The sequence below is a fragment of the Salminus brasiliensis genome, chromosome 25 (genome assembly GCF_030463535.1).
Source record: "Salminus brasiliensis chromosome 25, fSalBra1.hap2, whole genome shotgun sequence".
NCBI lineage: Eukaryota > Metazoa > Chordata > Actinopteri > Characiformes > Bryconidae > Salminus > Salminus brasiliensis.
Genome location: NC_132902.1, coordinates 2,555,028 through 2,627,116, shown reverse-complemented (window position 1 = coordinate 2,627,116; position 72,089 = coordinate 2,555,028). Strand labels below are relative to the sequence as shown.

General features: G+C 44.1%; 1 protein-coding gene across 3 annotated transcripts; it reads left to right on the top strand.

The window, feature by feature from the left end:
- Positions 1-20,296: 20,296 nt before the first annotated feature.
- Positions 20,297-50,303, top strand: mxi1 (max interactor 1, dimerization protein). 3 transcript variants are annotated; one of them, XM_072671537.1, is made up of 6 exons: positions 20,297-20,617; positions 22,855-22,957; positions 25,925-25,954; positions 42,244-42,358; positions 45,110-45,296; positions 45,486-50,303. In XM_072671537.1, exons 1-6 carry the CDS (start codon positions 20,389-20,391, stop codon positions 45,647-45,649), a joined length of 828 nt encoding a protein of 275 aa, XP_072527638.1. In that variant the 5' UTR covers positions 20,297-20,388; the 3' UTR covers positions 45,650-50,303. The 3 variants fall into 3 exon arrangements, with proteins under 3 accessions (XP_072527638.1, XP_072527637.1, XP_072527639.1); XM_072671536.1 differs by having other exon boundaries at positions 45,107-45,296; XM_072671538.1 differs by lacking the exon at positions 20,297-20,617 and adding an exon at positions 22,309-22,711 and having other exon boundaries at positions 45,107-45,296.
- Positions 50,304-72,089: the final 21,786 nt, after the last annotated feature.

The following is a 72,089-nucleotide window of genomic DNA, read 5'->3' as shown; positions in this document are numbered from 1 at the left end:
GCAACCTAGGTCCTTAAGACTCGACTCAGACTCAAACCTCAGTCACTCAAGATAAGACTCACATTCCAAAGACATGACACTCAACTTGCACCCCAGAGCCTCAAGACTCAACTTGGACTCCCACCCTCAGACTCAAGCCTAAAACTCATCTAAGACTCAAAACTGGACTCACATTCCGATGACTTGACATTCAACTTGGACTTGCACCCTAGAGACTCAAGACTCAACTCTGACCAGTATCCTAGAGACCTAAAACTAAAGAGACTCTACTCTGACTCGCATCCCAGTTCTCCACCTGACTCCACTACTCTATCAGGACTTTCTAAAACGCCCCCCATGGTGCGATCCACACGTCCTGACCCAGGAGGGGGGGGGGGGGGGATGGGGTTAAATGTGGAATTGCTGGGGGTCAGTGGACCCAGTCTGGATGGGGGAGGCAGGGGCAGTGGGGCTATTGTCCCTGATGGGTTTGGAGCAGCTGGGGCAAGCCCTTGGGGGGACCTTGATTTTGGATTAGAAACTGATGGCATTTTACTTTGTGTGTGTGTGTGTGTGTGTGTGTGTGTGTGTGTGTGTGTGTGTGTGTGAGACAGAGAGAGAGAGTGAGGTGATGGCGTCTACCCATGTTGTACTATTAAGGAATCCGGACTCTACAGTGAAGGGTGAGGGGGGAGAGGGAGGGCCATCCTCATACCCACCCAGAGAGAGCGAAGCCAGTTAGGCACTGACGGTTGGCTGTGGCAGCCTTAGCGAGAGTTCGTCCACACTTTTATGGCCATCTGCTGACCTTAGCTGGTGTAAGGTCACCAGGGACAAGTAGCTGCTTAAGTAAAGGATTATGAGGTTTTGAAGCTGGTGGTGGAGAGTCATATATCTGTGTGTGTGTGTGTGTGTGTGTGTGTGTGTGTGTGTGTTAAGTGGGGAGGTTAAAACGTCACACACATGATCTGGGGTGGACTAAAGGCCAGAAGTAATGATGTCAGCCGTGTTGTTGGACGTGACACACACACAAACACTCACACACTCACTCGTGTGTGTGTGTGTGTGTGTGTGTGTGTGTGTTTCAGCTGAGGGTGATTAATGGCGGCTCTGTAGCGCTGCAGGGATGCTGGGGATTGGAGCGGCACACCCTTACAGCGGGGGTCTCCCTTCTGTTCACAGTGTGGTTCTCTCGGTTCTGCACTTTGGGCTTTAATGAAAGGAATGTAGTATGAAGTATAAATATTTGGGGTCGGTCGTCTGTAATCACGAAGGTTGGCCAGTTATTAAAAAAAGAGCTCCGCTAAATGTAGCTGTTTACGCTACTGCTACTGTAGCATGCTAACACACGTAGCACTGGACTCAGGCTAGACTCAGGCTAGACTCACGCTAGACTCAGGCTAGACTCACGCTAGACTCAGTTCTCAGATCAGTTCTACTGGAGAGTGTCTGGACTTTACCCGGCCAGACCTCAAAACAACGTCCGGCTAATGTGCGAGCGAGCGCTGGTGTGAACGGAGCAGGGTGTTAGACTGGTTGACCAGTACGGCCAACCTGACCAAGCTAGTCAACCAGTATGAGCAGCTCGGCAAGCAGCTTGGTCAGGTTGGTCATCCTGGTTGGCCAGCTAATCCAGGACTTTAAGCTTCGGTTGAAGGTGCTTTGAAGGACGTTTCAGACGTTGGATGTATAAGAAGTCGACCTCTAGTTTGTAGTAAATGACTGTTACTGGGAGGAGCCAATCAGAGCCAAACAAATCAGACGTAATCAAAAAACATATAACATCACAGAAACTAAAAATACTGACTTATATTTACTTAGTAATGACTTAATTACTTATGTATTTACTTACATGTACTTATTAATTACTTAATTCTACATAAGTACCTACATTTCATTAGTAATTATTTGGTAATTACTTCATTTTAGTGGAGTAATAACTTGGTTACTTACATTTATTTAGTAATGACTTAATATACTTAAGTACTTATGTATTTACTTACATTTACTTCAATAATAACCTTTTTACCTATGTTTATTTATTAATTACTTAATTCTATTTAAGTACTTACATTTAATTAGTAATTTAGTACATTTTATCTAAGTTAAATTAATTGCTTACTTACATTTTCTTGGGTAGCAACTTATTTACTTCCATTTATTTAGTAATTACTTCATTTTACTTGAGTAATAACTTATTTACTTCCATTTATTTAGTAATTACTTAATTCTACTTAAATAATGACTTTCTCACATTAACTTGTCACATTATTTATGTAATTGTACTTAAATAATAACTGACTTTATTGTACATAAATAATTACTTGTTTATTTACATTTACTTAGCAATTACATCATTTGACTTAAAAGTAATTACGTAAAATGCTTTCTCACATTTATTTGAGCAATAACTTTTCTTAACACACATTTACTTAATAATTACTTAATTTTACTTAAAAGTAGTTACTTGCTTATATTTATTTGAGTAATACATATTTACTTACATTTACTTGGTATTTACTTAATTTAACTTACTTAATAATTACTTATTACATAATTACTAATTCCTTATAATAATACTTACTTTCTTAAATGAACCTTGTAAACGTTTAATTTTACTTCAAAGTAGTTACTTGCTTATTTACATTTATTTCAGTGTTAATTGGGTAACTTAATTGAGTAATAACTTTTTACTTACATTAACTTAGTAATTCTTGAATTGCACTTAAGTAATTACTTGCTTAATTAGATTTACTTAATGACTATTTAATTGTTCTTACAAGTAATTTTACATAAAAGTAATAACCTTTGATTAACATTTACTTAGTCATTACTTAACTGTACTAAAGTAATTACTTGCTTGTTTACATTTATTTGAGTAACAACTGGTTTACTTACATTTACTTACTAATTATGTATTTACCTAAAAAATACTTTTACTTTTGCTTAATTACTTAATTGAGTAATAACTTTTTAGTTACATTAACTTAGTAATTATTTACTTGCTTAATTAGATTTACTTAATGACTATTTAATTGTTCTTACAAGTAATTTTACATAAAAGTAATAACCTTTGATTAACATTTACTTAGTCATTACTTAACTGTACTTAAGTAATTACTTGCTTACTTACATTTACTTAGTAATTACTTAATTTGATCTAGCAGCAATTACTTGCGTAATACCTATATATATATTGTTTTTGCTTACATGTACTGAGTAATTCCTTTGTAAGTTCAAGTGATGGCTTGGATGCAAAGGTTCACAGTTGTGCTTAGCGATGTACTTTCTCTTAAATGTACCCGAGTAAATACGGCTATGTTTGCGTGGTAGTCACGGCGACGCGGCCTGTTTTCAGCGCCTACACTGTAATCTGAAACTCTTCAATCGGGACGTTCCCCTACAAAGAACCTTTTCAGACCAAAGCAACCCTGAATGAGTGTTTAGATCTCAGCCCCTGAATTAGACAGAAATTCTGAAAAGTTGATGGACCGCCCCTTTAACGGAAAGACGGCGGTTCAGCGTTTAAAAACATCGGTAGCTGCCGTTCTTGCTTTCTTCTGCTAATTAAACAGAGTAATGAATCGTAAACAACAGTGTCGTACTATGGTAAAGGGGTTTACTGCACTCCTGTAAACACTGTAAACACTGTAAACACTGTAAAGTCAGTGGCGGTGGTGGTGGCAGCGGCAGCAGCGGTGGCAGCGGTGGCGGCGACTCACTGAAAGCATAAACAGTGATGAGCAGAACAGATGCGTATTGTGGTCTCCTGCACTGTGCTCGAACCAGATGTGGTTAACCTTAACCACCTCCCCCCACCCTAACCCCCCCCGGCGGCTCCAGGCGCGAGGCACATCAAGCAGGCCTCAGTCTGATCTTCTGAAGGTGCATCTGCAGCTGCAGCGGGAAGCGTCCCACACCCAGCGCCCCTAAAAACACCCAGAGCAAGAAAACAATGCAAACGTGCAGCATGACATCATCCTCTGCAGAGGCCAGACATAAGCAAAAACAAGAGGCCTGAGGAACAAAGGAGGGCTGGGTGAGGGGGTGTTGGGGGGGGGGGGGATGTTGAGGCGAGGGGGCTTAGAGAGAAAGGATGGAGGAGAGAAGCATGACGAAGAAAAACACGTGACAGAAAGAAGGAAAATAAGCGAGAGAGAGAGAGAGAGAGAGAGCGAGGGATGAGAAACAGGGGTGAAGGTACGAGTGCAGGTCTCTAGGCTGTGTCACAAATCAACCCCTAGCTCCCTACACTGTCATTGAGCACCTAGGCTGCCTAAAGGGAAAGACCTGAGCAGGTTTTGAAGGAGACACTGGGAGACTAAGCATGTCTGCAAAACTCGGACTCAACTCTGATAGCGTAGCGGCATGCTAACTGCTAAGTTAGCAGATGGGCTCACGGCTAATAGAAAGCTAGCGACATATTCTTCTATAAGAGTGTACAAAGTTTACTTAATTATTTAATATTTAATTACAACTACTTAGTAATTACTTTTTTACTTTAATACTTGCTTACATTTACTTAGTATTGACCTAATTTACTACTGTAATTACATATTTGTACTCGCATACTTTTAATTACATATAATAATTTGACTCAGTTACTTTTTTTTACTTAAGTATGTACTTACATTTACAGTTACTTAACTAATTTCTTAATAATTAATGCATCTACTTATATTAATTGCATACATTACTCTTACTTAAATAATTACTTGATTTTACTTAAGTAATTACCTACATAAATGTACATTTACTTAATTATTAATGTACCTACTACCATTGATTAATTTCACAGTAAAAATTAAATTAATAGTAAAGTAAAAATTTATTTGTAATTAGTTACAATTGTTTTTACATATATACTTTAATTCCAAATTAATTTTACTTATGTACTTAAGCAATTCCCTACATTTACTCATTACTTAATGATTAATGTACCTACTTACATTAATTACATACATTCATTTTACCTAAGTAATTACTTGATTGTACTTAAGTAATTACCTACTTACATTTACATTTACTTAATTATTAATGTACCTATTTCTATTATTGATATATATTATTTTAACCTACATACTTGAACTGCAGATTAATTTAACTTACAGAATTATTTTCCTAAAATTTCATTAACATATACTTAATTATTACTTAGAAAATGAATGCACCTACTTCCATTAATTACATACATTAATTTTACTTAAATAAATACCTACTTACATTTACATAATAATTACTTAATTTTACTTAACTACTAATTTACTTACCTTTACTTAGTAATTACTTTATTTTACCTAAGGTATTACTTACTTAGACTTAATAATTACTTATTTGTTATTTAACTACTTATTTACTTACCTTTACTTAGTAATTACTTTATTTTACCTAAGGTATTACTTACTTAGACTTACTTATAATTACTTAATTTTACTTAACTACGTATTTACTTACCTTTACTTAGTAATTACTTTATTTTACCTTTAAGGTATTACTTACTTAACTAAACTAATTAATAAAAACTAAAGTAATTATTAAGTAATTATTAAATGCACTTAATAATTACTTTGTAAGCTTGTATACAAATGCTAGTGAGTACAAAAAAGTATTAAAAGTATTAATTAAGTACCTCTCCTAACCAGACTTTCGGGATATCTGGCAAACGCTGCGGGAGTGCAGGAAGGTGGGATTGCCCACCTGAAAAGTTCTGAAAGGTGCACCTGCCACGATTGGAGAGTTAGTGTTTAGGGGCGGGGTTTATTAAAAGGAGCACTATGATTGGTTTGCTTCAGTTTGAAAGTGCTTTGTATTCTTTCTGATGATAGAAGTTACTTTACAGAAGTACTTAATTACAGTAATTAAATACATGTACTTTCTGACCGTCCACCACAGCCTGACCTGCGGTTCGAGCTCCACACACAGCACCGGACACACCACCTGCCACACTCCGTCCCCTTTTGAGCAATACTAGGGCGTGTAGGAGACTGTGTGTGTGTGTGTGTGTGTGTGTGTGTGTGTGAGAGAGAGAGAGAGAGAGAGAGAGAGAGAGAGAGAGAGATAGAGAGAGAGAGAGGTTTGACATAATATAACACAGTATTAAGCTGTATATCTGCCACTGTCTCAGTCATCAACCACCGATGGAGTGGAAGTACATCATGTAGTGTGTGTGTGTGTGTGTGTGTGTGTGTGTGTGTGTGTGAGATTAAGTGGTGTGTCAATGAGATAGCGTAGCCTGAGAGGAAGGAAGTATGAAGAAAGCTGGGTCACCACCTTAACCACTATTCCCCGGTTAGGCCCTTAAGATCCTCTCTCTCTCTCTCTCTCTCTCTCTCGCTCTCTCTCTCTCTCTCTCTCTCTCTCTCTCTCTCTCGCTCTCAGGTCAGTTAACCCAGGCTTCACTCACACCTGCTCACTTCATGTGTCATGTGACGAGCATCTGTGATCAGACTGAAATCCGACCGCTGTGTTCGCTCTCCTCAGCGGCTCTGCTCACACCTGGCTTTAGCATTGGCATGCGTCCTGGGCGATGGCCGATCACCGGTGCCACTGGATGTAAACGACAGCTCGAACCCGCAAGCCTTCGAGGATCGGGGCCTCTGTAATTAAAGCTAGCTAGCATAAATGAAGCCTATGCTAACGTAACGGAGGCCTTTGCTAGTCTGGGAGGTTACACGGTCATGGCTACTACTGCTGTCCTAAAATAATTTCACTAATTAATTCATTAATTCATTCATTAATTAATATATCTTATGTAAACAAGGTCACAGATATAGCCCTCCAGACAGTGATGGATAAAATAAATAAATAAGTAAATAATATTTGATGATAAACTTTTAAAAAAACACTGCTTTTTCTCTTACACTCAATGGACAAAAGTATTGGGACGCCTGCTTTCTCATTCACGGTTTCTTCTGAAATCAAGCCTATTCAACAAAAAAAGTTTTTCCTGCTTCTGCTGGAGTAACCGTCTCTACTGGCCAGGGCCTTGATTTTGGAGTGAGCATTGCTGTGAGGATTTGATTGATTGCAATCAGCGACAAGAGCTGAAGAGAGCTGAAGAGAGCTGAATGAGGCCCGGATGTCGGATGACGATCATCAGCACCACCTCACCTCATCAACCCGGAATCTCTCAGACTCATCCCAAAAGTATTGGGTGGAGCACCATTATCCATCATTCCAGAGAACACAGTCAGTTCCACTGCTCCACAGCTCAGTGCTGGGGTGGGGTGGGGGGGCTTTATAGACCCCTCTGTAGCCAACACTTTTGACCAGTGTAAAGCCTCACTGAAAAATCCTGTAAAAAACTCTAGCTGCTTTCAGACGGTCTGAGCTCGACGTCAGCGCCAACGCCAGCGCCAACGTACCCTATGCCAGTGAGCAAGCTGGCACGCTTCTTTGTGTGCTTCTTTAGAAGGTGTGTCCACAAACATTTGGCCACGTGGTTTCAACAGGAACGATCCAGGTATTCTCGTTTAAGGAATGCCACTGCTTGTCAGCAGCCGGTGGGACGCTAAAGAGGGCAGAGGGCACGTCTCAGACACCGAACACTGTCTCGGTTGATGGATTGCGGGCGCGTTCAGCAAACTCGGCACATTTGACTGTTTGCGCTGTCGCTTTTAAGCCATGACGAAACGGGCAGCTCTCCCTCTAATCATCCCTCTTCCTCCTCTTTAATTGTCTTCAAGGGCCTCATGCCAGCAGCCCTCGGGCTAGGATGGCGTCCCGCCCCATCAAAAAGCCGACAGCGGCCACTTAACTCGGACGGCACTCTCTGTGTGTGTGTGTGTTTGTGTGTGTGTGTGTGTGTAGGCCGCAAGTAATCACAGGTTAGCCCTTCACCGCAGCTAACAATCCTGGACCGAGGGCCGTCCTTGGATCCTGACAAAAAGGAGGTGACAGACTGTCTGCAGCAGCCTCTCCCCACCCCCTCTATCTCTCACACACACACTCACACACACACTCACACACACGCCAGATGTCCATCCCTGGGAACATCGGACAACAATAGCTTGTCGAACCAAAGGTCAGCCCCTGGGAGGAGAACGTCTCGCACACGTCCAACAGGTTCCCCGGTTCTCTACGCTGGAGTGTGTGAGCATGTATTAGGTAATGCTTTATACAATCAATGGACAAAAGTATTGGGACACCTGCTTTCACATTCACGGTTTCTTCTGAAATCAAGGGGATTAAATAGAGCTGATCCTGCTTCTGTTGGAGGAACTGTCTCTACTGTCCAGGGCTCCATGAGCTAACTCCATGAGCTGGAGTTACAAAGGTCAGGGTGTTCAGCATGATGATCAGCACCACCCCACCTCATCATCCCCAACTCATCCCAAAAGTATTGAATGGAGCATCGTCCATCACTCCAGAGAACACAGCTAGTTCCACTGCTCCACAGCTCTATGCTGGAGGGCTCTATACCCCCTCTAGCCCACGCTCTTGACCAGTGTGAAGACCTGCTTCTGCTGGTAGCTGGTTTCAGATGGTCTGAGCTGGTCTCTGAGGTGGTTAAACAGCTGTCAACGTTTCCCTATGGTAGCAAGCAAGCTGGTCAAGCTGGCTGACCAGTTTAGCACTTGACCAGTGTAGTGCATAGTTCTTGGACTAGCTGGTCTGCCAACATGACCAGCTTGACCAAGATGGACATGAAGCGTGGTCATACTGGTTAACTAGTTTGGTCCAGTTGGTCATAATAGCAGACCAGAGTGGATATGCCGATAATGCTAGTTGACTAGAGTGGGCCTACTGGTCATGCCGGTCAACCAGCATACTGGTCATATTGGTCATGTTAGTTGACTAGCATGGCCATACTGGCCATGGTGGTCATTCTAACTGACTAGCATGGTCAGGTTGGTCAACAAGCTTGGTCATCTTAGTCATGCTAGTTGACTAGTGTGGTCATGCTGGTCGTAGTGATCACCCAGCTTGGTCATACTGGTCATGGCGGTCAACCAGCTTGTTCATGCTGCTCATGCTAGTTGACTGTTGGACATGTTGGACACCCAGCTTGGTCTTAATGTTACACCAAGACATGCTTAGTGCCTATAGGTTTCCTTTAGGCTAGTTCTGTACTGCAGCTACAAGGCTAATGTAGCCCACCAATGTCGAACGAAAGCAAATGTTGGGACAGTTAGCATGATGCTAACTGCATGCCCACATCCTCACACTTTTACCTCAGACCATGTGGATTTGTCAGGTATTTAGACTACTGTATGAAACAGTGTTGTCTAGTGTAGCTAGCGCTATCAGTGTAGCTAGAGCTAAAACAGCAGCTAGAGCTATCCTGAAGGCTAACGTTTATCAGTTGGTCTCTTTTAATAGATACAGTGAAACGCACTCCGAGTGACTCATGACTATTTCATCAACACAGCCAACGTCATGGACGTCCATTTCTTAGAAATAAAGGTAGCTAACAGAGAAGGATGGAAACGAATCATCCTGAGGTAAACTGTTAGCGCCAAAGTTAGCGCAACAGCACAGACTCACAGTACACTTACATCTCTACTATTCAATCATTTATGGTCATTTATATATTTATATATTTATAGATTTATAGATTCGCTGGTGTATGTTTTTTCAGATAGTGGATGGAGCAGGGCTGCTTTGTGGAGGCCCGGTATGGCTCCATCGGTGTTGGGGTTGGGGGGAGGAGTGTGGAGCTGTGCTGTTGATACTGTATCTTCAGGAAAGGGTGAGAATAACACGACTCAGATAACGTCCAGGAAGTCCTTCCCCGAGACCTACAGGCAAACAAAAGACACCACGAGCCATCAGATAACGCCGAGAGACGACCTAAAGGATCCAGAGCCTTTAGGGTAAACTACTGGTCGAGCCTCAGAAAAGCAATCTCTGCCTTGTCCACTTGCTGGTCACTGGGGTCGTCCACTTTAAAATCAATGGAACAACAAAAATAAATAAATAAATCAAATAAATAAAAATCATCTAGAGCAAACTCATGAAAAAATACAACATGACAAATATGGTTGTCATTAAAAATGAATAAACACAATAATAATAAAAAAAATCTCAACCTCTAAAATCCTAATCTTCACAACAAAAAAAAACGTGACGGGGTGGTAAATTTGATCCTAAAATGGCAGCAGTTCCTAGTACGCATGTCAATTATGTTAAAATATATATATATTTTTTGTATTAATAGTGTCAAAATAAATAATTATAGGTTAAAAAGATCAGTTTTCCCTGTGTATTTTTTTGTGACGGGGTGGTAAGGAGGTGGCATTGGACTATATTATATCAGATGTTAGTCATTTTGTCAGTGGTGTTACAGGCAGTGCTGCTACACTTAATTAAAGTCATTTTGCCGATGCTGATCAATATGCAGATCAATCAATGCGGCTTAGTTAGCCATGTTAACGCTGCCAAAGCTAACTTACTTCCTGCTTAGCTTACTGTTTATGTTACTGATGTTAGTAGAGATACGTTTACTCAAACTTCAAATGAATAAAACACTCTTACCTGAGGTATTTTAATGAAAAGCTACAGCTGTTAGCCACAGTTTCCCCATTGGTGTCAATGGGATTCCCATTAGCGCTACCTATAAAGCTTAATTTAGCGTATTCTTTTTGTTTATTCTGGAAATTTTGACTATAATACGAAAACCACGCACAGGCTATGCTAGCGGATATGCTAAAATTACTTCAAATGAATAAAACACTCTTAACTGAGGTGTTTTAATGAAAAGCTACAGCTGTTAGCCACAGTTTCCCCATTGGTGTCAATGGGATTACTGCTAGCGCTACCTATAAAGCTTAATTTAGCGTATTCTTTTTGTTTATTCTGGAAATTTTGACTATAACACGAAAACCACACACAGGCTAACACATGTTAGCATAATTACACTGATTTGAACTGACTAAAACACTTATTTTAATTATCTGCTGTTTTTTAAATGAAAAGCTACAGCTGTTAGCCACAGTTTCCCCATTGGCGTCAATGGGATTACTGCTAGCGCTACCTATAAAGTTTCATTTAGCTTATTATTGTTTTTGTTTCTACCTAAGATTTTGATGTTACAACATAGAAACGATTCGTATACTATGCTAACAGATATGCTATAATGACAAAATGAATAAAACACTCTTAACTGAGGTATTTTAATGAAAAGCTACAGCTGTTAGCCACAGTTTTCCCATTGGCATCAATGGGATTACTGCTAGCGCTACCTATAAAGCTTAATTTAGCGTATTATTTTTGTTTATCCATGAAATTTTGACTGTAACACGAAAACCACGCACAGGCTATGCTAGCGGATATGCTAAAATTACTTCAAATGAAAAAAACACTCTTAACTGAGGTGTTTTAATGAAAAGCTACAGCTGTTAGCCACAGTTTCCCCATTGGTGTCAATGGGATTACCGCTAGCGCTACCTAAAGCTTGCTCAGCTGTGTAACAGTAGCCACAAAAGAGCACATCTGCGGCCTTTATCCCGGCCCAGAAACGACCCTCCACACGCCGGCCATACGCTCGGCAGCTGCGCCGGCCACCGCCAGCCCAGAGCACACACGGAGAGCAGGTTAGCCAAACAAAGCCTAGGCCAACAGCGGCCGGCTCAGCCGCTCTGAGGGGGGATAGTGCGAGCAGGGGTCACACAGGGTGCGAATTTACAGTCCTGTTACAATGAGGGCAACAGGAAGTGCTCACACAGGGTGGGACACTCGGGGGCTAACCGAGACCATGCTACTTCCACGCCTGGCTCACAGACACTGCAAACATAAACACAGTCAGAGAAGAACAAACAGGGCTGAACAAAGCCGGTGCTATTTGCACTCACACACACACTCTCTCACACACACACACACACACACAAACACACACACACACACTCACAGCCCTCAAGCTGGGAGGTCTATGGTTTACGATTCACATTACTAAGGAGTCTTCTGAGGCGTAAACAATTGAGCACGGAGGCTGTTTGTGACACACACACACACACACACACACACACACACACACACACACACTGCAGTGTATGATGTCAGAGGGTGTGTAAGTGAAAATGCAATATCCTGCGCCCCAGTCATCTCAATATACCTCCAACCGCAGCCTGCACTACTTCTACTACTTCCCCATAGCCCACACTCAGCAAGTCCATACTCCATACGGACAAAAGTATTGGGACACCTGCAAATGTATTGTTAGTTTATTTATCTTTCGAACTCAGGGGTATTAAAAAGAAACTGTTTCTGCTGCTGCTGCTGCTGCTTCGGGGAGGAAGACTTTCTACTAGATTTTAGAGGAGGAGCATTGCTGTGAGGATTTGATTGCATTCAGTGGATGTTGGATGATGAACACCACCCCAGCCCATCATCACCTCATTCCAAAAGTATCAAAAGTATCCGTCCCATTGCTCCACAGCTTAAAGCTTAATGGGGGGTTCATCGGTTTATGGGCCCTTTTCTGTTGGACGTGCTTCTCTAGAGAGGTTAGATAAGCTGGGTAAGCAATGCATTCATTAAAAGGGGTGTCCACAAACATTTGGACACATCGTGAATATGACGAAAACACCTCTCTCTCTCTTTCTCCATCAAAGCTTCCGGCGAATTACGCAGCACTTCAAAAGTGGGGGGCTCTGCAGACTTGCTGAGTGAGTGTGTGTGTGTGTGTGTGTGTGTGTTGGGAGTTGACAGGGATGGCTAGCAATCACGGCTACGATTTTTTTAATAATATGACTTCCTCTCATCCCCTCCGGCCTACTCGTCTTCCCTGTTCGGAAGCTGAAACCTTCCTGCATTTGATTTCCTTCAGGACCTCGCCGCGCCTCGGTGACGCTCATTAGACAGGCGTAGATCACAGGGCAGGCGTCTAGTTTCCACAGCCGAGCCACGGCTGGTGCCTGACGTAGCTAGTAGTCCATCCATCTGTTAGCCGTCACAGTAACACGAAGTAGCACGAAGAGCCAGACGAGTTTCTGAGCGCAGTTAGGACGGACGCTAATATCCCACAATGCAATGCGGGACCATTTAGGACCAATCCGTTAGCCGGTCAGTTTAGCTAGCATGCTGCTTCTTAGTCAGCCGATTTAGCTAGCATGCTACTATTTAGCTAGCATGCTACTCCCTCGGCTGTATTAGCTAGCATGCTATCTAGTGGTTGCGGTTTTAGTTTTTTTAGCGCTTTATTATTTTATTTGAATCCCAATTATCTACATGCTCCCAATCTAACCAACACTTCTGCTATGTGGCTAATTTAGCTAGCCTATTAGCCAGCTAGGTAACATGCACCCAAGTTAACCAACACTTCTGCTATGTGGCTAATTTAGCTAGCCCATTAGCCAGCTAGGTAACATGCACCCAAGTTAACCAACACTTCTGCTATGTGGCTAATTTAGCTAGCTCATTAGCTAGCATGCTACTCTTTAGCTAGCATGCTACCCCCTCGGCTGTATTAGCTAGCATGCTAATTATTTGCTAATTATTTGAATCCCAATTATCTACATGCTCCCAATCTAACCAACACTTCCGCTATGTGGCTAATTTAGCTAGCTCATTAGGTAACATGTTCCCAAGCTAACCAACACTTCCACTGTATAGCTTATTTAGGTAGCTCATTAGCCATCTAGGTAACATGCGCCCAAGCTAACCAACACGTCCACTATGTGTTCCGCTACATTAGGTAGCTCGCTAGTCAGCTGGGTTTCAATATGAAGCTAATTCAGGTAGCTGGGTTACATGCACTCAAGCTAACCAACCATTTCCGCTTTGAAGCTAATTTAGATAGCTTATTAGCCAGCTAGGTAACGTGCACCCAAGTTAGCTCGCTAAACAGCTGGCTAACTTGCATTTGGAACATTGTAACAGTATGGTGACGTGAGCTACCTCACCAAAACTTTAGCTAATCTACTTGTATCTAAATGTAGCTAATTTAGGCTAACACTCGTTAGTCAGCTGGCTAACTTGCAGTAAGTGTTAGCGTGAGCTACCTAGAACCGAAAAAAATAGTCGCCATGTAGCTAGGGCTTGGTTGCAGCAGGGCTATTTTCTTGTGTTGACAGTTTTGAGGCAAGTGTCTGATTAGCGCAATGCTAATTAGCGACCCTGGTCTTCCATTAGCCTCGTAGCTCGAGCGCCAACTCGAGCGCACTCGGTTAAACTCCACGGTATCCGAGGCTCTGTGTGGAGGTCCGGCGGGGGTTCGTACTCCGAGTGAAACACCGTGTTAAATATTTGAGCAGGCCCGGCAGGTCAGGAGGCGTCGCCATGGCGAAGCCGGAGGAATGAGTCCTCCCTAGTCAGGCAGCAGGACTCGGCGGGGCCGGGCAGTCGCCTAGCCTTTAGTGTGACGCCGGACGCTCGCGGACATGAGGACTGCTCCTTTAATTAAAGGCCTGAAGTGGAGTTTAACGAGGAGATGGCGTGGCGGGAACAGGATGACACGGCTGTAAAGTGTCATTATGGGTGCGACACCTGCGAGAGGATCAATCACACACACACACACACACACACACACACACACACACACACTCACACACACACACACACACACACTCACACACACACACACACACACACACACTCACACTCACTTACTCACCAGGACGTGACCTTTCTGAGGCCTTTCTGTGTCACGCACAGTTTATAGCAGCAGTCAAATGTTTGGATACATCTTTTTTAGGCAATGTAGCTAATTTAGCTAGCTCGCTAGCCAGCTAGCTTCTTGCATTTAGAATATGTAACCATTACGTTAATTTAAACTATCTCACCAAAACATGAGCTACTTAAACGGTAGATATGTAGCTAATTTAGTTAGCTTGCTAGTCAGCTAGCTTCTCGCATTTAGAACATTTTATAATATTAACGAGAGATACCTCACCAAAACGTTTGGCTAATCTACTTCGCTATGTAGCTAATTTAGGAGGCTAATTGAACTTGCATCTACTTATATGTAGCTAATTTAATTAGCTTGCTAGTCAGCTAGCTTCTTGCATTTAGAACATTTAACCATTACGTTAATTTAAACTATCTCACCAAAACATGAGTTAATTAAACTGTAGCTACGTAGCTAATTTAGTTAGCAAGCTAATTTAGTCAGTTGCTTTCTTACATTTAGAACATTTCACCATAATGTTAACAAGAGTTACCTCACCAAAACGTTTGGCTAATCTACTTCGCTATGTAGCTAATTTAGGTGGCTCTCAAGCAACCTAGCTAGTTTGTATTAGGAACATTTTACCATAACGTTAATGTGAGCCAAAACTTAAGCTAAATGTAATGTAGCTATGTAGCTAAATTTAGTTAGCTCGCTAGTCAGTTGCTTTCTTACATTTAGAACATTTTACCATAACGTTAATGTGAGCTACCTCACTAAAACTTGAGCAAAATGTAATGTAGCTATGTAGCTAATTTAGTTAGCTTGCTAGTCAGCTAGCTTCTTGCATTTAGAATATTTAACCATAACGTTAATGTGAGCTACCTCACCAAACCTTACGCTAAATGTAATGTAGCTATGTAGCTAATTTAGTTAGCTTGCTAGTCAGCTAGCTTCTTGCATTTAGAACATTTTACCATAACGTTAATGTGAGCTACCTCATCTACTTCGCTATGTAGCTAATTTAGTTAGCTTGCTAGTCAGCTAGCTTCTTGCATTTAGAACATTTTACCATAACGTTAATGTGAGCTACCTCATCTACTTCGCTACATAGCTAATTTAGTTAGCTTGCTAGTCAGCTAGCTTCTTGCATTTAGAACATTTTACCATAACGTTAATGTGAGCTACCTCATCTACTTCGCTATGTAGCTAATTTAGTTAGCTTGCTAGTCAGCTAGCTTCTTGCATTTAGAACATTTTACCATAACGTTAATGTGAGCTACCTCATCTACTTAGCTATGTAGCTAATTTAGTTAGCTTGCTAGTCAGCTAGCTTCTTGCATTTAGAACATTTTACCATAACGTTAATGTAAGCTACCTCATCTACTTCGCTATGTAGCTAATTTAGTTAGCTTGCTAGTCAGCTGGCTTCTTGCATTTAGAACATTTTACCATAACGTTAATGTGAGCTACCTCATCTACTTCGCTATGTAGCTAATTTAGTTAGCTTGCTAGTCAGCTGGCTTCTTGCATTTAGAACATTCTACCATAATGTTAATGTGAGCTACCTCATCTACTTCGCTATGTAGCTAATTTAGTTAGCTTGCTAGTCAGTTGCTTTCTTACATTTAGAACATTTTACCATAATGTTAATGTGAGCTACCTCATCTACTTCGCTATGTAGCTAATTTAGTTAGCTTGCTAGTCAGCTAGCTTGTTGCATTTAGAACATTTTACCATAACGTTAATGTGAGCTACCTCATCTACTTCGCTATGTAGCTAATTTAGTTAGCTTGCTAGTCAGCTAGCTTCTTGTATTTAGAACATTTTACCATAACGTTACCATAATGTGAATTTCCTCACCAAAACGTGAGCTAAATGTAATGTAGCTATGTAGCTAATTTAGGTGGTTATATTTGATATTTTACAGCTCAGACGTTCCCCTGCTAGCTACACCCTCAATCACGACTCGACACAACTAGCTCAGAAGCAGAACTACTACTAACTAGCCATAAAGGTTGCCATTTAAAACACAGAAATACCCACTAACATCTTTTATTAAATATTAAGAAATATAATAACGCAGCCACCTAATTCATTTTCAATTTGTTTGGCAGGAAAATGGCTAATCTGGCAACCCCATATCCTGCAGTTAATACAGTTACACTACTGCACAGTCTTCAGACTGTTCTAGCAGTTTCGCTACCATGGCTTTTTCTCGCTGTGTGCTGAAGCGCCGCCCCCCCAACCCTTTTTTTGGGGGAGGGGGGTAACAACCTAATGCCCCCCTGTTGTCAGGGGCGCTGCCTGGGATTTTGGGCCCCTTTGAAAAGATATTACACTGGGGGCCCCACAACTCCAACTCTAACAGTTCTCCCTAAATACTCGATTAATACATTTTTTTCAGGGCCCCTGTCAATCACAGGCCTTTCACCGAACCTTCCCAAACCCCACCACCCACCACCCCTTTTCATACGGCGGCCCTGCCTGTAGTTATGGCCGCAGCGATGCAGCGGTGAATTCCATGGTAACCATCAGTGAAATGTGATTAGGCGTATCTACAGCATTCAAGGAACATGGTACAGCCTCGGATTGCACATTTGATAGCAGCCGTGCTTCGCTTAAGGACACACAATAACTCCCTTGATCCTCAGATGCGAAAGAGTGAGCCACTTTGTAGTCCGGTCCACCAAATGGACGCTCAGTACACTCGCTCACACACACACACACACACACACACACATCTCGACTCGCGGCTGAAGGCCACGGAGTTGATTTCCTCATCTCTTTGCGCTGCTTTAACTCGGCGTCGCTCTTTCATGCTCTCTGTGAACTGCACTTCAAACGGCCGAGGGCCCGCCTGGACACTTTGAAGTGCCGAAGAAGGGCACTCCACTGCCCAGCCCACACGATGCTAACGAAGCTAACATGCTAAGGCAAGCGTTAGAGCTTGAGCTCAACCCGGTCTGCTTTGGCTGGTAGTGAAGCTTCAGTGATGCTCATATTTAAAAAAAAAATCACGCTAAATTTTACGTTAAATATAACCAATCAGCTAACACGCATTTTGCGGCCCGAAGTTTGCTTCTGGCCTACTCGTCTACCCCCAATTTTCTATAAATGTCTGAAAAAGGCCCTAAAGGAACGTCAGATTAGCTAGCATCTTCGCTTTTGAGCTGGAGCTACGAGGCTCCAAGGGAAGCTAACACTCCAGCAATTAGCACAGTGCTAACTGCATGCCGAAATCATCGCCCACTCGCCCCAAACCTCGTGGAGGTCTTTAGTGATCTCTAATAGACTTGCTTATGTGGTTTCGGACACTGTGGGAATCGCTGTTAGCCACAACTATGGACTGAAGTATGTTAGCATAGCTAAAGAAACATCACCTCAGAATCTTGTAGGCCAAAGGATCGCTACTGTCACTGCTACCAAATCAGACCTGTATTGGAATCTGAATTCGGGGCCTAAAGCTAAGCGAGAGTGGCGTAACCATACATAACCGTTCTATGGATGCAATAGTGGGCATTACGAAACTTTCGGAGGGGTGTAGCAATCGCTTATACGCTATGGGTGGATACCATAGCTACTACAGCTTGGGAAAGCATAGATGCTATGATCAGTAAAGAAATGTGGGGAAATGATTCAGTAAAATGCTAACTTCGCTAATATCAAATGGGATATAATATCTTATATGAAGTGCCGCTCTTTTGAAGCTCTAACTTTGGCAGGTATGGCGCAGGTGGAAGCACTGGTACTGCACTAATCCTGAGAACACGGTCAGAACTTGTTATGGAACGTTTGATTCAGTTGACTGAATCGATTCTTTTGAACAGGCAGGATTAAAGAATCAAATGTCTGAATCATCTGACATGAGACACTTAAAATTTCAGTAATTTCAGACTATTTTAATGTTTTCCAATATTCAAATTAATATTAATAAACATTAGCATGAATGCTAATCTAACATAGCCCAAACCAAAGTTTTCTAATCCAAATAGTCTGATTCAGCTTAAACTGTGAAAAGGGTATATGCTAATATTCTAATAAAAATATATAACATTCATTTTATTAAGTTGTTTTATTATTAAGTATGGACATAAACATTGGAATATTTGCTACAAAAAAAACGTTTTGTTCTTGTCTCCAGCTTAAACTGTAAAAAAATGTCTAATATGTGCTAATAAATAATCTTTTTTTTTTTTTTATAAAGTTTTAGCTTAAACAGGGCTTTAAACATTAGCATACATGTTTTTAGCATGGACCTAGCATATGGATTAACATATAAGTCATCCTATATAACATTTCAGTGAGCTTAAACTATGACAACTACAATGCCAACAAATATTTCATAGTAAAATTACATTTTATTGGCATTGGTATTAGCATGTTGCTAATGGTTTTGTGTAAAAGTGGACAAAAACAATAGAATACAAGCTACAAACAGTCAGTTTTATTCTCCATATCTGATGTTGGAATCTGCAGAAGTTAAGAATAATTTCTAACGACAAATGCTACCTTTTATTAGCATTTTTAGACGAACATGGACATAAACATTAGCACATATAATACAAAATTACCTCCATATGTGATGTTTTACTTGGTGTACACTACGTTTCTTATGCTAATAAATATTCTAATGACAAATATTACATGATATTAATTTTTATTAGTTAAACATGGACATAAATGTTAGCAAACATCACCATACATGATGTTAAAATGTTGAAAAGTTACGCTAACAGATATTTTACAGCAAAGTTAATTTAATAGTTGTTTTTAGCCTAAATTGGGTCTTAAACTAGCATACATGAATCAAACAATTTTTGATATTTGAATAAATGATATAAAATTAAATGAATATATGATAATAAATTAAATGATAATAAATATTATTAAAACAAATATATATGTTTTGGTTTTTAGCTAAACATAGACATAAAAGTTATTTCATTCTCATCTCCATATATGATGTTAAAAAAATGCTAAAAAAAAACTATGCTAACATATTTAATAGCACAGTTCATTAACATATATATAATATAATATCTGCTACCGAACGTTTATTAATCTTATTTCCAAGCTAAACTGTGAACCTGCGCTATTTAATGATTCAATAACAAATATTATATTTTGTAAACAGTTTTAGCCTAAACTGGATCATACACTAGCATACATGCTCCAAAAACATTTGCTATTTGAATATTATTAATATATAGTATTATATATTATATATAATATTATATGTACAATCACTGTAAAAAATAAAATGCTAATAAATATTCTAATCACAAATATTATATTGTCATAGCAGTTCTAAGCCAAACATGGACATAAATATGAAATATTAAATTCTAGGCTAATAACAAATATTATTTTTTATACAATTGTTTTTGCCAGACAATTGACACAAGTATAAGCATATCTGTTACAAAACATTAATTATATTTAATCTGTGAAATTGTCTATGCTAATAAATATTCTAAATTAATTTATGTATATGCATTATTATCAATAATAATATTATTAATAATAACAATTATAATTAATTGTGTAAATACTACTAATATTATAATATACTAATTAATATTTAAACATTCTAATATAATTTATTATAATTTATTTGTCTGCTTTAAACACATGATTCACTTAGAAGAACCGATTCGTTCACTGCTTTGAAAGGACAGAGGGAGGGTGAACGGGGCGGGCACTAGGACCCTGCGGAGCTCCTGGCTCCTGCCCCCCCCCTTCTCTTCCATAGGCGCTGATTCCTCACTGAGTGAACAGAGAGCAGCCCAGACCCTCCAGGCTCCCTCACATCCCCCCAGTCCTCCGAACCAGCACCGAACACGACCAGAACTCCCGCAGACATGGTGAGAAGTGAGAGGCAGCGGCGGGAGCTGAAGGCTGACGACGTGTTCCTGGACTCGGAGCCGTCAGAGGAGCACCGGCGGGATCTGGCCGTGTCTGGCTGCCCTTTCGATGACGTCTTCGGCTCCGGGGACTCTCCGATGGAGCAGATAGGCACCTTCCTCCAAAACGTCCAGGTCCTGCTGGAGGCGGCCAGCTACATCGAGAGCGCGGAGAGGAAGGATGGAAGTAAGTGAGCTGCGCTGGAGAGGGGCTGCTGCTGCTGCTGCTGGGGGGCTGCTGCTGCTCGGGGGGCACCGGGGCAGCCTCAGACAACAAAGGAGCCCGGAGTTCACCCAGTGATCAGGCACCCAGGCTCGAGCTTCCCAGTTGGACTCTTTGTATCTGTATTAATATTCTGCTTCTGGTTGATGAGGTGTTCTCTGAAAGAGTGCACCACCAGCATGGTCATGATGATGATGATGATGATGATGATGATGGTGGTGGTGGTGGTGGTGGTGCAGCTCCAGTGCTCTCTCCCCCCCTCCTCCTCCTCACTGCCCTGCTCTGCTCTGCTCCTTCAGGCCGCCCTCCTCCCTCGCTGGTGCCCCAGTTTGTAAATCTGCCCCGCCGTGCTGGCAGAGGAAAGCTCCTTTCCAAGTCTGGCCCCTTTTGTGTGCTCATTTCTCCACTTCACCCCCCCACCCCTCTCTCTCTCTCCCCCCCCCACCCCTCTGGATGAGCACCACTGGGAGGGAGGCAGGTGTTCACTGGGAGTTAACTGGGAAGTCTGCATAGGTGCAGTATTGCATAATCACAGTGCAGGACCAGGGGGGGGGGGGGGGGGGGTAGCTGGTCATAAACAGTGCAGAACTTTGCTGGAACTCCTTATAGCTTTGATCCCAGGCTCGTGCTGCTGAGCGCTAGCTCTGGGATGCTAGCTGGATTTAGCTAGCTAACGCACTTCGACCAAACAGCAGCTAAATAACATCAGATTTCCGTGGTTTTGTTCGAACACCAGGCCAAACAAACGCAGCTGCTTTTAAAAGACTGCGTTTAATCCACTGATCTGAGGTCGGAAAAGCGCAAATCGCAGAAGCTACAACTTCGCCCCGCCGCTGGATCCAGGTTTTCTAACTTTCCGTGTTTGTTTCCTGGTGGCGGGGCGGGGCGGGAGGGGAGGGGCGGGGCGAGCGCGCTCACATGCTTTCCACATGGACACCGTCCGCGCTCCTGATTGGCCCGCCACGTCGGTGTTGGCACCGCTCGCCGGCCTCTCCTCCAATCGCACGCCAGGCCTGCCCTGACGTCACGTGTTGCTGGGCCTGGCTTGAGGAGGGTGGCCGTTAAATCCACCCGCACCCACAACAAACTGACGGAGCTGAGAGAAGCGCTTTTATTAACAGAAATATTATTATTATCATCATTACATCGCTTTTCAACTTATTTTATATCATATCAACTTTACCGTGCTCATTTATCATTTTTAATTTTATTCTAACTTATTCTAACTAATGCTAGCTAGTTTCCGCTCTTTTTTGTTTAAACACACAGTAAATCACTTTAAACTGCACTCATGCAGATAAAAGTGCTCTACAAATGATTACGATTATTATTCTATAATAGCATAGTTATCGTTTTCACATGATGAATTAATCCGCTGTTGTCAATAATATATATATATATAGTAATAATTAGGAAGTTAAATTATATTTAAAACACATTAGCATGAGACCACCATTAGTTTAGCATCTTAAAGGTTAAAAAAAAAAATAAATAAAATAAAATAAACAACAACAAAAAAAAGTGCGCCGTAACGGGGGAGCCGTGTGGAAATACTACACGTCCCACAAGGCGCTGCGACGTTGGCGCTTGCCGCGCCTGCGCACTGCCGCCTCCTCCTCCTCTCAGCTGGGTAAACAAACTGGGGGAGGAGAGACACCAAGCAGCGAGACTTTCCAGGCTGCTGCTGCTGCTGCTGCCGCGGCGCTTTCGGGGGCATTTTTGTACCGTTTCTATTCATTTTATACACTTTTTAAAGCCGCTCGTTTCCTACGTACCTTTTGCTTTTTTACTATTTCGACGCCCAGCGCTGTTTTTAAAGCTGTGTTTTAGCTACAGGGTTCGGGAAACGCTCGCGAAGGAAGGAGGGGGGCAAAAAGCATCGAAAATAAACACCCAGCGGAACCAGCAGACACAGGACTAACGCGATAGTGTGTAAAAGCAATAGCTGTCGTCGTGGTATCACAGACCCTTCTCGGCTCGGAAACCTCAGTATGACCGCGGTGCTGAACATCCAGAGGTTACTGGAGGCTGCGGAGTTTTTAGACAGGAGAGAGAGAGGTAGGCTTCGCTGCTGCTACGCTCGTATTTCAGGGCTTTCCTTTAGTCCTGGAGATACGTGTTTTCTGAAGGTGCTCTGCTCTGTGTTGTTGGTGGTGTTGGTGGTGTTGGTGACTCTCCCATTCTTCTCTGTTTGGTGGCAGAGTGCGAGCACGGATATGCCTCGACGTTTCCGTCTATTCAGAGCTCGACCTACCAGAGACAAAGGAAATTCCGGAATAAAAAGTACAACAGCAGTCACAACAGGTAAGCAAACCCCACAGACAACACCTCAGACTCGGGGAGAGGGGAGAGAGAGAGAGGGGGGGGGTAGGGGGGTAGCTAAGCTAAGCTAAGCTAAGCTAAGCTACGCTACGTGGCTAACCTACGAGCACGGTGTCGCATTACGTTGACCGGCGCTAGCGGGGTATTTGTCACTTTATCGGTGACAAATCTGCATTTTTCGGTGGTTTTTAGGCTTTATTCGACGCTTTGCAGGTGCGAGTGTTGGTCACTTCACTTGAGAGAGAGAGAGAGGAAGAGGAGGAGGAGGAGGAAGAGGAGGAGGAGGGGGGGGGTAGTTTGCACAGCTCTCATCAGCTGATTGTCAAACGGCGCTGCTGCTGCTGCCGCTGCTTCTGCAGCATGGCGCTTTAGGGACCGGGGTGAAAATCCCGACCTTCGCACAAAACGAACACTGTAAATATTGAGGGGACGTGTTGGCTCAATTCGCGCGCAGTCATTTCTAATCGAATTAGTGTCCCGTCCATGTTTTTGCTACGGCTACGAATATCCAATTTTTGCCGTTAAGTAGAAACGTTCGTTTTTGGGAAGCAGGTCGGAGTTTTACCACTGTCCCTAACTGCGTTTTTATTTACAGCGAGCCTTGTTTTCTAGCTGCCAAGGTGAATAGAGCAACGTGGCGTGCTGAATAGCATGGGGGGGGCTTCTGATGCGCCCGTGCCTTTTTTTACCAGGTGCAGCTTTACCCCGGGAGCGTGCATTTTGCGCTCTGTAAATGCGAAAGGACAGAGAGGCAGTAGTTGTGCATGCATTTGCAGTGTTGGGCTGTATGCATGCATGTGTGTGTGTGCAGGCAGGTGTTCCTGAGTCTTCTTGATGAGTGATTTTTAGGTCTGTGCAAGCCGAGCAGAGGGAGACATCTGCGTAGTCGCCCTCTATGTGTGTGTGAAAGAGCGAAAGAGAAAGAAAGCAGGGCTGCAGTGTGTGTGTGTGTGATATCTGATCTGCTGGCATACCTGTCTGAGTGTGCTGGACGAGCAAGAGCGTCCATTCAGCCCTTCTCAGGCTGCCTGGGTAAACACAGCGATTATGACCGTGATAGCATTTATTGCCATCCCTGTGGAACGCGCAGCCATTTAGGCCTATTATCACTGCCTGCGTGTGGCTTTTGCAGTCGCGCATGCAATCCCGCCTGCTTTGCAGCCTGTCTAGAACCCTGAACACCTTTATGGCCAGTAAAATCCCACTTTTAGAGCCTGTAGACAGGTTATTAGTTATTATACCAAATGGTTCCGAGTACACTCGAATACCAAAAGCTCTGGGCTACGAGTTCATGGTGGAGGGATACGTGCAGGGCACTGCGCCGCAAAATAGTCCCTAGGTTATTCCACTATGTCGGCATCGTCACATATGAACCTCAGAAGACCCGTGCAGGTTCACTGCTGGGTTCAAGACCGTAAATACGAGGGCTGTGTTTATGTTGGAGTCGCTCCGACGCCTGGTTCCATTCACCGCCACTGTAGAGAGATACGAGTTGCCGCGTTTCTCTGCGGCGAAGCATCCCAGCCCGAACCCACTCTGAGCGTGAGCTCACATCCCAACCACTGTGTTGTAAAGAAATTTTAAACATGTGGTGGACTTGCCCTTTAAAGTAGCACGCTGTGCATTTTGTCATATTGCCCACGTTTGAGCAGCGGGGCGCCAGAACACGTGGCATGAGCTGTAAAGCAGAGTGGCCACATGACCTGCGGAGCAAGTGTTCCCCCTCCTGGGCCAGCGCTGGGCCAACTTCGCCCAGAGAGAGAGAGAGCGTGAGCGAGCGAGCCCCTCTTCAGTGTGTTGCCACACAAAGAGGCTGATTCACTTTACATTATTAACAACACACTGGCTCCTGCTCCGAGTGAGAGAGCGGCAGAGCGAGAGCCTATTCTATGGCTCGCGCGTGCACTCGCTCGCCCGATGCCTCACGTGCACTTATATAGGGCCCAGATTCTGTCCTTTGTTTCCAGTATCTGACGCCATCAGATACTGGACCCCGACTGCTCCCCGTCTTTCTCTGCTGGTCAGCCAAAGCGGCCTCGTGGACGAGCCTGTAAGACCGTAAGCCTGCTGATGATGGAACCTCTGCTGGAGATGGAGGTGGGAGTGGAGGTGGAGGTGGGGGTGGGGGTGGGTCGTATAGAGATGAATGAATAAACCCGTGCAATGCTCCAGCCGCTCCACAGGCTCAGAGTGCTCTATCCCTGAGCGTGTGTGAGTGTGTGTGTGTGTGTGTGTGTGTGGTGTTTCCTGAGCCCTGCCTTTCATACACTGGTGTTCTCACCGCTCGGACACACCTGATGGTCCTGAGGTCAGGTGTTGTGCTCAGATCAGGAGGCTGTTGGTGTCAGAAGTGCTGACCACAGCGGTGGACGTCTGAACATGGTTCAGTACGCTGTCTCTTCCAGTCCTAAAATCTGATTGGCTGAGCCGTCTTCGGACTTTACCACGGGTTACCCGGTCAGTCAGGTAAACGGCGGACTGTTGGCCTGCTTAGCTACCGGAGTTTACGCTGGACGCTTTTTCCGTAACCGACGGAAACGGGTAACCTGCTAAATTACACTGTAGAATCATTCTGGATGAATGGACCAATAGAAACGCTCGAAATTGCACTGTGTGAATAATTCTGTTTACATTGACCAATAGAAACGCCCTGAATTAGACTGTGAATAATTCTGGATGGATTGACCAATAGAAATGCTCGAAATTCCTCTTTGTGAATAATTCTGGATGGATGGACCAATACAGTAGTTTTGGAGTGTTTCTATTGGTCAGTTCATCATGAAGTTCTGACACAACGTGAAGAACAACTGCCCGATTCACACGAGGTCAGAAAGTGAATAATGGAGATCTTCTGGGGGGGGAAATGGAGATATGAGCTTATGCTATGTGGGGGCTTTATTGCTTTATTGGCTGTGATCTTAATGCGGGGTCTCCCTCTGTTTCCTGCAGGTCCACACACAACGAGCTGGAGAAGAATCGGTGAGTCCAGACTTCTCTTCACGTTCCTCAAGTGCACTAACACTGAATGGAAGCCAGCTGCCAGCAGCTAGCCTAGCGTTTCTGCCAGAGCCGCTGCTCATGCTCGATGCACATGCAGAGGGTCCAGCCCTTCTTAATCCAGTCGCTCGCTCGAAGCTCGCAGGAACGGGCCCCCCGTTAGAGCCAGCGGGGATTTTCCGTCTGCGGGGGCTCCGGCCTCGGCAACAGGCCGCCAAAAGTGAAACTAAGAGGTGACCCACTTCTGCTAATCTGAGCGGCCTTCTGCCTCCCTCAGCACCTCGAGCTGAGCCCCTTATGTAACGGCGCTACGGTTTCCTATGACAGGCCCGAGAGCACTCGCGCAGGGGCTGAAACCGGACGCTATCGCTCGCCTTACCTTCACGCCGAGCCAGCGGCGCCCAATTTACGCTCCGATTTAGGCGTATTTACAGGACGAAGGGTTCGCATCTCAGGTCATCATCAAATATCATTTTCTGTAGCTATCCGTTAGCATAGTGCTAACTGCGTTACTGTGAATAATTTTCCGGACGGACCAATAGAAATGCTCCTGTGAGGTCATGTGAAGATGTTTCAGTGCTATATGTAGTTATTAAATATTAAATATGATAGAAGTTATTATTATTATTATTAATATTATTTATTATTAAATAAATAAATAAGTGCTTAAGCAGAATGAATATTACTTTTGTATTAAAATAATAAAAAAATACTGAATACTGAATAATTAGTAGGTACTGAACAATAATAATCAGTAGACAATAATAATCAACAATAAGTTCATCAGTAGATACTAAATAATCTTTTACTTTTGGTAATATAATTATACTTGAGATACTAAGTAATTATACTAATTATACCGAACAATGAAAGAATAGTACTCATTGAATAATAAGTAGGTAAATAATATGTACTGAATGATTACTATTTATTGAATAATTAATTGATACGGAATAATGATTATATGTAGACTCTGAAATATTTGTGCTTCGAATCATTCGTTTATAGATAATATCTAATTACTGAATAATTAATAGGTGCTTTTTAAAGGTTGTACTTACTGGAAAAATAGTAAATTCTGAATAATCGGTACTTGTGGAACAGTTAGTAAGTACTGAGTAATTACTACATTTTACTACAACTGGTTGAATTTGTTTAGTAATGTGTAGGTACTGAGTAATTGCTACTTAATGAGTAGTTAGTACTGAGTAATCGCTACTGAATGAGTAGTTAGTGGGTAATGAATGTACAAGTACTGAATATTTGCTACTTAATGAGTAGTTGGTAGGTACTGAATGTGTAGATACTGAATATTTGCTACTTAATGAGTAGTTGGTAGGTACTGAATGTGTAGGTACTGAATATTTGCTACTTAATGAGTAGTTGGTAGGTACTGAATGTGTATGTACTGAACAATTACTACTTAATGAGTAGTTGGTAGGTACTAAATGTACAAGTACTGAATATTTGCTACTTAATGAGTAGTTGGTAGGTACTAAATGTACAAGTACTGAATATTTGCTACTTAATGAGTAGTTGGTAGGTACTAAATGTACAAGTACTGAATATTTGCTACTTAATGAGTAGTTGGTAGGTACTAAATGTACAAGTACTGAATATTTGCTACTTAATGAGTAGTTGGTAGGTACTGAATGTGTATGTACTGAACAATTACTACTTAATGAGTAGTTGGTAGGTACTGAATAATTAGTATGTACTGCATAGTGGCAGCTCCAGTGCAGAACTTCAGAAGCACAGTTCAGAGACTAAACATGTCTCCGCTGATTGCCTACATTTGGGGTAAGCAGGGGGTGGGTGTAGGTTGGGTAAGGGGTGGGGGTTGGTAGGGGGTGGTGTTAATGTGCTTCAAAGTTCCTTAAACAGTCTGAGAACGTTTAGAAGAACGAGCCACCAGGGTCATTCAGCAGGAATACGGTGTTCCGGCGCTCTGCGGTCTGATCAGCATGTGTTGTTCCTGGAGAGAGTGGAATGCGTGCAGGCCGGCGTACAGGCGCGTGTCTCCTCCAGAAAGCCTTATCTGATTTGGGTTAGGCCCCCGGGTGGGTGGAGGGGGTCTTCTGTACATGTACGCGCTCACACACTCACTCACACACACACACACACACATTCATGCATGTATTATGAAAGCCCAAATGCTGTAGATTGCCCACAACATTAGCCACAACATTAAAACCCGCTCTGACTGCTGAGGTGGATACCGTCGGTGGGCCGCTCCCAGTAGCATGTTTCTAGGGGTGGATCTATACTAGGCAGCAAGTGAAATCTCCACCATAACATCAGACAGGTCTTGTGGGGTGTCAGCACCTACCAAAAAGTGCTCCAAGGGTCATGGGCGCTCATGGAGGCCCCACCTCAGACCTAAACAGTAGTAGGCAGGTGGTTTTAATGTTCTGGCTGATTGGTGCAACACTACCAGGGATCTGCCTAAGCATGTACCCGTGAGTTATAGGGGTGTGTGAGACGAGCGGGATGGTAAACAAAGGCTCCTGTCTCTGTGTACTGTCTAGTGTCTCTCGCTCGCGCTCTCGTCTCTCTCTTTCTCCACCCAAATCGAATGACACTTGAAGAGCAACCCTTTCATGTGTCGCTGGGTGTGTGTGTGTGTGTGTGAGCGCGTGTGTGTGTTTGTGTGCGTGTGTCTGCTCGGCCGACTGGTTTAGCGAGATAGCAGCCAGACGTTGTTGTGTGTCATCGGAAAGGCAGGCTGGCGCTGCTCGGTTAGAGGCGCTGATGTCACGACCGGAGCCGAAACTTCACCCACCTCGCCAGCCTGTTATTGCTTCCTCCCACGTGCACCCGATCCGGATCTGAGCTTCACTTTCAAGTCTCCGCGACTCTCCACTCGGACCGCGCTAGCAGACGAGGCCAGGGTCCGAGGGGTCGAGTTCCGGTAGTACACCTTCAGTTACATCATGAGCCGCATTTGCCTTCACTTTGCATGCGACAGGTTCGAGGCGCCGCCGCCGTGTTCACCCCCGTAACGCTTTGTTTACGGCAGATTTCACTTCTACTTCCAAACTTCCCCGTTCCCGTGAGTTCCCCCTGTCACTAGCAACACTCGGAGGGCGAAGACTAGCACATGTAAAGCCAGCCGCCCCCTCTTTTCCAACTCCCCAGCTCGGTGACGTAGGGAGGACGTGCCATCGACCCACCTCTGAGGGAACAAGGCCAGTCATGCCCTCTCTGATTCCTGCTGCCGATGGCAAGCAGCCTGACCCGGGAATCGAGCCGGCGACCCTCGGATCGTAGTGCCTGACCCCTGTTCGCCACCTGAAGCGTCTACAATGTAGACCGTAGAGCGATGGAAGAAGGTCGCTTGGTGGTCCGGTTTTTATTCGCAGGACTCTTTCGGATACTTCTTGCACCCAGATGCCGCCTTCAGAGGTCTTGTAGAGGAAGCTGCTTTGGCAGGAGGTGGAGGACCTACTGAATAATATAGATGTACCCCTAGACCTCGGAAGGGGTCCTGTGGACGTGGCAGCAAGACGGGAGCCTGGGTCGCCCTTGACCTTGTTGGCCGTTTACCAGTTGTCCTTCCATAACCTTCAGAGGTCCTGTAGAGGAAGCTGGTGAAGGAACCCCTGAATATTAGGAGGACCCTCAAGGCCTCGGAAAGTGTCCTGTGGACGTGGCAGCAAGATTGGAGCCATGGTCGCCCTTGACCTTATTGGCACCACGGTGCCACTGCAGTGGTTCCTAGAGACCTACTGGAGCTTCTTGCCACCAGACACCACCTTCAGAGGTCTTGTAGAAGCCTAGCAAGACGAGCGCAGTAGTAGCGGTGGTGCCGATGCCTCTGCTGACGTGAGCACACTTCATGTCACGTTTCCCCACACTGTCTGGTTCTTCCGGGCGCCGGGTGTGTCAGCTGACTGATTGGACGACCAAAAGCCGCAGTGTTGCTCGTTTGCGTCTGCTGATTGTGTTGTGGAAGCGCCGTGTGGTTGCCATTTCCTCTTTCGGCGGTCGCTCTTGCTGTCTTCACACTTCAAAGGCTGTTATGACACAGCAAAGGAACAAGGAAGCTGCCCGACAAAGCCTCCGGAGCGCTGGCGGTGGAGGGATACGTGCAGGGCGCTGTGCAGCAAAAAAGTCCCCAAAGAAAACTTGACCAGTGTTTCACTCCAAAGACCCCCGATTCCACTCCCCACCACTCCGAATGACCCCTTCACGGGTTCCTTCACGGGTTCCTTCCAGGGTTCCTTCAGAGGTTCTTTAATTCTCCGCTCTTACAACCTTCTGTAGCTGTTTCTGTTTGCGCACTGTTTGGACAAAAGTATTGGGACACCTGTTCAATCAGTGTTTCCTCCCAAATCAGGGGAATTAAACATAGCTTATCCTGACCTCAGGAAGGCTCCTGTCTCTGTATGCGATCAGATCCTCACAGCAGTGCCTAGTAGAACCTAGTAGAAAGCCTTCTCTCCTGGACAGTGCTGGGATTTGCTTCATCTGGTAAACGAAATTACCGGTTCACATAGTTAAGGACCTGGATTCATCAGGACGCCCACACCCCAGCTCATCTGGAGCTCTGATTGGTCTAGAAGCTCAGGAAGACGCTTGATTGGTTAACAAATAATCAAGCTGTTCTATAATAATAATAATGATACGCTCCTACAGATGGCTGTACTGCAGCGGCCCCCGGCAGCCGGTCCGTGTCTATCAGGGTATGCATCTGAGGCATGTGTGTGTGTGTGTATGTGTATGTTGTGGAGGGGTGGGTGCAGGCATGACAAAGGAACTCATCTGAAGGCGCCAGGAAGAAGATGAAAGGCCTGAAACCACATTCCGGTCGCTCGCACGCCACCACACAGGCAGATAAAACACACACGTGCAGCAGACGGCCGTTTGATCAGCTTCACCTCACACGGTCCGACCGTCTCCGTCTGGACACAGCCGTGGTACGACTAACGCCCCCGGTGGACTCTCCTAGTCTTCTGTTTAGTGGGGCAAGCTTCAAACAGGAGATAACCCCCCCCCCCACACACACACACACACCCCCATGCAGAAGTGCCCCACGTTAGGCTAATCCACCCTATGTGGGCATAAGTATGTGGACAGAAGTATTGGAACACTTGCTCAGAGCCAATCATGAAGGGCCAGGCGCTCCGCTTGCCATCAGCAGCCGGAGTCTGGGAGAGCACAGCTTGGAGGAATGTATCCGGGGGGGGGGGGGGGGGGGATGTGGTCAGTGGTCCAGCGGACTAGGGCAGTGCCACTAGGATCTGAGGATCGCTTGATCGCTTGAGGATCGTATGGGGCCGTGCTACCTAGCGATGCTGCAGTTGAAAAAGAGGCTCAGTCTGCATTCCTCCGGGCCTCCTCCTGCCTCTCGTGGTTGGGGAAACCCCACGTCTGCGACGGTACAGTCATCACGTGTGTTGCTGTGGTTTGACGTGGCAACGGACAGGTTCCTTCTTGTCGTCTGCCTTGTTGTTTTCGGACTCCACTGACTGTGGCATCTTGGGTTGCTTCAAGGGCAAGGCCTGCTGTTTAAGTGCCTGCCTTCCGTCCGTCAGCGTGGCCAGAAATGCAGTCTGACGCTCATCTGCTGAAGCTTCTGCCCGGCGGCGTCTTCATAGTCGTGTGTTTTGAGTAAACGGGGTGGGGTAATCGACCGTACCCTACAGGTACAGGACAGTGTTCGCCGAAGACGGGAGGAGGAGACGTTCAGGAGGGTTCCGGCCTGAGTCATTCTCAGAAAGATCAGCCCCCATGTTGTGGGTATACGGTGCTGCCCGAGGAAGACCTCTGACGGTCCATCCTTTCACCTTTGTTCCAGCGTTCCTTATTTACGGGACACTCGGCATCTATACCTTAGGACAAAAGTATTTGGACGCCTTCTCGTTCATTGTTCCTTCTGAAATGAAGGGTGTTGATCCGGCTGTTGTTCGGAGTAACCGTTGTTGTTGCTGCCTCAGTGATGTTGAGGTCTGGACTCCTGTTTCCTTTTCCCAGTCGGATCTCATTCACAGTGGGATCTGAGGCGGGGTCCACTCCCTCCTGAACTGGGTCCGTTTGTTCCTTCTCATGTGTGTGTGATGCCTCTTAAGCTTTTCTTGGCCCGGAAAAAGCAGCTTAGAACTTGATCTTTGATCCAGCTCGTGCACACTCTCTCACACACACACACACATACTCACGCACACATGCTAATGCACGCTAGCTACCAAAGCACTCCTGTACCCACTGGCAGGAGCGTATGATCCTGAAACGAGGGCCAGAGAAAGCTTCCCTCCGGTTCCTCTGAGCCGTTGAGGAGGCCGAAGAGTCCGAGGCCGAGGTCAGCGGTGCCCTGCCTCGTCCTATAGCCGCCTCTCCTCTATTACAGGCTGTCACAGTCATCTATGGTTGCTGAGGTTTCCCGATGAGTACCCGTCACCCTGTTTCTGCCGATAGAATAGGACTCCCTGACGAACCTACTGGCACCATGCTGCCTAATAATGCCAGGCGTGGGTGGGCTCGAGGGGTATAAAGCCCCCCAGCATCGAGCTGTGGAGCAGTGGAAGAACTAGAGTCGGGGAGCTCCTGTCTCTGAACGCGTGCCATCAAATCCTCACAGCAATTCCTGGACTCTTTTTCGTTTTTAATGCCCTTGATTTCAGAAGAAATAAGGGATGAGCAGGTGTCCCAATACTTTTGTCCATATGGTGTGTATTAGTATGTATATGTCAGCAGCAGCAGCAGCTTGAGAGGAGGCTGTTCTGTGTGTGAGCCCTCTCTTGTAATCTGTGTGTGTGTGTGTGTGTGTGTGTGATCCCCCTGCTGTTTATTGGACTCTAATCCAGAAGCTCACGCGTCCCAGGGGTGAGCACATCTCCAAAACTTGACCCCTGAGAGGGAGAGGTCAGGGCCTTTCCAAATTCACCCCCCCCCATACAGAGGCTTTGCATGATCTCACACACACACACACACACACACACACGATGGCATGTGAGTGGGGTGTGCTGGTCTGGGCAGATTAGAGCTCGGCATGTGAATTAATCCATGTGTTACTGATGGGCCTCTGCGGGCTGCGCTCCACCACAGCTGTTAGAGTGTGTGTGTGTGTGTGTGTGTGTGTGTATATTGTCTGATATTGCCACATGAGTTTAAATATTTCAGCTGCCGTATAATTATGGGATTTATTGGGTGACGTATTGGGCCGCTGTGCACTGGGCTCATAAGCCATCATTAGTGACCAGTGGACCACAGTCAGTTGTTAAAGGGGGACTCCACCAAATTTTCAAAATCTCTCTACAATTCAGGGGGTGAGCGGTGGACCCCCAGCCGGAGTGGTTTTGGTGTGGGACGATTCATCGCTGAGAAATTTACAGACCCCGATGTGTTTACAGTGGTGGTCAATGTAACCGGACGTCACCATGACTGTAACTCGAACCTAGCTGCTCTACCTGCTATCTAGAACCACCGCTTTGATCTCATGCTTAGCAGTCGCGTTAAAATATGAACTGTAAATATGATCTCTAACGATGTTTGCGATCTAACGTCCGATTGGCTGAGCCACTTACTTACACCTTACCTGGCAACCGCGGCCTACTGTTGAATGCGGACGTACCGACGAAGCGACCTTCTGTGGTGAAGCCCCGCCCACTTACGGTGGTCGGGTTTGGTGACCACGACGGACGCGTGCGGAGGACGGGTGACTGACCGGCCGATCCGTCACGTTTCGGAGGCAGATTACACGCAAGCCTCTGTCCCCCCATCACCCCCCCAAACACACACACACGCACACATACACACATGCAGATGGGACGCCTGTAACTGAGCTAGTCCTGCACTCTGTGTAATCTGCCCCAAAACACTGCGGGACGAGAGAGCAGCAGATTTAACAGAGAGGGAGAGGGCGAGAGAGGAGATCACAGGGTGCGAGAGAGAGGGAGAGAGATCAAAGAGAGAGAGGGGGTGGGGGTATAACTGGGGCAAGAGTGAGAGCAAATGAGAGAGAGAGAGCGTGAGAGAGCAAATGAGAGAGTAATAGAGCAAGAGAGACAGAGAGTGGATATAATCGCGCGCGAGCGCGCGAGAGAGAGAGAGAGAGAGAGAGAGAGAGAGAGAGAGAGAGAGAGAGAGAGAGCAAATGAGAGAGAGCAGATGTAACGAGGGTTGGAGAGAGAGGATATATATATGTACCGGTGCGAGAGAGAATGAGAGCGCGATAGAGGCTATAGCCGAGAGAGAGCGCGAGAGAGAGAGGAACCTGACCATCGTTTGGTCATTATTTGGCGCGCTACTGTGGAGTTCATTTGGCGGGGCTCAGCCAATCAGCTCGGCCGGCTCGGCCAGCACTATCTGTTTTAACACTGACTGAGACCCGCTATTAGCCTAGCGCTAGCCTAGCGTAGCCTACCGCGATTTCAGGCTGTAAGGCTGGACCAACTGACCGATCCTGCTATCACCCCATTAATGCGTTCGGCCAGGGCGGTATTGATCGGATCAGCTGGAGAGTCTGAAGCCCGCTCTCACGCTCTCTCTCTCTCTCTCTATCTCTCTCTCTCTTGCTCTCTCGCTCTCTCTCTCTCTTGCTCGCTCTCTCTCTCGCTCTCTCTCTCTCGCTCTCTCTCTCTCTCGCTCTCTCTCTCTCTCGCTCTCTCTCTCTCTTGCTCTCTCTCTCGCTCTCTCTCTCTTGCTCACTCTCTCGCTCTCTCACTCTCTCGCTCTCTCACGCTCTCGCGTGCTCTCTTTCTCTCTCTGTAATCCATGCATTAACCAAACCATGTGACCAGAGCCATCACGTGAGGATACAGAGGGAAATCTGTGCACAAACACAGATAAGCAGTGTGTGTGTGTGTGTGTGTGTGTGTGTGTGTGTGTGTGTGATGGGGGGTGGGGAGTGGGGGTGTCCCATGCATATTACATCCCACACACGCTCCTGTATACGTGCGCCTCTCCACGACTGCCCTTACTGCATGTATCAGTCGGCTATACGCTGGGGATGACGAGCACACACACACACACACACAGAGAGAGAGAGAGAAAGGGCGAGAGACTACTGTACACTACTGTGATGAAATGCCCTGCAATGTACTGGCTGACCAATTATCTGCCATGGTTACCGATTAGAATTCATCAGTAATGGACTTTTAATTGATTTAGATGATCTCTATTAATCCATCAGACCACCCACGCACGCCCATCTGGAGCTGTGATTGGTCAGGGAGCTCACATGCGTTCTGATTGGTTACTGGAGTGCTCCATTTTTTTTCATGTGCCATCCTTTATCAGTCTTGCAAAAGCCAGCGTCGCCATGACGAAGCCAGCTCGTTTGAAATGCGTTGCTTTAGTGATGTCCCAAGACTTTGAAGTATTGGACAAAAGTATTGGGACGCCTGCTGAATTAGGGTTAGGGCTTATGAGCTGTGGAGCAGTGGAAGAGCTGTGTTCTCTGGAATGATGGGTGGTGGAGCTCCATCCAGTACTTCTGAATGGGGCGAGTTGAGGATGAGTTAGGGATGGATGGATGGATGGATGGATGGAAGGTGCTGATCATCCAACATCCTGACCTCACTAGCTCTTGTCGCTGCATGCAATCAAATTCTCACAGCAGTGCTTCTTAAAAAAGTAGAAAGTAGTAGAAAGCCTCGCCTTCTTCCCTGTAGAGTAGAGACGGCAGGATAAGCTCCTTTTAATAGCCTTGATTTCCAAAGAAACACTGAAGTAATGAGCAAGCGTCCCAATACTTTTGTCAATTAATCGCATGCCTTGGCTTCTCTACTGCCTTCTTCGCACTAAAGGGGAAAGTGTGTGTGTGTGTGTGTGTGTGTGTGTGTGTTTGAGCTGTACTGTAGATCCCACTGCTTCCCTTGCCGTGACGACGCATAGCAACAGCGAGTTTCCTCCACAGGCAGGCTGCCCTATGTGCTGTTCTATAAGTAGGTCAGGGGAGGGTGTTGCGCTGAACCTGGGCGCGTATGGCGTTGCTGTCGGTCAACAGAAATGGGATGGGAGGAAGTGGATAGAATGGAGAGGAAGGTCTTTGTCGTTGCACGGGTTCAACCAAACCGGGTGGTTTCAGCTGGCTGGCCTATTGGCTAACGTGCTCAACTGAACTGAGCTAACGCTAAGCTAAAGCTCCTCAGGTTTATCTGCATCAGGAGGTCCTATTCTATTGGCGGTACTTCTCTACAGGGCCTAGACTAGAACCCGTGTGTGTGTGTGTGTGTGTGTGTGTGTGTGTGTGTGTGTGTGTGTGTGTACGTCTGTGTGGGTGCAGCTTAAAGTGGCAATCTCAGTGGACGCTTATGTACGCCGATTAGCATTGTGCTAAGTGTATTGCTGAATCAGGGCACTCGTGCTAACCGTGCTAATTGGAAGGCCATAAGCTTCCATTACTTGTTAGCAACACTAGCGTAGCGTCTCCCACCGTGAGGTAGGGGAGGTCCTACTGGATGTCAGGAAACTCATGTGCTGGTAAGAGAGGCAAAGTGTGTGTGTGTGTGTGTGGAGAGAGAGAGAGAGAGGCGCCATCTCGCCTTCCAAGCGATATTTCCCAGAAACCCCAGCGTCTCCACACACACACACACACACACACACATCCCCGATCAGAGCAGGAGTGGAGCTGCCGGCCCGAACGCAGAAACCCCCTCACTTCAGTAAACGGTGAGCAGCAGCGCTCTGGCGACGGGTGCCGTGGAAACACGTGTACACACGTGCTGTATGCACCGCCCTGTAAAACCACACAAACATACACGCATACACACACACACACACACACACTCACACACACTCAGATCTAGTAAAAATAGTTGGCTTTAGCCTGTGGGAACCTTCAAAAGAGCAGCGGTAAAAATACAGGCTGTGAAATGAGAGAGAGAGAGAGAGAGTGTGTGTGTGTGTGTGTGTGTGTGTGTGTGTGTGTGTGTGTGTGTACACACGTTGAAGAGGAGATCCCGAAGCCATCAGCACTAACATGAGTGTGTAGCTGCAGCAAGAGAGCAGTTCTCTCTCTATCTCTCTCTCTCTCTCTCTCTCTCTCTCTCTCTATCTCTCTCTCGCTCTTTCTCTTTCCTTTGCTCTCTCGCTCTTACTTTCTCTTTTTGCTCTCTCTCTATCTCTCTCTCGCTCTTTCTCTTTCCTTTGCTCTCTCGCTCTTACTTTCTGTTTTTGTTCGCTCTCTCTCTCTCTCTCTCTCTCTCTCTCTCTCCTTACTGACGTGATCAGTGTTTGACTTTAACCCCCTTTGTATTGAATCCTTTGTGCCAAGACCCCCCCCCCCTCTGTTTCCTTCTATATTTAGGCTCACCAACACACAATCACACACACACAATCACACACACAAACACACACACACACTCATTAGTCACCTCAGTTGTTTTTCTGCATTTGCGTGTGTGTGTGTGCGTGTGTGTGTGTGTTTGGAGTGTCTGGAGGGATATGTCAAGACATGCAGCCGTCTCAAAACGTACTGTGTGTCAAGTCGTTTGGTCGCTGGACTGTGTGTGTGTGTGTGTGTGTGTGTGTGTGTGTGTGTGTGTGTGAGGCAGGGAGCAGGTCTGAACATGTCTGGGCTGTGAGGATGTGAGGAGCTCCTCCTCTGGATGTTCTGTTCTAGCGAGTGAAGGCCTGACCCAGCCCTGCACTCGCCGTCCTCTCTGGAGAACAGGACGGCCCGAGTTACAGCCCTAGTTCAGCCAGACCTCCCCCCTCCCTCCACCCAGCCCCAAACCCCAAACCAGCACCCACCCTCACCCTCACTGCTACCACCACCCTTTACCCCAGATGGTAGTTATTGTAACAGCAGGTAAAGGCTGTACTCCTAACGGTAAAGGTGAATCAGTATCTATTTGAAACATTTCTGAATCTACTATAAATGAATCAATTATAGCAGTAACTGAATCATTTGTAACAGACACCGAATTATTTATAGTACATAAAGATTTTTTTTATAGATACTGAATCATTTATAGCAGTTTAAATAGATACTGAATCATTTTTAGTAGATACTGAATCATTTATAGTAAATACTAAATCATCCTAGATGCTGAATCCTGTATAATATATACTGAAACATTTCAAACAGATACTGATTCATTTATAGCAGTTACAGTGGATGTTGAATCATTCATAGAAACTACTTATACTAAATAATTAAAACAGCAACTGAATCATTTACAGCAGACACTGAATCATTTATAGTAGATACAAAAATGTTTCAAATAGTTTCAAATAGCAGTTACGGATTCATTTATAGCAGTCAGTGAATCATTTATAACAGACACTGAATCATTTATTGTAGAACTGTTTTAAAAGATACTGAATCCTTTATAGTAGATAGATAAATGTTTCAAATAGATACTGAATCAATTATAGCAGTCAGTGAATCATTTATACAGTTACAATGTTACCAAGTGTTACAATGACTCCAACCAGATACTGATTCATTTATAGCAGTTACCGAATCATTGTGGTAGTTGTTGAATCATTCATAGCAACTACTCATTTATTTATAACAAATACTAATTTATTTAAAACAGATACTGAATCATAGAAAAATTTTTACTGAATCTTTTACCGAATCATTTATAGTAGATACAGAAATGTTTCAAATAGACACTGAATCATTTATAGCAGTTGCTGAATGATTAATAGTGAATCACAGTTTACTGAATCATTTATAGCAGTCAGTGAATCATGTGACACTTTAGCTCAGCTGAGCCTCTGGTGGAAGTGCTGGAATGGGGCGAACAGAGCGAATCACTTTCAGATGTGATTCAGCTGCTCATCAGAGCTTCAGCTCTTCAGAGAAGAACGGAGGGAACATCTCAGCCCATAACACGCCCCAACACAGGCCGTCCCTGGCTGCACACCCCCACGGCATCGTGGGTAGCTTTGACAGAATGTGCCTGCACATTGCGTGTGAGTGTGAGTATGTTTGTGTGTGTTTGCGTGCTCGTGTGTGTGTGTGCGTGTGTGTGTGGATTTACGAGAACGGCCGGCCACGTGTTGTGTAATCTAGCTACAGATGGAGTGTCATTCACGCAGTTCCAGTAGAGGAGTGGAGGAGCTATTCTAGGACCTGTACACACAATCGTGCTGTTCCACACCCACACTTCTCACGCAGATACTTACACACACACACACACACACACACTCCTTCTGGACGGCATCATACACACGCGCTCGAGGAAGGCCAGCGTGGACTTGTTAAAGGAACAGTCCCAGCCAGTTCACTCGAAACTCGCTTACAGTGGAGGCCACTGCGCGGGCGCGTGGGCGGGCGAGCGGGTGCTGAGGTGTGTGTGGAGGAAACGTAGGTGGGGTTCAGCTTGACCCCTTAAAGGGGAACCCTGACTGTTGAGACTAGGAGGTCCTAAAACTTGCGTCCGTCACTGTTGATATTAGCTAGAACACCCACTGTAACGCAGTGATGCTGCCGGCCAGCTGGAGCCAGAGGTCCCACTGCATATGTTCAACATGCTGGGAGGAGAGCGCTATGGAGCATTTACAGTAGATACTGAGTCAGTGACAGTAGATGTTGAATCATTTACAGTAGATGTTGAATCATTTACAGTAGATGTTGAATCATTTACAGTAGATACTGAATCAGTTACAGTAGATGTTGAATCATTTATAGTAGATACTGAATCAGTTACAGTAGATGTTGAATCAGTTACAGTAGATACTGAATCAGTTACAGTAGATGTTGAATCAGTTACAGTAGATACTGAATCAGTTACAGTAGATGTTGAATCATTTATAGTAGGTGTTGAATCGTTTATAGTAAATGTTGAACCATTTATAGTAGATGTTGAATCATTTACAGTAGATACTGAATCAGTTACAGTAGATGTTGAATCATTTATAGTAGGTGTTAAATCGTTTATAGTAAATGTTGAACCATTTATAGTAGATGTTGAATCATTTACAGTAGATACTGAATCAGTTACAGTAGATGTTGAATCATTTATAGTAGGTGTTAAATCGTTTATAGTAAATGTTGAACCATTTATAGTAAATGTTGAATCATTTATAGTAAATGTTGATTCGTTTATAGTAGATACTGAACCATTTATAGTAAATGTTGAATCAGTTACAGTAGATGTTGAATCATTTATAGTAGATACGGAATAATTTATGTTAGTTACTGAATCATTTATAGTAGTTACTGAACCATTTATAGTAGATACTAAAGCATTTATAGTACATACTGAATCATTTATAGCAAATGTTGAATCTTTTTATAGTAGATACTAAATCCGTTACAGTAGTTACTGAACCGTTTATAGTAAATGTTTAATCATTTATAGTAGATACTGAATCAGTTACAGTAGTTACTGAACCATTTATAGTAAATGTTGAATCATTTATAGTTGATACTGAATCATTTATAGCAAATGTTGAATCTTTTTATAGTAGATACTAAATCCGTTACAGTAGTTACTGAACCGTTTATAGTAAATGTTGAATCATTTATAGTAGATACTGAACCATTTATAGTAGATGTTGATTCATTCATAGCAGTTACTGAATCATTTACAGTAGATAGTGAGTCGTTCCTAGAAGCTCTTTGGTCTACAGTGTCTCTCCAGTATGTGTTCTTTTCAGTTTGACTTCTGGAGGCCTGACGCTCCTCCGTCTCTGCTGTAACGAAAGCCTGCTCCCGTCCGATTAGTCCCTGGGACGTTTCCCAGCTTCCCCGGCGAGGGTGTGAGCACAGCCATTAGCCCCGTGCTGGATTACATCAAAGCAGAAGTGACGGTGACGTCCTCTGGACTGCATCATGCTAACAGTTAGCTTTCAGGTCAGCTCAGTTCAGACTGGACCTCGGGAGACGGGTTCTTCTGGAGAACGTCAGGCTAAAAGCAGCAGCAGCGTTAGCTTTCAGTTCAGCTCAAAGCAAAACTGAAGACCGGTTCCACTGGATTACATTATGCTAATTTTAGCAACATTAGCTTTCATTTCTGTTCAAACTGAAACTTTAAATACAGCTTCTCCTGCATTACAGTCTGCTAGCGTTAGCAACATTAGCGTTCAACTTTAGCTTTTTAAGCTAGCTCCTGTGGATTCCATCATGCTAATATTAGCAACATTAGCTTATAAATCAATTCTGTTCTGAACTGCAGTACTGTGTGTGTGTGTGTGTGTGTGTGTGTGTGTGTGTGTGTATGTGTGTGTGTGTGTGTGTATGTGTGTGTGTGTGTGTGTGTGTGCGTTTTGGGGCTAGGGTTAGAAGGCCTGCATAGTTATCAGTGAGGAACACACCCTCTCGTCTGCCAGCAGCATATGCTCCTACACACACACACACACACACACACACACACACACACACACACGCCACCTTATGTGTAGGGCTGTCCTGGTATCTGTGCCCTGTTTGTTACACTCACACTCTGATAACACATCAGATCTGCTTCTGGCGAGACAGGAGAGCTGTGTGTGTGTGTGTGTGTGTGTGTGTGTGTGTGTGTGTGTGTTGGATGGGGAGACAGTAGAGACACTTGGTTCTGATAAGAGAGAAGAATACAGGCAGAAATGACCTGATAAGAGGTATACACACAGATAGCCATCGGTCTCACTCACATGATCTCTCTCTCACACACACACACACACACACACACACACACACACACACACACTTTCGCGCTGGGCTTTCTTCCAGTGTTCATTGTTCATTTGAGCATATCAGTGCCTGCATACCAGTCTGCGCCTCACTACACTGCAGGGTTTTGTGTGTGTGTGTGTGTGTGTGTGTGTGTGTGTGTGTGTGTGTAGAGAGTGTGTAGGGTAGAGAGTAACACCACCGCCTTTCCCATGGCAAACTGGGGTTCAGTCCCCCAGGCGAGCACAGCAGTCTACACCAATAGGAGAGCTTGGTCAAGACTCTATACACGAACTATACACTAACACTATATGGACAAAAGTATTGGGACGCCTGTTTCATTGACTGTCCATAAATATTTGGACGCATGGTGTATTCTCTGATACTGTGTGTGACGGCAGCAGGGCTGAATGGTGTCCGTACGTCTGCCCGTGTTTATAGATAACAGTAAGTCCTACCGGGGCAGAAACCGCAGGCGCCGGTCCAAAGGGGGTTCCAGCTCGTGTGGGAGGGAGATAATACGTTCATTAGCGCGGTGTCGGACGCCTGTAGCACCGGCCCCGTGCGGATTAAGAAGGCACTGCAGCGTCCCCCTTCGCTGGCGTCCTCATGTTCACAGTCCTGCTGCATCACAAACAGCCGGCTGGGTCGCAGCGCCACACTGCGCCGCGCCGCCTCGTGTTTCCGCCGGTTTCATTCTGAGCTGTGTGTGTTTTTACAGGCGAGCCCACCTCCGGCTGTGTTTGGAGCGATTGAAGGCGCTCATCCCGCTGGGACCAGACTGCAACCGTCACACTACACTGGGCCTGCTCAACAAAGCTAAAGCACATATAAAGGTAACACACACCTTCCCTCACTCACACACACACACTAACACACACCGTGGGTTTACTTAACGAAGCTCAAAGTACGAATAAAGGTGAAATACAGATACACAGCTACACTATATATATATATATATTACACATTTTTGTCTTGATCTATGAAAACACACACACACACACACACCTGCTTGACCTTGCCAACGCCCAAATAAAGCAGAAGTAGGAAGTAATCCGGGGTTCATTAACATTCAGAGTTTGTGAAAGTGCTCCATACACAGCTTATTTCAGCCTGTTTTATTGATCATCAGCGAGTCGTGTGTATGCTCGCACAGCCAGAGGTCATGTTCTATTGCACTGCTGTTGTGTATTGTCACTGTTCACATTAGCAGTGTGTGTACATTGATCTGAGCTGGGTTGTTTAAAGATGTGTAATAAACACATGCAGTCAGGCTCCTGGGAAACCTGTTCATTTAGGTAGAACTTTACTAGAACTTTACTCCGGATAGAAATTTTAGTAGAACTTTAGTACAACTTTAGTAGAACTTTACTCCGGATAGAAATTTTAGTAGAACTTTTATTCTGGATAATAATTTTAGAAGAACTTTAGTAGAACTTTATTCTGGATAATAATTTTAGTAGAACTTTATTCTGGATAATAATTTTAGTAGAACTTTATTCTGGATAGTAATTTTAGTAGAACTTTAGTAGAACATTGCTCTGGATAGTAATTTTAGTAGAACTTTATTCTGGATAGTAATTTTAGTAGAACTTAGTAGAACATTTATTCTGGATAATAATTTTAGTAGAACTTTACTCTGGATAGTAACTTTAGTAGAACTTAGTAGAACTTTATTCTGGATAATAATTTTAGTAGAACTTAGTAGAACTTTATTCTGGATAATAATTTTAGTAGAACTTTATTCTGGATAATAATTTTAGTAGAACTTTACTCTGGATAGTAACTTTAGTAGAACTTAGTAGAACTTTATTCTGGATAATAATTTTAGTAGAACTTAGTAGAACTTTATTCTGGATAATAATTTTAGTAGAACTTTATTCTGGATAATAATTTTAGTAGAACTTAGTAGAACTTTATTCTGGATAATAATTTTAGTAGAACTTTATTCTGGATAATAATTTTAGTAAAACTTTATTCTGGATAATAATTTTAGTAGAACTTTACTCTGGATAGTAATTTTAGTAGAACTTTACTCTGGATAGTAACTTTAGTAGAACTTAGTAGAACTTTTATTCTGGATAATTTTAGTAGAACTTTACTCTGGATAGTAACTTTAGTAGAACTTAGTAGAACTTTATTCTGGATAATAATTTTAGTAGAACTTTACTCTGGATAATAATTTTAGTAGAACTTAGTAGAACTTTATTCTGGATAATAATTTTAGTAGAACTTTATTCTGGATAATAATTTTAGTAGAACTTTACTCTGGATAGTAACTTTAGTAGAACTTAGTAGAACTTTATTCTGGATAATAATTTTAGTAGAACTTAGTAGAACTTTATTCTGGATAATAATTTTAGTAGAACTTTACTCTGGATAGTAACTTTAGTAGAACTTAGTAGAACTTTATTCTGGATAATAATTTTAGTAGAACTTAGTAGAACTTTATTCTGGATAATAATTTTAGTAGAACTTTATTCTGGATAATAATTTTAGTAGAACTTAGTAGAACTTTATTCTGGATAATAATTTTAGTAGAACTTTATTCTGGATAATAATTTTAGTAAAACTTTATTCTGGATAATAATTTTAGTAGAACTTTACTCTGGATAGTAATTTTAGTAGAACTTTACTCTGGATAGTAACTTTAGTAGAACTTAGTAGAACTTTTATTCTGGATAATAATTTTAGTAGAACTTTACTCTGGATAGTAACTTTAATAGAACTTAGTAGAACTTTATTCTGGATAATAATTTTAGTAGAACTTAGTAGAACTTTATTCTGGATAATAATTTTAGTAGAACTTTATTCTGGATAATAATTTTAGTAGAACTTTATTCTGGATAATAATTTTAGTAGAACTTTACTCTGGATAGTAATTTTAGTAGAACTTTATTCTGGATAGTAACTTTAGTAGAACTTAGTAGAACTTTTATTCTGGATAATAATTTTAGTAGAACTTTACTCTGGATAGTAACTTTAGTAGAACTTAGTAGAACTTTTATTCTGGATAATAATTTTAGTAGAACTTTACTCTGGATAGTAACTTTAGTAGAACTTAGTAGAACTTTTATTCTGGATAATAATTTTAGTAGAACTTTATTCTGGATAATAATTTTAGTAGAACTTTATTCTGGATAATAATTTTAGTAGAACTTTATTCTGGATAGTAATTTTAGTAGAACTTAGTAGAACTTTATTCTGGATAATAATTTTAGTAGAACTTTATTCTGGATAATAATTTTAGTAGAACTTTATTCTGGATAATAATTTTAGTAGAATTTTTATTCTGGATAGTAATTTTAGTAGAACTTTAGTAGAACATTGCTCTGGATAGTAATTTTGGTAATTTTAGTAATTTTATTTTGGACTTTCATTTTGAAAAAATAAAATGTCTTGAATGAAGCTTCAAAAGTTTCGTATTGTTTAAAAGGTTATTTTGGAATGTTTTGGACCTGCTACAGTAATCTCTCTCTCTCTCTTCTCTCTCTCTCTCTTCTCTCTCTCTCTCTCTCTCTCTCCTCTCTCTCTCTCTCTCTCTATCTCTCTCTCTCTCTCTCTCTCGCTCTCTCTCTCTGCAGAAGTTGGAGGAGGCTGATAGGAAGTCTCAGTATCAGTTGGAGAGTTTGGAGCGGAAGCAGAGGCACCTTCGCCGGCAGCTGGACTTCCTGCGAGGGTCCTGTGGACACGGGGAGGGCGAGAGGATACGCACCGACAGCGTGGGATCAACCCACTGCTCCGAACGCTCCGACCGCTCAGACTCTGATCAAGGTACAGCGCTGAGATTTGACAGTAGTTCAGTTTTACTATGTAGCGATGGCAGCACCTTAACACAAAGTGCCTCCGGGAACCTCCAGAGGTTCCTCCTTACCAGCATGTAGCACCCTAAAGATCCACAGTGTAGACCTCCACAGCTGATGACTCACCCCATTCCATCTCTCTCTCTTTTTCTCTCTACAGAGGAGATCGAGGTAGATGTAGAGAGCACCGAGTTCTCCCATGGAGAGCTGGACAGTGTGAGCATGGCCAGCACCAGCGACCTGGACGACCACAGCAGCCTGCAGAGCCTGGCCAGCGACGAGGGCTATTCCTCCTGCAGCCTCAAGCTGGCCTTCAGCTCCTAGACATACATACATATATACACTCACTCACTCACTCACTGTCCCGAAAACGGCAACTACCAACGTCCCCCCTACAATGAGTCTACTCCAACACAATCGAGACACTCCCACTCCGCCCCGGCATCATCACCAAACACCCAACCCTGACCAGTCAGACTCTGCCATGTCGTCAACGTGACCAGTTCGCAAGCCTTCAACTGCTCCCTCTGGGTTGATTAACTAATGAATTGATTGATTGATTGATTTGATTAATTGATTGTTCCTGAATGTTTAAGCTTGGGAAAGCTGAACGCAGCACTGATTGTTTTTATAGACAGTTTCTAAGGATTCAGTGCAAATTTTACCCGATAGATTCGTCCTTCATTTTGTTTAGTTTGGGTTTTTTTTGCTCAGAATGAAATTTTCCGAAGTTATTCTAATTGCAATGGAGCAACTTTTAAATGTCGTTTTTTTGGTTGTTTTTTTTAACTCTCGAATTATCCCATTCCTCTGCACGCAAAGGTCCTCAAGGCTTGTGAGCTGGTCACCTGTTGGGACTTGATTTTTTTTTTTTTTCTTCCCAAAGCAACATTTCGGACCAATCTGCGAACCAACGTAACGCATAACGCGATTCGGACGTCCACTGGAACACTCTCTCCCAGCATATCAAGATCAGCCCTGTGTCTTCAGATCGTGTATTTATTGTTTTGTTGTTCTTATTTAATTATACATTTTTACGATCGTCCAAGGCTGCCCGATCCCGAGGTGCGAACTGCTATCGATTGGTGCTACGTAAAAACCAACTATACCAACAACAAAAAAAAAACGACGTCATCGCCGGAAATAAGGGGGTTAACAGAGGAACAAAAACAAACAAACTAAACAAAACAATACGTACGCGAAGCTCGTTCCCATGGATACTGGGAGATTTGGTGCATTCGAACCCGCGCCGGGCGTCCGGCGCCTCGGCGCAGCAGCTACCACAAGCAACTCTGCACTGTCCCGCCCTAGAGCCGACCCTAGAAACCACGGCACAGACCCCCTCCCCCCCCACAACTCATACCGCATCCCGACTAGAGTAGACGTCCCGACTAGCAGGAACAAGCAAAGCAATAACTCCTCTAGCCCCTCCCCTTCATCGCTACATCTCCTCAAGCCCCGCCCCCTTGTTGATTTTCTTTTTTTTTTTTTTTTTTTATCTTTTTTTTCTTTTTCCTCTTAAGGCACTTTTCAGTGTCCGTCCAAAAGAGCAAAATCCAACTTGCTTGTTTTTTTGTATATAATACATAAATAGTTTAATAAATTAAGAGAAAATGAAAAAAAAAAAATGGAAACAAAACAGAGTAAAAAAAAACAAAAAACAAACAAAAAAAACAGGTAGATACCCATGGGTAGAACTATTGCCTCTGTTGCTGTTTGTCTTGTGTTTTTGTGCATTTTAAATTATATTTTTGGAGAAATTTACTATCCTCAGATGTGCTGGCAGAGTGGCATGGACAGTATTTACCATTTTGTTCATTCGTTTGCGGCCCCAGTTCAACGATGACCGACCCGTTCGGTTCTGTAGCTGCCTGGACTTAAAACGCTCTGAGAACGGCAAGCCAACGAGTGACTGGAAGAATCGGAAGGCAAGCAGGGACCCCTGAACATGGACCCCTGAGCACAGACCCCTGAGCACGGATCTACTGGTGACTAAAAGAAACAGCGGTCCCACTTTTCGTTAAAAGTGTCTGTAATTACTGTGTAGTTACATATTAACAAGCATGTAATAACACTGTAATTACTATTGACTTAGCCGCTATTCCCGCGGTACAGCTTGTGTAATTACACGTATATCTTTACATACTTTAAATTGGACAGCTGTAACAGCGCATGCACTCTCAAATGTGGTTATAAATGTGTAATAACACAAGGATAGTTCGATTTATATGATTTACAGCTACTTTTCCTGGAATCCATCTGTAATAATGAATAAACCACCAGTAGTTGTATATATTATATATAGTTATTATCTATATTATGTGTTATTACATAGTTATTAGATGTTTCCCCCCCCATATACACTTTATATTGTTGCTCTAATAACAGTGTAATTACACATGAAAGGTCCAGTTATAGACATAGAAATAGCTATAACAGGAAAAGCAGCAGTGGCAGCTCATATAAACACAATACCCCCTTGCTTTATTACACATGTATAACCACAACAATATTGTAATATCTGTTAAGACACTTGTGTAATGAGTGAAAACTAAAGTTAATACATGTGTAATTACATGAGCTGTACCACGGTAATTCATCTGTAACAGCGAATGAACCAACTGTAGTTACGCTGTTATTGCATGGATTGTTAATATGTAATTACATTGTTATTAGACTTAATAGAAGTCATAATAAGGCTTGCTAATAATGGTGTTATTACACATTAACAGTGCATTACTAGCCATATAAACAGCTGAACAGAAAAGGCAGCAGTGGCAGTAATACAAATACGGCTTCCGTCACTTTTATTACACGTTTATAACCGCATAAATATATTGTTATAGCTAGGTAATAGACAAAATTACACAAAAGCTGTACTGCGGTAATCCATCGGCTGTAACAGCCAATAGGCCGCTAGTAGTGAAAGTAGTGATTATTAATGTGTAACTACACAGTTATTAGAGACTTACTAGGCTTTGTATGCGAAGTATTTCTAATAACTATGTAATAACACATTAACAATGCATGAATATACATAGAAATGGCTGTACCAGCAAAGGTGGCACTTTATATTACTCCAGTTACCCTCACTTTATTACACATGTATAAATAACCACACACTCGGGTAGTCAGTTACAGCTATAGAGATGCCCACGTGTAATTACACAAGCTATACTATGGTAATCCACCTGTAATAACAAATACATCGCCGTTGTTATTACAAGGGTCGTTAATGTGTAAACATACAAAGTTGCTGTAGTGTATAAACAGCTGTAGCAGGAACAGCAGCAGCGGCGGCGGCAGTTCACACAAACCCAATAAACACAATTACTCTCGCTTTATTACACATCTATAACCACATAAGAGAGGAGCTGCTGGTGCAGCTGTTCCAAAGGGTTCCTATAATAAAAACAGCTGCGACAGCTCATATAAACACCCTAAAGGACCCTCACTGTATTACATACACATCACTGAGCACCTACGCCATTGTTATTACAATGTAATAATGTGTTATTACACCGTTATTACAGACACTTGTATATATAAAGTGGGACCGAAACGACGACAGCAACAACAAAAAAAAAACACACAGTGCTACGAGTTGTGCTCTTAATGATTATTTATTAGATAGTTATTGTTTATTATTATTATTATTTTTATTTTGTTTGAGTGATTTTTGTTCCGTGTCGAAGCTGAGAGGCATTCCACGATCAGTACGGCGACACTGTGGATCCGGAGTCGGGGTGGGCCGCGCCCCCCGTCACTTTTCCGCCTGTTATTTTCCCGCCTTATACTCGAGTGGAAAGAACGAGCGGCCTGGATTTATTACAAATAATGAATTCTTTAAAATTTCTCATATTTATTCCTCCTCCCTGATTCACAGCTTTGGGGGAGGAGCTTAATTTATTTGTTTTTCCTTCTCTTTGTTTGTTTGTTTATTTTTCTCAATTTATTTCTGTCTCTTTTTTTTTTTCTCGCTGATGCTTTGGTATGCATTCCTCCTCCCGCCTCGCTGGGCGGCTTAAGGCAGAAATTCAGTTGTTTTATTTTTAGCGTCCTCTTTGAACATGAACCCGTCCTGCTTCCACGGCTGCCGCTCAAGAACCAGCGCTGGATCCGCCGCCACCGGACAGCGGCTGCACGTTCCTTTGTGCGGAACTGCCGCGCCGCTCCTGCGGACTTGCTAACATGGCTAACAGCTGAGCTTCGCGAGTTAGCGGGATGCTAGCTTAAAACGCTGGCTCATCGGCACTCGTTATTGGGGCTGTTAGCACCATTAGCGCTGCTGGCGCTGTTGGCACTATCCTTGAGCGGTTGGATGGAGCTGGACTGAACATGGTGCTGTTTTAACACCAGGCCAAACTACAGACGAACACTGTATCTCTCTCTCTCTCTCTCTCTCTCTCGCGCAATCTCTCTCCCAACTTTTGAAGACTACCTTCTTTTTTCCATTTGTTTCTTTTCATGATCTGCACTTCAATAATCCAGGGCCCATGTTGAAAAACCACTGCTTTCGAACACGGCGACTCAACACTTCGGACCGCAGTGCTGATCTGGGATCAGCTGATGGCCGGTAACGTCGAGCTTCTCAGGGCAGGCGGGGTCAGGCTTTTATTTTCAGGCCTATCTATTCGGATGGGCTCTTAGAGGGAAATCTGACCCGGGTTCAGGTCGGATACGCCGGGACTGTGTACGCTGGCCATGTAGAAAGGGGTCGACCTCCCCTTTGGTGGTCAGCTAATGAGAAACCCTGAGAAGCTTGACGCGTGGGGATCCACGCTCTCGTCCGTGTTGGGAAAGCTCTGGTTAAGGGAGAGTGGGCCTGGAGTTTGAGGAAGCTATTCCACCTGGGAGAAGCGAGGTCCTGGTGAACTTTGTGGCCATTCTTTGTAAAACATGCACTCTGATTATAGCTGTAAGTCAAACTGCAATACTTACAATAAAAACACAGAGATTGTCAAATCTGAAGACCAAACCATGCCTGTGGCCGTCCTTTTATTTCTGCTGCCTTTAAGGGAAGGGTCTTTGGGAGGCCAGATCTACCATATACGTGACCTGGGGGACTGTCCAGGGACACCCACCAAGGTCACTCTCTGGGATTTTGAGTTGGGGGTTGGGAATGAATGAGGTAAGGTGGGTTACTCCAACAAAAGTAGACAACAGAAGACACATTGATTGAGTGGGTGTCCCAATACTTTTGTCCATTTAGTCCCCCCCAAGCAATGAGCCATTATAGAAAACAAAACGGGTAGATCTGCTCAACCAATCACGTAGCACCAGGGCTTAATGTTCTGCAGAGACATTAAGTGTCCAAAAGTTTGTGGACACCCCTTCTAATAAATGCACTCAGCCACTTCACCTACTGCCCCCATTGCTGACACTGATGTGCAAATGCGCAAACACACACACACACACATATATATATATATATATATATATATATATACACACACAGCTTGTCTAGTCCCTGTAGAGAAGTACTGCCAATAGAATAGGACCATCTGAAGCAGATAAACCTGATGAACCTATCAGCACCATGCTGCCTAATAATGCCAGGTGTGGGCTAGAGGGGTGTATAAAGCCCCCCCAGCACTGAGGAGTAGTGGGGCACTGGAGGAACTGTGTTCTCTGGAATGTTGGTTGGTGCTCCATCCAATAATGTTGGGATGAGGTGGGATGGTGCTGATCATCATCCAACACGCTGACCTCACTAACCCTAGCTCTTGACACCGAATGCAATCAATCAAATCCTCACAGCAATGCTTACTCCTCACTGGACAGTAGAGACAGTTACTCCAGCAAAAGCAGCGTCAGCTCTTTCAGAAGAGGCAATGAACAACGAGCAGCTGTCCCAATACTTTTGTCAATAGGGCGTGTATATGAAAACGTACTCTTAAAGGTTATTCAGGCAGAATATCAGAAGGCGAGTACAGGTGCTTTACAAATGGATAGAATTAGAATGAAATTAGACAATTAATTAATCAATTAATCAATTAATCAATTCATGAACTCCAGATCTCATCAGAGAAAGCAGGTGAAGATAAATCCAGTAAAAAGGAGAAACAAGAGCTTCTCATTCTGAAGAAAGAAAGTAGTGAGATCTTGTCGGTGAGCTAGTCTGAAGAACAGAGCTCGGTTCCTCCAGGGTTCTCCTGGACGCCCCCCAGTCCAGCCAGCACAGCGTGGAGGATGTGTTCAACTCCATCAGCAGCAGCAGCAGCAGCAGCTCACCTGATTTACCATCATTAAGCCCTGATTTACCACCAAACCAGGTGTTGATCTGAGGAGAACTCTAAATAATACTAGACTCCATGAGAGAGGAGAACTTTGGAGATGTTCTAAAGATGAACACAGTGATGGAGAACCACCACCACCACTTTCTGTAGGAGTGATATTTGAAGTTGAGCCTGATGACCACTGTAAGCTGTGCAGCGTGAGCGACATCTGGGGGTCGACTGCTGGAACTACAGGCTGAGTGGGCCGCTATTCTGATGACGTCCAGGTTAAAATTTTTAATATAAAATACTGTCTGGCAAAAGCTTGCATCTCCATTTTGACTGGGTTTACTTTTTGACGCAATATGAACCAGCGGACCAATAGAAATGCTCCAACAGACCTGTCCAAGCTTCTGTCTAAAATCACGGCAGTAAAAAGTCCAATCTATCCAGAATCACTGAGCAGAACTACAGGACACTCCATGCAAATCCACGAAGGGTACTACATTTCCCACAATGCCTCAGCGGGAGTAATGGACTTTAGGCCTCTAACAACCCTGTAACCTTCCGCACATAGCTGCAGATTAGAGCAGTGAAGCTAAGCTAGCAAAGCTAAAGTGGTTCTCAATGATTGCTATGGAATCAATAATCAAGGTGGTCGCTAAGGTGTTGCCATGTAGTTGGTGCTTGCAGTGGTGTTGCCATGTTATAAGTGTGTGGTAAAAAACAATAGTGCTAAAACTATTGCCAGAAATCTCATTCAGTATGTTGGGCTAATAGGCCCGGTGTCCATAAACTTTTGGCTAAAGTAGGGGGTGCCAAAACCTTTGGCAAAAAGCTCATCCTATACATTTGGCTAATTGAGTGGTGTCCACAGACCTTCGGCTAAAGTGTGGGGTGCCAAAACTTTTGCTTGAAAGATTGTTTAGAGCAAAATATTATCGAATACTTTGGGCTAATAGAGCTGTGTCCACATACTTTTGGCTAAAGTAGGGGGTGCCAAAACCTTTGCCAAAAGCTCATCCAATACATTTGGCTAATTGAGCAGTGTCCACATACTTTGGGCTAAAGTGCGGGGTGCCAAAACTATTGCCAAAAAGCTCATTCAGTATGTACGGCTAATAGACCGATGTCCATAAACTTCTGACTAAAGTAGGGGGTGCCAAAACTTTTGCCAAAAAGCTCATCCAATACATTTGGCTAATTGAGCAGTGTCCACAAACTTTTGGACAAAGTATGGGGTGCCAAAACATTGGCCTGGCCTGGAGTTAAGACTCCCAGCATTGTACTGAGTACTAGCCACAGTGGAGTCACCACTAGATGGCAGCATCGGCCTATGGCTTCAGAGGCACGGTTGGAGGGCTGTGGGTAGTCAGGACTACCTTAGTGGAGTCAAGGCGAGTCAAGGGATCGAGGAAGGGATCAACCAAATAATGACTCTGTGGCTGTGTCCCAATTCTCAGGCTGCATCCTCCTGAGTCTGAATTTATAGGCCGACTGGCCTGTCCCATTTCGAAGGCTCCTTCCTCTGCTGAGAATTGCGCCCTTCGTCTCGTCCTTCTCCAGCCGATATTTCCCAAAATTCCTTGCATGCCGGAGTGAACAGCGACTGATAAGTACACTACTGTTTTAGGGAGCAAGTAGCAGACGGCTAGGGACGCAAACAGGTACTCGGCCATAGAGCACCTGCCATTCGAAGGAAGCAGCCCCTGGATTGAGACACAGCCATTGTCTCGAAATGTTGACCTACCTCTCGAAATAGTGACTACCTGCCTCCAGATGCTGCCTTTGTACCTCAAAATGACGACTTCCTATGTGCCTCACTTATGAACTTGTTATGTGAACGCAGCCCTAGACCAGGGGTACTCACATATTTACCAAAAGTATTGGGACACCTGCTCATTCATCGTCTCTTCTGATGTCAAGGGTATATCAAGAGTGGACCCTGCTTTTGTTGGAGTAACTGTCTCTACAGCATGAGCGGGATTCGAACTATCCTAACTAGTGCCGAACTAGCCCTAATCACCACCTTATCTGTACTGAGACCTCCCCCTGACTGTGATTGGTCATAATTACCACCTTATCTGTACTGAGACCTCCCCCTGACTGTGATTGGTCCCAATTGCTACCTTGTTTTGGTCTTAGACATTCTAATTGGTCCTAATCACATCCTCCTCCTGATTGTGATTGGTCCTAATCACATCTTCCTCCTGACTGTGATTGGTCCCGGTTGCTGCCTTGGTTTGGTCTTAGATCTCCTCCTGATTGTGATTGGTCCTAATCACATCCTCCTCCAGACTGTGATTGGTCCTAATCACATCCTCCTCCAGACTGTGATTGGTCCCGGTTGCTGCCTTGTTTTGGTCTTAGATCTCCTCCTGATTGTGATTGGTCCTAATCACATCCTCCTCCAGACTGTGATTGGTCCTAATCACATCCTCCTCCAGATTGTGATTGGTCCTAATCACATCCTCCTCCTGGCTGTGATTGGTCCTAATCACATCCTCCTCCTGACTGCAGTTGGTCCTGATCACATCCTCCTCCTGGCTGTGATTGGTCCTAATCACATCCTCCTCCTGATTGTGATTGGTCCTAATCACATCCTTCTCCTGATTGTGATTGGTCCTAATCACATCCTCTCCATGACAGTGATTAGTCCTAATCACATCCTCCTCCTGATTGCAATTGGTCCTAATCACCACCTTGTTTGAGATTAGACCTCCCTTTGACTGTGATTGGTCCCAATCACTGCCTTGTTTTGGTCTTAGATCTCTCCTGACTGTGACTGGTCCTAATCACATTCTCCTCTTGACTGTAATTGGTCTTAATCACATCCTCCTCCTGACTGTGATTGGTTCTAATCACCACTTTTTCTCTGGTTATTGTGACAGCACCTCATTCCATCGGACCCCTCAGGGCTCTTACGTTTTTGATGATCTCAAAATAACGCTTCCGTGAGGAACTGATGACTTTTGGTCTTGGAATTTTGACTTGGCATCTTGAAATGTTGACTAATCCAAAACTGGGAGAGACTGAAACAAGGCAAGTCGGAAGGAGCCCGAGACCAAGTCCAGACCAAAGCGAGGTCAAGAACTGGAGAACATCTAGTGGCCTCTAGAATACCAAGCCTTGAAGGAATGGTTCTACAGAACAGTTGGTTCCTGGTGCCAGAAGGTTCTTTACCCCCCCCCCCCCCCCCCTAAAACAAGTCTAAGTCAGACGTAGTACTCGGGTACTCATAGGTACCATTCTGAACCCAGACCCCAGTTCTGTGGAAGACGACGGGACCCTCGTACGTTGCCGTTCCCCACTGCAGTGGATGCTTACCGAGCCTGAAAATAGATATGTCGAGCAGGGTTCGAGTTCTGACGGGTCTGTCAGTTGTGTTTTCATCGGTGAGTCATAACTCATAGTTGGTGGGTTGATTGACAGCTCCCGGTGTGGCGTTTGGCCCCCTCGAGGGCTCGTCGGGTTGGTGAGTCATCAGGTGTGATCTGAGATCTGTATTTACTTGCTCAGACAATCCAGCGATCACAGCGTCGCCGCACAGCCCAGATCCGTACACACGGCAGAGGCTTCCTTCCAGCCTGAGATGCTTCCAGAAACACATTAGTAGGTTGGTCTCAAATCAGCAGTACGAGCACCTCCCCCTGATCACCGTCTTGATGGTCTCAGGACCTCCTCCTGACCACCACCTACACCTACCTGCGACTGGTCCCAATCACCAGTTTTTTGTGTGGCTGGGACTGGCCCTAATCACCACCGCTGCACAACTATGACCTTGTTTGTTCTGAGACCTCCCCCTGATTGTGATTGGTCCTAATCACGACCTTGTTTTGGTCTTAGACCTCCTCCTGACAGCGGTTGGTCCTATTCAACACCTTTTCTGTTCCGAGACCTCCCCCTGGTTGTGATTGGTCCTAATCACCATCTTGTTTGAGGTTAGACCTCCCCTTGACTGCGATAGGTCCAAATGACGTTTTTGAAATTTGAAATTTTACGTTTTGAGACCTCCCCCTGATTGTGATTGGTTCTAATCACCATCTAGTTTGTTCTGAGACCTCCCCTTGACCCTCCCCCTGACGGATCCCAATCTCGACCTCCCCTGACTGTGATTGGTCCCAATCGCTACCTTGTTTTGGTCTTAGATCTCCTTCTGATTGCAGTTGGTCCAAATCACAACCTCCTCCTGACTGTGATTGGTCCAAATCACAACCTCCTCCCGACTGTGATTGGTCCAAATCACAACCTTCTCCTGACTGTGATTGGTCCAAATCACAACCTCCTCCCGACTGTGATTGGTCCTAATCACCACTTTTTATGTTCTGAGACCTCCCCCTGATTGTGATTGGTTCTAATCACCATCTAGTTTGTTCTGAGACCTCCCCTTGACCCTCCCCCTGACTGCGATTGGTCTTAATCACCACCACATTTTCTGAGACCTCTCCCTGACAGTGATTGGTCCTAATCACCGCCTTACCTTGTGTGTTCTGAGACCTCCCCCTTCATTAGGATTGGTCGTAATCCCAGTCACCTTTGTTCTGAGACCGCCCCCTGACTGTGATTGGTCTTGAATGACAGATCGTCCTGAATTGAGTGTTTAGTTTCATATGGCCTGCGAGCCGCTGCAGTCTGTCCTTGGTCACTTAAAAGGAAATGCAGAGAAACGTAGTTACTCACCACGGACGTCACCATCAGCCGCAGCAGCAGCACTGACCCCAGATCAGTCTGGAAGCCTCTGACTCACTTCACTGTTGATTCACATTGTGGGAGGGGGTGATGCTGCAGGGCCGAAACACACAGACCCACAGTCGGCCTGGTCAAGTTTCTGCTACCATGTGAAATCGAAAACCAGTGACCACAGCCCATAAGAGCCGCCATGACTCAGGGCTCAGTGAGAGAATGCTAGACATCCTGCATTTATCTACAGACTGCTTTTATCTACAGTCTGCTTTTATCTACAGACTGCTTTTATCTACAGTCTGCTTTTATGTACAGACTGCTTTTATCTACAGACTGTTTTTATCTACAGACTGTTTTTTTCTACAGACAGCTTTTATCTACAGACTGTTTTGATCTACAGACTGTTTTTATGTACAGACTGCTTTTATCTACAGACTGTTTTTATCTACAGACTGTTTTTTTCTACAGACAGCTTTTATCTACAGACTGTTTTGATCTACAGACTGTTTTTATGTACAGACTGCTTTTATCTACAGACTGTTTTTATCTACAGACTGTTTTTTTCTACAGACAGCTTTTATCTACAGACTGTTTTGATTTACAGACTGTTTTTATCTACAGACTGTTTTTATCTACAGACTGTTTTTTTCTACAGACAGCTTTTATCTACAGACTGTTTTGATCTACAGACTGCTTTTATGTTCAGACTGCTTTTATCTACATATGTCTTTTATTCAAAGACTCCTTTTAACTACAGACTGCTTTTATCTACAGAATGTTTTTATCTACAGACTGTTTTATCTACATACTGTTTTGATCTACAGACTGCTTTAATCTACAGACTGTTTTGATCTACACTGTTTTTGTCTACATACTGCTTTTATCTACAGTCTGCTTTTATCTACATACTGTTTTTATCTACAGACTGTTTTATCTACAGACTGCTTTTATCTAAAGACTCCTTTTAACAGCAGGCTGCTTTTAACTACAGACGGCCTTTAAACCACAGACGGCTATCATCTACAGACGGTTTTCATCTTCTGACTACTTTTATCTTCAGACTACTTTTAACTGCAGGCATCTCACAATGGAGGCCTTTAGTGACTAATGTCAGTGTGTGTGTGATATTGACAAGCTCAGTGTGTGATTTGATATTAGTGTGTAATCTATGTGTGTGTGTGTGTGTGTGTGTGTGTGTGTAAATAACGATTAAGCAAAGCGTCTTCTTCCTGCATGCTACGCAAGGGGACAGATGGATGACTATGACAAATCACACACACACACACACACAGTTACCCTTCTATTCAGCAAAAGTGTGTGATATGAGGACGTCAGCATCGTTAATGCTTAATGTGTGATCACACACTGCTGCTTCACACACACACACACACACACGCCAAAGTGAGAGAAAAGCATTGAGAAAAACAGCAGAGTCAGGAGCGACGTTACACACTGATGATGCTGACTGCCTCCGACTCTGACGTCCGCTGATTTCTCGCTAATTCTGCAGGCTGTGTGTGTGTGTGTGTGTGTGTGTGTGTGTGTGTGTGTGGAGATGGGAACTCTAGTTTACGCTCCAGTCGCATGTCAACTGACAAAGGAGCCGGGCCTGCACAAATCAAGCCTGATTTGCACCCAACTTCTCAGACTGGCCCCTGGACACTGAAAACTCAGACTAGCACCCCAGAGACTCAAGATTCAGACTCGCACCCCAGAGACTCAAGATTCAGACTCGCACCCCAGAGACTCAAGATTTAGACTCACACCCCAGAGACTCAAGATTTAGACTCACACCCCAGAGACTCAAGATTCAGACTCACACCCCAGAGACTCAAGATTCAGACTCGCACCCCAGAGACTCAAGATTCAGACTCGCACCCCAGAGACTCAAGATTTAGACTCACACCCCAGAGACTCAAGATTTAGACTCACACCCCAGAGACTCAAGATTCAGACTCACACCCCAGAGACTCAAGACTCAGACTCGCACCCCAGAGACTCAAGATTCAGACTCACACCCCAGAGACTCAAGATTCAGACTCGCACCCCAGAGACTCAAGATTCAGACTCACACCCCAGAGACTCAAGATTCAGACTCGCACCAAATTGACTCAAGATTCAGACTCGCACCCCAGAGACTCAAGATTTAGACTCACCCCAGAGACTCAAGATTCAGACTCACACCCCAGAGACTCAAGATTCAGACTCGCACCCCAGAGACTCAAGATTCAGACTCGCACCCCAGAGACTCAAGACTCAGACTCGCACCCCAGAGACTCAAGATTCAGACTCGCACCCCAGAGACTTGAGACTCAGACTAGCACTCCATTGCCACAAGACTGGACTCTGAGTTGCAGACTAGCAACTAGCAAACTGTCTTTGATGTGTACCTCTTGAAACAGCATCACACTCGCTGTCTCTCACTGTCTGTTTGAATTGTCTCTCACGTCCCCACCACTCTCTTTCACATACTCTCAGTCTCGGCCTCCGACCAACAGGAAATGCAGTGTGACTCAGTGTGTGTGTGTGTGTGTATGTGTGCATGTGCTGCACCACCTCATGCTTAATAATATTTTTCAGTGCAGATGCATCATTCATAAAACAGCAGAAGAGACGTGATCATCAGGACCTGCACTGTGTGTGTGTGTGTGTGTGTGTGTATTGTGTTGTGACTCAGACTCAACTCAGACTTATACCCCAAAGACTCAAGACTCGATTTAGACTCATACCCCAGGGATTCGACTCGGACTCATACCCCAGAGACTCAGACTTAACTCAGACTCATACCCCAGAGACTCAGACTTAACTCAGACTCATACCCCAGAGATTCAGACTTAACTCAGACTCATACCCCAGAGACTCAGACTTAACTCAGACTCATACCCCAGAGACTCAGACTCATACCCCAGAGACTCAGAATCTGCGATTCTGAAGTGGTCATTCAGTTAAGATACTTGTGTGTGGACTCACAATTTTCACACTTTCATTGCAATCAAACACACACACACACACACACACACACACACACACACACCGCACATGTGTGTGGGCCTTCCCTGGCTAGGCTGGTGACCTTACACACGAGCATCTCTTTTCAGAGTGGCTACTCCTTAACTTTCTCTCTCTCTCTCTCTCTCTCTTTTTTACTCTTTCTTCCTCTCTCTCTCTCTATCTCTCTCTCTCTCTCATTCTTTCTCTCTCTCTCTCTCTCTCTCTTTTTTACTCTTTCTTCCTCTCTCTCTCTCTCTCATTCTTTCTCTCTCTCTCTCTTATTCTCTTTCTCTCTTATTCTCTCTCTCTCTCTTATTCTTTCTCTCTCTCTCTTATTCTTTCTCTCTCTTATTCTTTCTCTCTCTCTCTCTCTTATTCTTTCTCTCTCTCTCTTATTCTTTCTCTCTCTCTCTTATTCTTTCTCTCTCTCTCTCTTATTCTTTCTCTCTCTCTTATTCTTTCTCTCTCTTATTCTTTCTCTCTCTCTCTCTCTTATTCTTTCTCTCTCTCTCATTCTTTCTCTCTCTCTCTTATTCTTTCTCTCTCTTATTCTTTCTCTCTCTCTCTCTTATTCTTTCTCTCTCTCTCTTATTCTTTCTCTCTCTCTCTCTCTCTCTCTTATTCTTTCTCTCTCTCCCCCTCTCTCTCTCTTATTCTTTCTCTCTCTCTTATTCTTTCTCTCTCTCTCTCTCTCTCTTATTCTTTCTCTCTCTCTCTTATTCTTTCTCTCTCTTATTCTTTCTCTCTCTCTCTCTCTCTTATTCTTTCTCTCTCTCCCTCTCTCTCTCTCTTATTCTTTCTCTCTCTCTCTCTCTCTCTTATTCTTTCTCTCTCTCCCTCTCTCTCTCTCTTATTCTTTCTCTCTCTCTTATTCTTTCTCTCTCTCCCCCTCTCTCTCTCTTATTCTTTCTCTCTCTCCCCCTCTCTCTCTCTTATTCTTTCTCTCTCTCTTATTCTTTCTCTCTCTCCCCCTCTCTCTCTTATTCTTTCTCTCTCTCCCCCTCTCTCTCTCTTATTCTTTCTCTCTCTCTTATTCTTTCTCTCTCTCCCCCTCTCTCTCTCTTATTCTTTCTCTCTCTCCCCCTCTCTCTCTCTTATTCTCTCTCTCTCTCTTATTCTTTCTCTCTCTCTTATTCTCTCTCTCTCTCTTATTCTTTCTCTCTCTCTTATTCTTTCTCTCTCTCTTATTCTCTCTCTCTTATTCTTTCTCTCTCTCTCTCATTCTTTCTCTCTCTCTCTTATTCTTTCTCTCTCATTCTTTCTCTCTCTCTCTCATTCTTTCTCTCTCTCTTATTCTCTCTCTCTCTTATTCTTTCTCTCTCTCTCTCATTCTTTCTCTCTCTCTTATTCTTTCTCTCTCTCTTATTCTTTCTCTCTCTCTCTCATTCTTTCTCTCTCTCTTATTCTCTCTCTCTCTTATTCTTTCTCTCTCTCTCTCATTCTTTCTCTCTCTCTTATTCTTTCTCTCTCTCTTATTCTTTCTCTCTCTCTCTCATTCTTTCTCTCTCTCTTATTCTTTCTCTCTCTCTCTCTCATTCTTTCTCTCTCTCTTATTCTTTCTCTCTCTCTTATTCTTTCTCTCTCTCTCTCCCCCTCTCTCTCTCTTATTCTTTCTCTCTCTCTCTCTCTCTCTCTCCCCCTCTCTCTCTTATTCTTTCTCTCTCTCTCTTATTCTTTCTCTCTCTCTTATTCTTTCTCTCTCTCTCTTTTTATATAAGATAACAAAGCCTAGATGCTAGATATCTGTCTACTAGAGTCACACACACACACACACACAGTAATTGGTGAGTCACTATGACGCATGTCCATTGCAACAAAAGCTGTAGCACTGTGTGTGTGTGTGTGTGTGTGTGTGCGTGTGTGTGTGTGTGTGTTAGTTGCAGTAATGGTAAAGCAGTGGTGCTGGGGCTTATGTAGTGTGTGTCGCGTGTAAAGTTCTGATCCAGTGTCACTAAACTACTCACAGACAACAGCGCAGCTGATGTGGACACGCCACCAGGATTAGATACACCATGTGTCCAAATGTTTGTGGACGCCCTTTCTAACAACTGCACCCAGCTGCTTTAAGCTGTGAACGTGAACTGCGCTCCCCACCTCTAGGGGGAGCCCAAGTCTCTCATAGTGCAGCTTTAATAGAAGGCAAGTCGATTAGGATATATGCAAATGAGATGCAAAGCCAGGTACCCTGAACAGGAGCGGGTACCGACGGGTGGTCCGACCCCCTGCGGAAAAGGCCGGGATCCTCAAGGGGTTTCTAATAAAGTGTCCGTTCTGTCAACAGTATGAACGCATGCCTGAGAACAACTGCAAGTGTCAGCAAGCCGGAGCCCCGTTCAGCTGAACCGACGTGTTTCTTGGTACCACACACACACACACACACACACACACACTCACGCCCTTGCCACTCCTTTCCCGGTGGCTGAGTTTGAAAGGGGGGTTTCAGGGCTGTTATGACTGTTCCGGTTTCGCTCTCGGTCAGACCAGAAACACTCCGACACGGAACAGAAAACCTATGGCGGGGGGGATGGGGGGCGGCGGGGGGGCTAACGCTCCGATCAGACAGGAATAGACGGTATCTAACCCGCCCTCTACCAGCCACCCAAACCGGCGTTACTAAGGACAACCCAGCCGATGGGTGCGTAAGTGGAAACGACCACAGACCCTGAACAGAGTGTTTCTGTAAATGAGCCACAACATTAAGACCACCACAGCTCTGACCCATCAAGGCACGGACTCTACGGGACCTCTGGAGGTGCCCTGTGGGATCTGCTCTGTGGGATTCCTGAGCTTTGAGGAAAGGCAAACAACACAAAGCAGCGACTGGACGGCGTCTGGGGGGTGGGGTGGGGTGTGATGGGGGGGTTCGACGCACGGCCTGAGGATGTGGCCTGTTTCGGCAGCCCGGAGCTGCTCCCATTTCCTGTAGGACGGGAAATGCCAGGCCCCGCTGGGCTTTGTCACTAGGAGAGGGCAGGAAAGGGAAGCAGGCCGGAGGAAACGGCTCCACTGCAAAATTTACGTACTCTCTCACGTACTGTACACACTGTCTCTCCTGCTGTACAACACACACACACACACACACACACACTTCTGCTCTGCCTCTTGTTCTTGTTCATGACATTAAAAACCACCGACAGGCAGAAAGAGGAACCTCGACGATCTGGCTCCAGTGGCACCTGTGACGGGGTGGAGATATTAGGCAGCAAGTGAACGGTCCCGGCCTTTTCTAGGGTGTTCCCGATTTGCTGTGGTCCGGTGAACCAGCGAGCTTTTTGGTGGCCCGAGTGGGACCTACTCAGGCTTATTCGGGTGGAGTTTCTGAAACCACAGGGTGTCGTTCCTCTTAAAAGGGAAGTAAAGCAGGTGGGCCTCCTGCAGTCCGTCACCGCAGAACACACCGAGCAGCGGTTATTCCCCCGGGCCAACGCACTCTACACACACACCTAGCCAGTGAAGGGTCTCGCTGAAGGGCCCGAAACCTTTTAACCCCTTGGAATTCCCCATTCCCCTGTCAAACTGTAAAAAATTAATGCAATCAAATCCTCACAACAATGCTCCAGTAGCTCCAAATCTAGTAGAAAGCCTTCTTCTCTGGACAGTCGAGACAGTTACTCCAACAAAAGCAGGAGAAAGTCTTTTTAATGCCGTTGATTTCAGAAAAAGTGTGCAGGTGTCCCAATACTTTTGTCAATTAAGCGTATGCCTGTTTTAGGTTGGAAGAGCAGAGCGGTTTGAGCGAGTGAAACTCACTTCACACTTTAGTTTTTTTTGTTTTACTTTCAGGAGTATTTCTGGCCTCTCGCGCTGGTCATTTACTGTAAGTGTGTGTGTGTGTGTGTGTGTGTGAATGTGAGAGAGAGATCTAGCCGTGCTCGTGGCTTTTCCACGGTGTAAACCCTGGGACCTCAGATGCTGAGGTCAGCTGGGTTTTAAGTTTTCCGAAGAAACAAGAGACTACAATGGGTGGCACAGTCAGGGTCAGCATTACTGACTTCCTGACAACAGCTGATAGTGTGTGTGTGTGTGTGTGTGTGTGTGTGTGTGCGTCTACTGGCTCTGCGCGATTCACATAGCGAGGCTGTTCCCTCGGTAGTGCTACGTCTGGTACACCGTGTTAGAAAGCCCTTCACTTTGCTGGTGTCTGTGTTAGCTAGCCGCCCTCCAGCTCTAGTTTCTGACCCCAGAGACGCTCATGACTGGACGTGTTTGGTGAAGGACGCTCTCTCAGCCTTGCAGAAACCCCGATGTGTGTAAGAAGGGGCTAAATGGGTCAATTCGTGGTCAAACACTGGAGAAAACATGCTAATGCTAGCTTAAACTAGCTTTCTGCTTGCCTGTAGGAATTCGGTTAGTATGTTAGCGCTATGCTAATGCTTGCGTGTGTGTGTGTGTGTGTGTGTGTGTGAGGTTCTAGATTAAACAGCTGTCCACATTCGTTAGCATGTCCACTAAACGGACAAAAGTATTGGGACACCTGCTCATCCATTGCTTCTTAAAAAAGAGCTACTCCTGTTTCTACTGTCCCTAGAAGAAGGCTTCCTACTAGATTTTGGAGGAGCATTACTGTGAGGATTTGATTGCATTCAGTGACACAAGTTCTTCCGCTGCTCCACAGCTCAATGCCCTGCCCTCTTTAGCCCACGTTTGCTTTAGGCTTGGTAGGCCCATAGGTTCCTCAGATGTTTATCCACGCTCCAGATAGTCCTATTCTATTGGCAGTCCTTCTCAACAGGGGCTAGACGAGCTTTTGTGTGTGTGTGTGTGTGTGTGTGTGTCTGTGCATTTGCACATCTGTGTCAGCAATAGGTGCAACTTATTGTAACCTTAAATGCATGCGTTAGAAGGGGCGTCCGCAAACTTTTGGTATAAGGTAGATGGTGAAACTACAAGACGTTCTAAGTCGGATTCTGCTGACTTCCCAGGTCTTCGGTTTTTGGTTTGTTACGAAACCAAGGAGCATCACATCCGTAACGGTGGCTAGGCTTTATTGCCGCATCGTGAGTGGGACACACGGACGGCCGCTGCGTGGACGTCCGGCCGTGTTGTCTGAGCTGAGCTGTTAGTCATATAGCCGCTATGAGTCAGGTTTGGTATTTGCTTATGGGAGGTTGACTCAGAGCCGTATCTCTGGCCTTCAGCCTCGACATGGCGGACCACGGTGGGCTGGCTGTCCGGAAAACACAAACCTGTGGGTTGTTTGGGCTTCAGTGAAGCTAAACATATCCCTGTACTGTGTATCGGGCCAAATGTACACAGTCTGCTAACTGGAGCTGTGAGGCAAATGTGGCTAGCAGGTAGCTGCTAGCCGATAATTAGCACCGATCTTCCTGTGGGAATTCTGTCGGTGCTGGTGTTTATAGACAACGTTGTCCAGAAGAAAACCCCCTGAGGAAGTCTGTTAGGGCTTACTAAACACGAGTGTGTGGTGATCTATGCCCTCGGTTAGCATCGTGCTAATGCTTGTTAGCTACATTAGCCTCGTAGCTCCAAAGCAAACCTAAAGAAGCTAACTCCGAATAACAGAGTTTGCTACACGAGTTAACGTCTAAATAAACAAAATCTGTGGTAAATTGTGTTTTTAAAAAAGGAAAATTATGTAAATTAGATACGTAGCACCGATCATCTTGCCGAAATTCTGTCTTTGTAGGTGTTTATAGACAGCAGTGTCCAGAACCCCCTGAGGAAGTCTGTTAGGGCTTACTAAACACGAGTGTGTGGTGATCTATGCCCTCGGTTAGCATCGTGCTAATGACTGCAGTGTAAACGTCCATTGTTTGTTAGCTAAATTAGCAGTCCTGGCTAATCGACTCCAAACATGGAGATGTTTGGTGATGGACACTTTCTTAGCTTAGCAGAAACCCTGACGTGTACAAATAGGGGCTATATGTGTCATGTTGTGGTCAAAACCACAGTGTCCAGAAGAAAAGCACCTGAGAAAGTCTGTTAGGGCTTACTAAACATGAGTGTGGTGATCTATGCTCTCGGTTAGCACCATGCTAATGACTGCAGTGTAAACGTCCATTGTTTGTTAGCTAAATTAGCCTCGTAACTTGGAATATCAGAGTTTGCTGCTTGGGTTAGCGGCTAAATAAACAAAACAGTGTTTTAAAACAGGGGGAAAGGGTCATGTGTCAAGTTGTGGTCAAAACCTGGAGAAAAACACCCTAAAGCTAGCTACTTTCTGCTAGCCTGTTAGCTAAATTAGCCTCGTAACTTGGATTATCAGAGTTTGCTGCTTGGGTTAGCGGCTAAATAAACTTTGTGGTAAATTTGTGGTAAATTGTGTTTTAAAACTGACTGACTGTGGTGAACTTCCGCTCAGCTAGCAGACAACCTGCATAGGCCTGAACATCCCCCTGTATAGGAGGGTTTAGTCATATGCTTAACGGACAAAAGTATTGGGACACCTGCACATTCATTGCTTCTTCTGAAATCAAGGGTATTAAAAAGAGCTTCTTCTGTTTTTGTTGGAGTAGCTGTCTCTACTGTCCAGGGAAGAAGGATTTCTACTAGATTTTGGAGGAGCATTGCTGTGAGGATTTGATTGACTGCATTTAGCGACAAGAGCGTTGTGAGGTCAGGATGTTGGATGATGATCACCATCAGAAGTACTGGAGTTCCAACACAGTTAGTCCCACTGCTCCACAGCTCCAATGCTGGGGGGCTTTATACCGTCTTTAGCCCACGCCTGGCATTAGAGGCATGATGGTGCCAATAGCAATGGGTGCAACTTCAAGTAGCAGAATGCATTCATTAGAAGGGGTGTCCACAAACTTTTGGACAAATTGTGTATCTCATTTTCTCTGCAGGTTCCACACACACACACCACCGTGCACCACCCGACTGATATACGTGTTGACACACATACGCTTCTTTCCAACCTCACCCTCTTTCTCCAAGCACACACACACACACACACACACACACACACAAAAAATTGATTCCACCCCCAAGCTCATATCCCCCTATGAGTCATACCAAGCACATGTGTTGGTCAGAGAGAGCCAGAGTGGTGTGTGTGTGTGTGTGTGTGTGTGTGTGTGTTTGACAGGTCCTGCTGTAATGAAGGCACTGGGTTAGTGGGCTAAATTTAGCTCCTCTCTGAGCTGGAGGTGAGATGGTGGGTTGGAGGACCAGGGGGAGAACAGGCCTGCACCTGAGCATGGGTCACCTCTCTCTCTCTCTCTCTCTCTTTCTCTGTGTCTCTCTCCCCCTCTTCCCATGGGGCACTGCATACTTCGAGGGAAGTCACCACCACCACCAATGAAAAACCTGAAGCTGAGATCCAGGAACTCCCTCCGGTCTCAGAGGGATCGCGACGCAGCAGGTCTGCGGGTTCTTCGTTTTTAGGGTGATGACATCACTGTCGGGAGAGAAGCTTGTAGCTCTTCACAGAAAAGAGGGGAAACACGGGCTGGGTTTCCTGAAAGCATCTGAGCACAAAGGTCAATGTAAAAATGGTAGAGCTTATTATTAGAGCTTCATACTGGATATTAATGCTATTAGAGCTTCATACTGGATATTAATGACATTAGAGCTTCATACTGGATATTAATGCTATTAGAGCTTCATACTGGATATTAATGCTATTAGAGCTTCATACTGGATATTAATGTCATTAGAGTTTCATACTGGATATTAATGTTATTAGAGCTTCATACTGGATATTAATGTCATTAGAGCTTCATACTGGATATAAATGTTATTAGAGCTTCATACTGGATATAAATGTTATTAGAGCTTCATACTGGATATTAATGACATTAGAGCTTCATACTGGATATTAATGCTATTAGAGCTTCATACTGGATATTAATGTTATTAGAGCTTCATACTGGATATTAATGCTATTAAAGCTTCATACTGGATAATAATGTTATTAGAACTTCATACTGGATAATAATGTTATTAGAACTTCATACTGGATATTAATGTTAGTAGAGCTTCATACTGGATATTAATGTTATTAGAGCTTCATACTGGATATTAATGCTATTAGAGCTTCATACTGGATATTAATGTTATTAGAACTTCATACTGGATATTAATGTTATTAGAGCTTCATACTGGATATTAATGCTAGTAGAGCTTCATACTGGATATTAATGTTATTAGAGCTTCATACTGGATATTAATGTTATTAGAGCTTCATACTGGATATTAAAGTTATTAGAGCTTCATACTGGATATTAATTTTATTAGAACTTCATACTGGATATTAAAGTTATTAGAGCTTCATACTGGATATTAATGTTATTAGAGCTTCATACTGGATATTAAAGTTATTAGAGTTTCATACTGGATATTAATGCTATTAGAGCTTCATACTGGATATTAAAGTTATTAGAGCTTCATACTGGATATTAATGTTATTAGCACTTCATACTGGATATCATACTGGATATTAGTTGAATTAGAACTATATTTTGGATATTCATTTTTTAGAACTTCATACTGGATGTTTATTTTATTATAATTTCATGCTGTATAGTATAGATTGTGCGTGCATGTGTGTGTGTGTGGTGATGATGTCATCATTGGAGGCTTTTCAGAAGGAGTCCTGTATGATGTCAGCATCAAGGGAGGAGAGGAGGAAGAGGAGGAGGCAGGCAGAGGGAGGGAATGTTGGAGATGACCCCCCCCCCTCTCTCTCTCTCTCTCATACACACACACACACACACACACACTTTCTTTCTCACCTGTGTGTGAGTCACAAAACTAAATCCACTGAGCTGGACTTAAACACAGTGTGAGATGAAGGACAGAGGAACCTACACTCATGAGCACTCTACCTGACGTAGTCTTCTGCTGCTGTAGCCCATCCGTCCTCCTCAAGGTTGGACGTGTTGTGTATTCCCAGGAGAACGACGTCTGACACCAACAGTCTTACTACGGCTGAGCTGCTGCCCAGATGATTGGCTGATTGGTGGTGATTGGTGCCAACTGCATTTGAGGCCCTGAAAGTCACTATGAGGATGAGGAAGGTGAAGATGCTGAAGTCTGCGGGAACTATAGCTGCTTACATCAGCAGAACTGCAAGGCTACACACAGTGGAACAATACGGCTGGTGTTTGTATACAGAGAGACTTCAGGAACCGGGACGGGACGGGACGGGGGGAGGGTGTTGGGGAATTCCTGAAACCTTGAAATTCCAGCTAAATGCTTTAACATATGCACTCATTGTCTTGTTGTCATTCACACTCAGACACAAACAAAACAGCCCTGAAACCACCCCTGAAAACACCCGTATACGACTAATGCTTGGGTTTTATAATATTAAAGAGGAATTCAAACTTTATAGAATTGTTTTCATTTCTGAGTAATCTGATAATTATGATGTTATCAAAGTCATTCTGAATCGTTTTGGAGAAAAAACGTCTCCGTTCTGGAGAAGCTTACCATAGTTTACAGTAGTTCACAGTGGTGGTGAATGGAACCAGACGTCTGAAAACGCACCTGTCTAAAAGCTCCCTAAAAGCTATTACGTTGCGTTTATGATATTTATATCTAAATTTGGTAAACAGTTTCATAATTTACAGAACTTAAAATGTCTTCCAACTTCTCTATACCCTCTTTAACCCTCTGTTCTGATTGGCTACTGTGTTTTGTGCCTCCTATTAAAGCAGTCCAGGCTGAAACACTCCTTGTAATTGTAACATGAATTAGCTGGAGTTAGCCTGTCTTAGTCTGAGGTAACATTTGTTAGCTAGAGTTAGCCTATTAGCTAGTGTTAGCCTGCCTTAGTCTGAGGCAAAACCTATTAGCTAGTGTTAGCCTGCCTTAGTCTGAGGCAAAACCTATTAGCTAGTGTTAGCCTGTCTTAGTCTGAGGTAAAACCTATTAGCTAGTGTTAGCCTGCCTTAGTCTGAGGCAAAACCTATTAGCTAGTGTTAGCCTGTCTTAGTCTGAGGCAAAACCTATTAGCTAGTGTTAGCCTGTCTTAGTCTGAGGTAAAACCTATTAGCTAGTGTTAGCCTGTCTTAATCTGAGGTAAAACCTATTAGCTAGTGTTAGCCTGCCTTAGTCTGAGGTAACATTTGTTAGCTAGAGTTATCCTCTCTTAATCTGAGGTAACATTTGTTAGCTAGAGTTAGCCTGTCTTAGTCTGATAACCTATTAGCTAGAGTTATCCTGTCTTAGTCTGAGGTAACATTTGTTAGCTAGAGTTAGCCTGTCTTAGTCTGATAACCTATTAGCTAGAGTTATCCTGTCTTAGTCTGAGGTAAAACGTGTTAGCTGGAGTTATCCTGTCTTAGTCTGAGGTAAAACCTGTTAGCTAGAGTTATCCTCTCTTAATCTGAGGTAACATTTGTTAGCTAGAGTTATCCTCTCTTAATCTGAGGTAACATTTGTTAGCTAGAGTTAGCCTGTTTTAGTCTGAGGTAACATTTGTTAGCTAGAGTTATCCTGTCTTAGTCTGAGGTAACATTTGTTAGCTAGAGTTACCCTGTCTTAGCCTGATAACCTGTTAGCTAGAGTTTTCCTCTCTTAATCTGAGGTAACATTTGTTAGCTAGAGTTAGCCTGTCTTAGTCTGATAACCTATTAGCTAGAGTTATCCTGTCTTAGTCTGAGGTAAAACGTGTTAGCTGGAGTTATCCTGTCTTAGTCTGAGGTAAAACCTGTTAGCTAGAGTTATCCTGTCTTAGTCTGAGGTAAAACGTGTTAGCTAGAGTTATCCTGTCTTAGTCTGAGGTAAAACGTGTTAGCTAGAGTTAGCCTGTCTTAGTCTGAGGTAAAACATGTTAGCTAGAGTTAGCCTGTCTTAGTCTGAGGTAAAACCTGTTAGCTAGAGTTAGCCTGTCTTAGTCTGAGGTAAAACCTGTTAGCTAGAGTTATCCTCTCTTAGTCTGAGGTAACATTTGTTAGCTAGAGTTAGCCTGTCTTAATCTGAGGTAACATTTGTTAGCTAGAGTTAGCCTGTTTTAGTCTGAGGTAACATTTGTTAGCTAGAGTTACCCTGTCTTAGCCTGATAACCTGTTAGCCAGAGCTGTAAGTCGATATTATCACCCTGTTAGCCCTGTTTACCTGCATTTGGCAAGTTGGCATGCCAGACTGATACCTGTACTTATTAATTATATATTTTCTATTTATTTATTTTCCCCCCTAATGGGGTTACTTTGTTAGCCACATTAGCCTTGTAGCCCCAATGCAATCCCCAGACATGTCACCGCTGATGGATATTTTGTAGTTTTCTTTAATAGGAGTGCACTTCTCCTTTTCAAACACATGCCGTGAAGGCCCATTGAGAAAAACACGCTTCCCCAAACAGCGGAGGGGAGTTACAGGAAAGTACGACATGTCACCTGTCAGAACAGGACTCACACCTCCACACAGCGAAAAACACAGAACAGGAATGAACCGAACGCTCGCATTCTCACTAACACCAGGAACTGAGAGACGGATTACATAAACAGCCCTAATGCGTCCAAAGGTCATTCACATAGCGATTAGCACAGAAAGCAGAGTGCGAGAATGGCTGCTGGCATCCAGGCCAGGGGTATTCTAGTTCTGTGCCAGGTTTTAAGGTGCCAACCTGGTCAAAGCCATGGCAACAGTAATCCAGCACTGGGGCCGTTCTGAACCTTGCTTAGCTGTATGTTCTACATCTGTGTGGAATTAGCATCGCCTCAAAGTTAGCTTGTCATAGTCTGATATCCAGTTAGTTGGAGTCATCCTGAGTTAAACCTGCAATATATGGCCCTGGAAATATATGGTAGTGGGTATATAGGGCCCTGGAAATGAATGGCCTGGGTAATAAAGTGTTCTGGCAACATTGGTCCCTAGGAATTAAGGGAACTGCAGTATAGGGCCCTGGAATTATATGGCCTTGGAAATATATAGCAGTGGGTATATATGGTCCTGGAAATATATCACAATGGGTATGTAGGGCCCTGGAAATATATGGCATGGTCATGGTAATATATAGCTGTGGGTATAAAGGGCCCTGGAAAAAATAGGGCCCTGGAAATATATAGCAGTGGGTATATAGGGCCCTGGTAATATTTAGCAGTGGGTATATAGGGTCCTGGAAATATATTGCAATGGGTATGTAGGGCCCTGGAAATATATGGCATGGCCATGGTAATATATAGCTGTGGGTATATAGGGCCCTGGAAAAAATATGGCCCTGCTATTATGTAGTAATGAGTGTATAGGGCCCTGGAAATATATGGCCTTGGTAATATGTCACACTTGGTGTATAGAACACTGGAAATATACAGTATGGCCCTGGTAATATATAGCAGTGAGTATATAGGGTCATGGAAATAAATAGTCCTGGTAATATATTACAGTGGGTATATAGGGCCCTAGAAACATATGTCCCTGATAATATATAGCAGTGACTATATAGGGTCATGGAAATATATGGCCCTGGTAATATATAGCAGTGAGTATATAGGGCCCTGGAAATGTATGGTCCTGGTAATATAAAGCAGTGAGTATAAAGGGTCATGCAAATATATGACCCTGGTAATATATCGCAATGGGTATATAGGGCCCTCAGAAGGGAGATGTATATGCAAGGCGTTTTGCCATATATGTCAATATTTCTATATAGGAAATATAAAGACTAGCATGATTTCTGTGCTAGTCTAACCAGGTCCACGCTGGTCTGGTGCTAGCTAAGCTAATCAGACTGTATGGTCATACTGGTGGGCAGCAAACCAGTGTCCAAAACACAGTATGTGTATAGATGGGCTTCCATCCCCCTTTATAGGATCAGTGTGGAATTAGCATAGAAGTTCAGTTTTTGCAATGGAGCTACGAGACTAATGTGGCCGAGTATGTCGCAGAGCTAAACATCATAATAGCAGTCAGCTGCTGTGTACTTTTCAAGCAAGCAGGGTTCTCACGCGTCCTGGAAAATC

Coding starts and splice junctions, on each gene's coding strand:
- mxi1 (XM_072671536.1), top strand. CDS start 20,389: ATGGTGAGAAGTGAGAGGCAGCGGCGGGAGCTGAAGGCTGACGACGTG. Junction 20,618..22,854: donor CGCGGAGAGGAAGGATGGAA/GTAAGTGAGCTG, acceptor GTTTGGTGGCAG/AGTGCGAGCACGGATATGCC. Junction 45,297..45,485: donor CCGCTCAGACTCTGATCAAG/GTACAGCGCTGA, acceptor TTCTCTCTACAG/AGGAGATCGAGGTAGATGTA.